Genomic DNA, 69,767 nt, shown 5'->3' on the forward strand with positions numbered 1-69,767 from the left:
GTAGTTGAATACTATTCTATCCTATAGGCTGGGCACGGTGGCTCGTGCCTGTAATCCCAGCACTTTGGGAGGCCGAGGCAGGTGGATCACCTGGGGTCGGGAGTTCGAGACCAGCCTGACCAACATGATGAAATCCCATCTCTACTAAAAATACAAAAAATTAGCTGGATGTGGTGGTGCATGCCTGTAATCCCAGCTACTCAGGAGGCTGAGGCAGGAGAATTGCTTGAACCCGGGAGGGGGAGGTTGTGAGGTTGCAGTGAGCTGAGATCGCGCGACTGTACTCTAACCTGGGCAACAAGAGGGAAATTCTGTCTCAAAAAAAAAAAAGAATCCATCCTATAGATATACCACATTGGGTTTTTTCTGGCGGTGGGGGGGGGGCGGTGTTTTGTTGTTGTTGTTGTTGTTGTTTTGAGATGGAGTTTCGCTCTGTCACCCAGGCTGGAGTGCAATGGTACAATCTCAGCTCACTGCAACCTCCACCTCCCAGTTTCAAGCGATTCTCCTGCCTCAGCCTCCCGAATAGCTGGGATTACAGGCATGCGCCACCATGCCTGGCTGATTTTTGTATTTTCAGTATAGATGGGGTTTCACCATGTTGGCCAGGCTGCTCTTGAACTCCTGACCTCAAATGATTCACCTGCCATGGCCTCCCAAAGTGCTGGGATTACAGGTGTGAGCCACCATGCCTGGCCTAGATATACCACATTTTGTTAATCCATTCATCAGTTGATGTACATTTGGGCTGTTTCCACTTTTTGGCAATTGTTAGTGATGTTGTAACAAACATTTATGTGCAGGTTTTGGTGTGATCATACGTTGTCACTTCTCTTGAGTATACACCTAGGAGTAGGATTCCAGGTTTAACTTTTTTAGGAACTGCCAAAGTGGTGTTACCATCACTGTGTTTGCAAAAACAAGATGAATATTAATTATTAGAAAAAATAAATTTAAAATAACATACAAACCGCAAGGCTAATTTTTATTATTAAATCAACAGGCATAAAATTACCTTGTCTAATTGCTAAGTCCGTTTCTAAATGCTTCCTTTCAGTTTCTAGACTTGCTTAGTCAATGATGGGTAACACACAGTTCTTAAACTGGCACCAGCCCTCGGACCATGCTTTGAGTAGCCTGGACCGTCTGCATCCTCTCCACTGCCTCCAGCATAAAGGGCAGCCCTTTGTTGTGTGGTGCAAGCCCCACCCAACACTGGCCTCTCTGGCCTCATTTCACACCAGCCACACTGTGTGCCCATTCTGTCCCCAGGACTCCCTTCCTGGCCCCCTTGGACTGATTGTTTTGAGATGGAGTTTCAGGCAGATCACAAGGTCAGGAGCTCGAGACCATCCTGGTTAACATGGTGAAACCCCGTTTCTACTAAAAATACAAAAACATTAGCTGGGCGTGGTGGTGGGCGCCTATAGTCCCAGCTGCTCAGGAGGCTGAGACAGGAGAATGGCATGAACCTGGGAGGCAGAGCTTGTAGTGAGCCGAGATTGCACCACTGCACTCTAGCCTGGGCAACAGAGCGAGACTCCACCTCAAAAAAAAAAAAAAAGTCCAAGCCAGGACATTTTTTAGAGTGAAAGAGGGAGCTGTTAATGATAGTGCCAGGACACCAGGCATAAACCACAGCTCTGCTGAGCAAACAAGTACGTGCAGTCACTCTGTCTAGAAACTTCAGTCCCAGGGAGGGGCCTTTGGGAAAAACACAGGGACGGGAAGAAACAAGGAAATAACCAGCACTGGGGAGGGCCAGAGCAACAGGTCCCCTCCCTCAGGACCCAAGTGGTCCTCTGCAGCCCTGCGGTCTGGTCATGCTCCTTGGACACCACCTCCCTTCCCATCACGGCCTGAACTAGCTTTTCAAGTGTCTTTGGAATCCCCTTGGGGAAGAGGGGGGATCCATTCAGTCGGTTGGGGAGCTTAGAATTTTATTTTTGGTTTATAGTGTGGATATACCACAATTTATCCATTCATCTGTTGATGGGTATTTGGGTTGTTTTGGTTTTGGACTATTATGAATAAATCTGCTATGGACATTCTTAAACATGTCTTTTAGTGTCTGCATTGTAGCATTCCTCTTGTGTAGCTACCAGAAATGGATTGCTGGACTTCTTTTAAGAGACAGTCTGTCTCTATAACCCAGGCTGGAGTGCAATGTCATGATCACTGCTCACTGCAGCCTCGATCTCCTGTGCTCAAGTGATCCACCTCAGCTTCCTGAGTAGCTGGGACTGCAGGTGTGTGCTACCATGCTGGGCTAATTTTTTTCAGTTTCATAGAGATGGGGGCCTCTCTGTGTTGCTCTGGCTGGTATCAAACTCCTGGACTCAAGTGATCCTTCTGTGTTGGTCTCTCAAAAAGTGCTGGGTTTACAGGCATGAGCCACCATACCTGGCCTTTGCTGGATCTTATAGTAGGTGTATATTTAGTTTTGTGAGAAATTGCCAGAGCTTTTTCCAAAGCAGGTGTACCATTTTACACTCCTGCTGACAATTTTGAGAGTTTCATTCATTGTCCAGTCTTTTCCAAGTTAGCCATTCTGAATGTGAAGTGGCATCACATTGTAGCTCTCATTTGCAGCGGCCTGTTGAATGAAGATGTTGAGTCTCTTTTTATATGCTCCTTGGCCATTTGGATATCCTGCTGTGAACACTTTGGCCAACTGTTGTGCCACAATTTTTGTGGCACAAAATTAATTTTTTTAATTTTTAAATTAATTAGAGTGATTTTTGTTGTTCAGTTACCATTCCTTTGTCAAATATGTTTACTGAGACTAACCTCTGCTAGCATATTTTTATTGTTATTTTAACCAGTGTGTCTCGTATTGGGGAGTTTGTAAACAAAACAAGGCTAGAGAGTGAGTCTTTACATGCAAGGAGACAGAAAGTGATTCTGGGGTCAAATAAGTCCTTGACCTCAGCTGAGTCACGGTGGCTGCAGTCCTGAGCAAGCAAGATATAACCTCGTGGGTGTCTCAGGTGACTTCTCCATCTCCAGAACACTTAAGTGGTTTGGGGAGGCCAGAACGTGTTCTTGAATTTCCTTTTTTTTGTTTTTTTTTTTTTTTTGAGACGGAGTCTTGCTCTGTCACCCAGGCTGGAGTGCAGTGGCGATCTCGGCTCACTGCAAGCTCTGCCTCCTGGGTTGATGCCATTCTCCTGCCTCAGCCTCCCAAGTAGCTGGGACTACAGGCACCCACAACCGCGCCCGGCTAATTTTTTTTGTATTTTTAGTAGAGACAGGGTTTCACCATGTTAGCCAGGATGGTCTCGATCTCCCGACCTCGTGATCCACCCGCCTCAGCCGCCCAAAGTCCTGGGATTACAGGCTTGAGCCAGCGCACCCGGCCTCCTGAAATTTCTTGAACAGGCCATACTTGTTCCCTCCTCTGGGCCTATGCATGTGCTGTTGTCCAAACATCACCTCCTCTGGGAAGCCCTTATCTCTGCAGTCACATTTATTTAGTGTCTGTCCCCCAGCTATCCTAGATCCAGGACAGATTCCTCTCTCATCAGTCCCTGGCAGAGCCCAGCACACACCAGGACCAATTAAAAGCCAGGGTCTTCCTTGTCTCTGGCTCCCTTCCTTCTCCCCTGCTTTTGAATATCCTTAGCTTACTGGCATCTTTTCACCTTGCAAAAATCCCTTCTGGAACAAGGATAAACAAAAGAACCAAGTGAGAATTTACTGTCTGCTGAGCCAGTGGATGTGCTCTGCCTCCCTACCCTGGGGAAGCAGTATGTGCTGAAACCGGGCCATGTGGAGACCAGGTTATAGATGCAGGATATCATTTGTTCAGTCAGTCATCAGTTCATTTAGCAAATATTGGATGCTTACTGCATGCCAGGTACTGTTATAAGGAGACCCAACAGTGAACAAAACAAGAAAACTCCCTGCCCTTTAGGAGCTGATGTTCTAGTTGGGGGAGAGGCAATAAGCAAAGAAGAAAATAATGATCTGGCCATTCACATGGCCCAGAGGGAGATTCAGCAGGGGGCAGGGGTGTGCTCCTGGAGGAGGTCATGGTTTCAGATTGGGTGGCCAGGACAGACATCAGCTGATGTGGAGTCTTTTATGAAAGGCTTGAAGGAGGGGTCAGGGGTGGTGGCTCACGCCTGTAATCCCAGCACTTTGGGAAGCCGAGGTGGGCGGATCACCTGAGGTCAGGAGTTTGAGACCAGCCTGACCAACATGGAGAAACCCTGTCTCTACTAAAAATACAAACATTAGCTGGGTGTGGTGGCACATGCCTGTAATCTCAGCTACTCAGGAGGCTGAGGCAGGAGAATCGTATGAACCTGGGAGGCGGAGGCTGCAGTGAGCCAAGATTGTGCCACTGCACTCCAACCTGCGTGACAGAGTGAGACTCGATGTCAAAAAAAAAAAAAAAAAAAAAGACTTGAAGGAAGTGAGGGAATGAATCAGGTGGTATACGGGGAAGGGCAGAAAGAGTGGCTGCACAGAGGCCTTGGGGTGTGTTTCCAGAATACAGGGAAGCCAGCGTGGCTGGGACAGAGAGACCCTGGAGGACAGGGGATGAGACCAGAGGTCCTGCAGGCGGATTGAGGGGCCTTTGGCTTGGACTCTGACCTGGGAGGGTTTGGGGCATGATCTTGTCAGAACCATTTCTGATGTTTGAACCAGAGAAACTCCATCTTGTATAGGGGCTGGGTAAAGTAAGGCTGAGACGTGCTGGGCTGCATTCTTAGTAAATTAGGCATTTTAAGTCACAGGATGAGAAAGGAGGTCAGCACAACATACAGGTCATAAAGACCTTGCTGATAAAACAGGTTGCAGTAGGCTGGGTGTGGTGGCTCACACCTGTAATCCCAGCACCTTAGGAGGCCGAGGCAGGTGAATCACAAGGTCAGGCGATTGAGACCATCTTGGCTAACACGGTGAAACCCCGTCTCTACTAAAAATACAAAAAAAAAATTAGCCAATCGTGGTGGTGGGCGCCTGTAGTCTCGGCTACTTGGGAGGCTGAGGCAGGAGAATGGCGTCAACCCGGGAGGTGGAGCTTGCAGTGAGCCAAGATCCCGCCACTGCACGCCAGCCTGGGCGACAGAGTGAGACTCCGTCTCAAAAACAAAACAAAACAAAAGAAAAAGAACAGGTTGCAGTAAAGAAGCCAGCCAAAACCCACCAAAACCAAGATGACGATGTGAGTTACCTCTGGTCGTCCTCGCTGCTCATTATGCACTCATTAGAATATATTAGCATGCTAAAAGACACTCCCACCAGGGCCATGAGAGTTTACAGATGCAATGGCAATGTCTGGAAGTTACCGTATGTGGTCTAAAAAGGGGTTTAGCTCTAGGAATTGCTCACCCCTTTCCTGGAAAACTCATGCATAATCCACCCCTTGTTTAATACAAAATCGAAAAATAACTATAACTATCCTTAGTCCAGCAGTCCAAGCTGCTGCTCTTCCTATGGAATAGCCCTTCTTTTATTCCTTTACTTTCTTTTTTTTTTTCTCAAGACAGAGTCTTGCTCGGTCGCCCAGCCTGGAGTGCAGTGGCGTGATCTCGGCTCACTGCAACCTTTGCCTCCTGGGTTCAAGCGATTCTCCTGCTTCAGCCTCCTGAGTAGCTGGGATTACAGGCACGCGCCACCACGCCCAGCTAATTTTTATATTTTTTTATGTCTCTTTTCAGTATATTGCATGAAAGAGTTACACTAGTCCAAGTTAAAAACCGGACCCCAAATGGTTACTTTGTACAAGCTATGAGGTTTTCAAACTTGTGACAAGGGACAGAAGGGAAATTTTACTCATTGCAAGGAAATCCTCACTTAAGCTTCAGTGAGCCACAAGGACTTAAAACCCATGAACCTGCAGCTGATCATCCTTAGCCAGTCCAATCTCTATGAGGAACTGGCATATATTCTTGTGTTGGTCACCCTGTAGCTGAAGTACTTCTCCATATTCTGGATGTTCAATTACAACACTGTTGCAGGCAAACTTCTTTTTTATTTTTTATTTTTGAGACAGAATCTAGCTCTGTCGTCCAGGCTGGAGTGCAGTGGCGCGATCTCGGCTTACTGCAACCTCCGCTTCTCGGGTTCAAGTGATTCCCCTGCCTCGGCCTCCCGAGTGGCTGGGCTTACAGGTGCCCGCCACTATGCCCAGCTAATTTTTTGTATTTTTAGTAGAGATGGGGTTTCACCATATTGGCCAGGCTGGTCTCGAACTTCTGACCTCGTCATCTGCCTGCCTCAGCCTCCCAAAGTGCTGGGATTACAGGCGTGAGCCACCGTGCCTGGCCTTTCTGTTGAATTCTTATATGGATATAATCCTCAGTGCCAGCAAGAAACAGGTCATCAGCCTTACTTGCATCAACAAAGAGGTCTGAAAAGAAAGGTTAAACTGCGCCGGGCACGGTGGCTCACGCCTATAATCCCAGCACTTTGGGAGGCCGAGGCAGCTGGATTGCCAGACCTCAGGAGTTTGCAAAGCTCAGATGCCACTGCCACTGCCATCCCCCCTAGATGTTTTGTGCATGCAGAAAATAACACTGAAATCATCAGGGGTTGGGCCAGGCTGAATGTGTCCTTTGCTGGCTCTCCCGGAGCGGGTCAGTCTGGGACAGCAGGCTTCCCCAGGCTCAGGGAATGCCTGGGCCTTCTGCCCTGCATGGGAAGCTGATCACATCTAATTTTTGTATTATTAGTAGAGATGGGGGTTTCACCATGTTGGCCAGGCTGGTCTTGAACTCTTGACCTTGTGATCCACCCGCCTTGGCCTCCCAAAGTGCTGGGATTACAGGCATGAGCCACCGCGCCCGGCCTATTCCTTTACTTTCTTAATAAACTTGCTTTCACTTTACTCTGTGGACTTGCCCTGAATTCTTTCTTGGGTGAGATCCAAGAACCCTCTCTTTGGGACCCATTTCCAGTAACAATCTTAGTGTTTTTTGTTTTTTTTTCCCCTAATTTTAGAAAACTTCAAAGATATATGTAAATATATACAATAGGAAAATGAAGCCCATGTACCTGTATCGTGGCTGAGGAGTTTGGTTTTCTTTTCATTAAAAAAAAATTAAATGTACTGTTTATGGCTGGGCATGGTGACTCATGCCTATAATCCGAGCACTTTGGGAGGCCGAGGTGGGCCAATCACTTGAGGCCAGGAATTCAAGACCAGCCTGGCCAACATGGCAAAACCCTGTCTCTACTAAAATTACAAAAATTAGCTGGGTGTGGTGGCATGCGCCTATGGTCCCAGCTAATTGGGAGGCTGAAGTAGGAGAATCGCCTGAACCCAGGAAGTGGAGGCTGCAGTGAACTGAGATGGCACCACTGCACTCCAGCCTGGGTGACAGAGTGAGACTCTGTATCAAAAAGAAAGAAAGAGAGAAAAATTTAATGTACTGTTTATATGCAGTAAAAATTCTTTCTTTCAGTATGTTCTGCAAGTTTTGACAAACATACCTAATTATTTAACCATGACCACTACCAAGTTATAAAACAGTTTATCGTCCCAGCACTTTGAGAGCCCGAAGTAGGAAGATGCTTGAGCCCAGGAGTTTGAGACCAGCCTGGGCAACCTAGTGAGACCCCGTCTCTATGAAAATAAAAAAAATTAGCGAGGTGTAATGGCATGTGCCTGTAGCCCCAGCAACTTGGGAGGCTGAAGTGGGAAGATTGCTTGAGCTCAGGAGGTCGAGGCTACAGTGAGTAGTGATTGTACCACTTAACTCCAGCCTAGGTGACAGAGTGAGACCTTGTCTCAAAAAAAGAAAAAAGAATGACGAGTTGATGGGTGCAGCAAACCAACATGGCACATGTATACCTATGTAACAAACCTGCATGTTGTGCATATGTACCCTAGAAGTTAAAGTATAATAAAACATGATAGTAATAATAATAATAATCATTAGAAAAAAAAAGAATGGCCACCTGGGTGTTGCATGGATCAGCAGTCTGTCCCTTCACAGCTGTGTGGGATTCCAGGGAATGATGTACTGGCCTTGGTTTTGAAGACCACTCTGCCCTCCTTGTGGGGGATGAACCCTGGAGGGGAAGGGGGAGAGCAGGGGACCCCTGTCCTCTCCCTACACACAGTGACAGCAATGGCAGAGCCTGTGGCCCTGAGCTCTTCTCTCTCACAGCAGTGCTGTGCAGAAGGTGCTGTGCTCAGTTCAGCCTTGCTTTACAGAGAGGGGAGGTAAGTTCTTTGGGTTACACGCTGGCAAGTGGCAAAGTCAGATTCAAATCCAGCCCCTCTGTGTTCTGTCTCCAGGAGTGTGCAGTCTCTACAAGGCTTCCCAGGGGCTCCATGGACATTTGTAGATTTTCTGATCCCCACTGTGGGGCCAGGGAACTGATTCCAGGGAGGCAGCCAAGCTTGACCTCAGAATCCTAACAGCCAACTGCAGCCTGAGGACCCCCACATGTGCAGGCAGCTCCTGGACTTGGCCCAGATCCTACTGCCCAATTGCAGGAGAGGGAGGAGCACCAATAAAAGTTTAGTGACAGATCAGTCTAGGATGAGACGCTGAGTCTGTCTTCAGGGCCTCTAGCTCTACTCCCCAACTGTGAACCAGAGGTAAGAAGTGTGAATTACTTCATCCAGTATCAAAGTGTCCTGCTGTTGGAGGCTGACACCTGAGCAGGCCTGGTTCCATCCTGGCCCTGCTGTGTGGCCTGAGGCCAGTCACAGGCCTTCTCTGGGCCTCATCTTCCCACCACAGGGCTCCTGCAGTCCTGATTCTCTGTGCTCCTGAGCTGCCCGCTCCGGGAATCTTGGCTCTGCTGCTGGGGCAGAATAGTGTGAGCAAGGCATGTGGGACAGGTGCTGGTCACCAGCCCAAGCTTCTTCCCCGTGAGTCTACTCCTTTCCCTTGCCCAGATCCCAGTGCCCTGACACCTGCAGACAGAGCATTTGCTTTTTCTTTTCATACCTTTACTGTTTTTCTTTTCTTTTTTTTTTTTTTTTGAGCCAGAGTCTTGCTCTTGTCGCCCAGATTGGAGTACAGTGGCACTCTCTCGGCTCACTGCAAGCTCTGCCTCTTGGGTTCAAGCGATTCTCATGCCTCAGCCTCCTGAGTAGCTGTGATCACAGGCACGTGCCACCACACCTGGCTAATGTTTGTATTTTTAGTAGAGATAGGGTTTCATCATGTTGGCCAGGATGGTCTCGAACTCCTGACCTCAAGTGATCTGCCTGCCTCGGCCTCCCAAAGTGCTGGGATTACAGGCATGAGCCACCATGCCTGGCCTGCCTTTACTATTTTCTTTTCTGATTAGAAGCATGAGGAGTGCTCGTTTAAAATTTTCAGAACACACAGAAAAATATCAAGAAGGTAAAAGTCACAAATCCACCACTGTTCAATTTGGCCACATGCCCTCAGACATCTTCCTGATCCTGTAACCATCCATTCATGTACTCATTCACTCATTCATTCACTAATTCTTCACTCATTCACTTGCTCACTCACACGGTGCTTATTGAGCAATTGAGGTATGTTCTGGACTCTGGGAACACAGCAGTGAACACAGACAGACAGACAAAGCCCTGCACACATGGAGCTCTTTATATGCAAATAGAACATTTTCCAACAAGGCTGGGTGCGGTGGCTCATGCCTGAAATCCCAGCACTTTGGGAGGCAGAGGTAGGTGGATTGCTTGAGTCCAGGAGTTCAAGACTAGCCTGGGCAACATGGTGAAATCTCATCTCTACCAAAAATACAAAAACTAGCCAAGCATGGTGGCGTGCACCAGCTTCTTGGGAGGCTGAGGTGGGAAGATCGCTTTAGCCTGGGAGGCAGGGGTTGCAGTGAGCCCAGATCGCACCACTGTAATCCAGCCTGGGGGAACAGAGAGAGCCCCCTCTAAAAAAAAAAAAGTTTTCCAACAAAATTGTAATCAAATCAGATTCTCTGTTTTATAGCTTGTTTTTTATTTTCAATTTAACGATATGCTGTGATCATTTTCCTTTGTTTTTTGTTTTGTTTTTTCTTTTTTTTTTTTGAGATGGAGTCTTGCTCTGTCGCCCAGGCTGGAGTGCAGTGGCGCAATCTCGGCTCCGGGAGGCAAGCTCTGCCTCCCGGGTTCACGCCATTCTCCTGCCTCAGCCTCTCCGAGTAGCTGGGACTACAGGCGTTCGCCACCACGCCCGGCTAATTTTTTGTATTTTTAGTAGAGATGGGGTTTCACCGTGGTCTCGATCTCCTGACCTCGTGATTCACCCGCCTTGGCCTCCCAAAGTGCTGGGATTACAAGCGTGAGACACCGCGCCTGGCCTTTTCCTTTGTTAATATATAGGAAACCACAGAATTATTCTATAAGAATATTTTTAGGCTGAGTGGACTGGCTCACACCTGTAATCCCAGCACTTCCTGCTGTGGCAGGAGGATCGCTTGAGGCCAGGAGTTTGAGACCAGCCTGGGAAACATCTCTAAAAAAAAAAAAAAAAAAAAAAAAAGAATATTTTAAAAGATAATTTTGATTAGGTAATATATTCATGTTTCAAAAACTAAAATGAAGTGTATGTGGGTACCAAGAAAAAATCTACCCACTGCTTTTGTCTGCCATCTGCCTTCTGCCCAGAGCTCCTTCACTTCACACAGGGAAGCATTTTTACTTGTTTCTCATGAATTCTTCCAGTGTTTTCCACACATAAATACAAGTAAATACAAATATATATTCTTTCCCCCCACTTTTAACCCACAAGTTGGCATATCACTTAGCTGTCTCTCCTGGAGACCCGTCTGTCTCTCCCTATAGCACAGCGGTCCACGGAGTGGAGGGACATGGCACTCACAGCTGGAAGACCCTAACCATTCTCCTGGATACAGCAGTCCTTTATCGATGGCTATCTGGGTCATTTCAAAATACAGCATCTTTGTCTCAGTTGTTGATTCTTTCATCTCAGGGATATGATCATGATCTATCCAGTTCCCTCTTGTTGGGATTTTGGTCATTTCCAGTGTTTCACTGCATTGGGATGGATGAGTGTGTTAGTAGTTGTTTCCGCCCACCTACCTGATTGTCTTCTCAGGAAAATGACACCTGAGGGCTCCTCCTAGGTCAGGTGCCATGCTAAGTGCTTCCTGGGAATTCTCTTATCCAGTCCTCACACCCACCCTGGGAAGCAGGAGTCGCACTCATGAAGGGACTGGGCTCTGAGGAGCCTCAGAACCTTCCAAAAGTCTCCTTGGTGGTAGCTCTTGGAATTTGGATCTGAACCCCAGTTGGGGTAAGTCTGGAGTCTGATCTCCTGAGCAGAGAATAAGTGGCTACAAAGTCAATGCATTGTGAAGCCACTGGCACTGATGGGCAGTTGCCTCCTCAGGATGAGGTGGTCCCCCACCCTGAAGAGACCTGAGGCCCTTAAAGATTATCTGGAATTGGCCGAGCGCGGTGGCTCACGCCTGTAATCCCAGCACTTTGGAGGCTGAGGTGGGCGGATCACCTGAGGTCAGGAGTTCGAGACCAGCCTGGCCAACATGGTGAAACCATGTCTCTACTAAAAAATACAAAATTAGCTGGGCGTGGTGGTGGGCACCTGTAATTCCAGCTGCTAGGGAGGCTGAGGCAGGAGAATCGCTTGAACCCAGGAGGCAGAGGATGCAGTGAGCCGAGATGTGCCATTGCACTCCAGCCTGGGCCAAAAGAACGGAACTCCATCTCAAAAAAAAAAAAAAAAAGATTATGTGGAATTAATTGAGGGTAAAAAATTCCATGGTGCAGGACCCAGGCAGGTTACGGGATTGCAAGAAATGGCTGGGTGTCAGACAGGGGGGAGCAGTGTGGAGTGTGGCAAAGTGGAACCACCTGGTCTGTCCCGGGGCAGCTTCTGCTCCTTCCAGCAAGTTGTTCCACAAGGGAGCCCTGGGCTAAGTCTTCTGGTTTTCAGTAGGTGCTGGAAATCAAATAAGAACATGAGACTTCTTGATGTTTAAATGGCAATTAATTTTGGCTGAGTGTGATGGCTCATGCCTATAATCCCAGCACTTTGGGAGGGCAAGGTGGGCGGATCACTTGAGCTCAGGAGTTCGAGACCAGCCTGGGCAACATAGTGAGGCCTTGCCTCTACAAAAAATACAAAAATTAGCTGGGATGGGAAGCCAAGGTGAGAAGATCATTTGAGCTTGGGTGGTTGAAGATGCAGTGAGCAGATTGAGTCTTTGTACTCCAGCCTGGGCAACAGAGTGAGACACTGTCTCAAAAATAAATAGGCTGGGCGAGGTGGCTCACACCTGTAACCCCAGCACTTTGGGAGCCCTAGGCGGAGAGGATCACTTGAGGTCAGGAGTTTGAGACCAACCTGGCCAAACCATGGCAAAACCCCGTCTCTTCTAAAAGTACAAAAAATAGCTGGGCGTGATGGCACATGCCTGTAGTCCCAGCTCTTCAGGGGGCTGAGGCACAAGAATCGCTTAAACCCAGGAGGCGTAAGTTGCAGTAAGCAGAGATGGCGCCACTCCACTCCAGCCTGGGTGACAGGGCAAGACTCTGTCTTGAAAAATAAATAAATAAATAATAAGTAAACAAACAAATAAATAAATGCCAACTGATTTTAAAACACACGTAGGTGTGTCTGCTGCTAACTTAGATGGTCGGGAGAGTGAGAGAGAGACAGAGGCAGAGAGACGGGGAGGGAGAAGGGTACTCTGGCAAACAGAAAACCCTTGCTAGGTCCAGGCAAAGGCCATGTACAGATTCACCCATGATTCTGGCTGTTTGTTTGGAGGTGTTAATTTTTTCAAAATAAGAAAATTGCTCAGGCCGGGCGCAGTGGCTGATGTCTGAATCCCAGCACTTTAGGAGGCTGAGGCAGGTGGATCACAAGGTCAGGAGTTCAAGACCAGCTTGACCAATATGGTGAAACCTCGCCTCTACTAAAAATGCAAAAATTAGCCAGGCATGGTGGCAGGAGCCTGTAGTCCCTGCTACTCAGGAGGCTGAAGCAGGAGAATTGCTTGAACCCGGGAGGGGAAGGTTGCAGTGAGCCAAGATCGCGCCACTGCACTCCAGTCTGGGCGACAGAGCAAGACTCTGTCTCAAAAAAAAAAAAAAAAAGAAAGAAAAGAAAAGAAAATTGCTCACTCTGAAAGAGATAAAACTAAATGTAACATCTGAATCTTGGCTAGCTCTTAGTTTGAAACAAAAAGTCCAGCCATAAAAGACATTTTGGGGACAACTGGGTAACTTGAATGTGGACTGTGTGTTAGATATCTGTGGAATTACAGTGTTTTCCGCAGTGAGGTACGCATATCATGGTCTTGTAGAACGGCTTTCTTCTCAGGGAGTGCATGCTGATGGACTAGGGGCAAAAGATCACAAAGTCAACAACTTACTTCCTTTTTTTCTTTTAAATGATTTTTAGATAAAGATTGAGGAGTCGGGGGAGGCCTTGCTATGTTGCCCAGGCTGGTTTCGAACTTCTGGCCTTAAGTGATCCTCCTGCCTTGGCCTCCTAAAGCATTGGGATTACATGCGTGAACCACTGCTTCTGGCCAGTAACTTACTTTCAAATGATTCAGGGCTGGGTGTGGTGGCTCACACCTGTAATCCCAGCACTTTGGGAGGCTGAGGTGGGCGGATCACGAGGTCAGGAGATTGAGACCATCCTGGCTAACACAGTGAAATCCCCTCTTTACTAAAAATACAAAAAATTAGCCGGCGTGGTGGCAGACGCCTGTAGTCCCAGCTAGTTGGGAGGCTGAGGCAGGAGAATGGCATGAACTTGGGAGGCGGCGCTTGCAGTGAGCCGAGATCGCGCCATTGCACTCCAGCCTGGGCGACAGAGCGAGACTCCATCTCAAAAAAAAAAAAAGATTCCAAAAACAGCACATAGCTGTATGTAGAGGGGAGCGTGCACGCGGGCAGAGCTGTCGGCACTGGGCAGGTCGCACCAGATGGCAGCTGTGGATTCTGCTTTTGACTTCCTGTGTGCTTAAATTTTACATAATAAAAATTCAGAGGCAAGGGGGGAAAAAGTGACCACAGGAGTGAAACAAAACATATGGGTGCTAGAAATGGCCCCTGGTTTGTGACATGTCATTCAGCCCAATCCTCCCCCAATGCAGGATGGGAAAACTGAGGCCCAGAGAGGCGGAGGGAGGGTCTCTTCTCCGAGCGGACTTCCCCCCCTAATTCTGTTTTCCTCACACCTCGTGCAAGCAGCTGTTTGGGCAGGAGAGGCTGAGTTGGCACTTCCTGTCCCTTTGTCTTTTCTCTTCCTGCCAGAGCTCTGTGAGGGTGGTTCTGTTACAGCCCATTTCACAGAGGTGGAAGCTGAGGGCCTGAGAGCAGAAGTTACCTGCCTGAGCCACACACTGAGTTGGGGTGGGAAACTGGTCCCTAGGCCTCCACCTTCCTCCAATCCCTAGATCAAGGGCAATGGCTTTGGATCAGCAGGCCCGGCCTGGCCCCCAGTTTTGCTGTGTAACCTTGGGGGATTCATCTGACCTCTCTGTGCTGCTCCAGGGATGAGGAGTTAATGAGGTGACCCATGAGAAGGCTCCTGCCCTGCTGCCCTGCACACGGTCAGTTCTGTCACATATTCCTCTGTCCCTGCAGTCCCTGGAACCTCAGAATCTCCAGCGATTGTCATGGCCCCTGCCCCACTTGCTGCTATTTCCCTCCAGCTTCTGTATAGGTTTCTGCATGTCTCCTTCTGTCAGGGTTTGCCACTAGCCAGGCTTTGGCCCTGAGGGATGGCATAAACTAGTGGAATTTCAGGCAGCAAGAGGCAGAGCGACTGGGGAGATATATGGGACATTCTCACCCCTTGTCTGGAATGTCCTTTTTCCTACACTCCAATTGGTGAACTCCTATTTATCCTCTGAAGCTCAGGTTAAATATCCTCACTCTGAGAAGCTTTTCCCCATCCTCAGCCCAGGTTGGGTCAGGCACTACCCAGTGGCTCCCGCAGTCCCTCTGAGTGCCACCATTATGTGGGTGTGGGTTTTCTTGCTCCATTCCCTGAGAGGGCCTGGGTTTTGCTCATCCCCCTACCCATTTTAAAGAATGGGAAACTGAGACCAGCCTCTAATCATACAGCAAATGCAGGGCAGAGTCCTGAGGGCGAGAGTGCAGGCAAATCCCGGTCTCGCCACAGACTCTGTTTCCTTGACCTTGGGCCCATCATGTCACCCCCTGAGCCTTAGTTTTCTCGTGTGTAACATGGTAGTAATGGCCCCAAATGCTCACCATTTTTTCCCTTCATTGAAAAGACTTCTCTGCTCCTCCCTCAGCTTTAATGAAGGATAATTTACATACAATAAAATATAGCCATTTAAGTGCATGGTTTGATGATGTTTGACAAATGTAAACAGTTGTGTAACCACCACTACAATCATCATACATATTTCCTTTACTCCCAAGTTTCCCTCAGGGCCCTTTGCAGTTGACCCCCTCTGCACCCCAGTCCCTTGCCACTACTGATGGCTGTGTGCCACTATGGTTTTGCTTTTTCCAGAATGTCCTGTGAACGGAATCGTACTGTAGGCAGCATTTTGAATCTGGCTTTTTTTTCGGCGGAATGCATCTGAGCTCCATCTGCACTGTGGCATGTATTGGGAGTGCATTCCTTTCCTGTCACTGAGTAGTATTGCACTGATGGATATATACCATGTTTTGTTTATCCCTTTCCAAGTTCATAGACAGCTGAATTCTTCCTAGGTTTTATCTATTATAGAAAAAGCTGTTACTAACATTTGTGTTCAGGTTCGTGTGTGTGTGTAAACACAGTTATTTCTCTTGGAAGTAAAATAGCTGAGTCCTAAGTAGGTGTATTTAACTTTATAAGAAACTGCCAAACTGTTTTCCAAAGTGATCCTACCATTTCACATTCCCATAGCAATGTATGAGAGTTCCAGTTTCTGCACATCCTCACCAATACTTGGAATTATCTTTTTTTGTTTTGAGACGGAGTCTCACTCTATCACCCAGGCTGGAGTGCAGTGGCATGATCTCGGCTCACTGCAACCTCTGCCTCCTGGGTTCAAGCGATTCTCCTGCCTCAGCCTGCTGAGTAGCTGGAATTATAGGTGCGCACCCCCACGCTCGGCTAATTTTTGCATTTTTAGTAGAGACAGGGTTTCACCATGTTGGTCAGGCTGGTCTCGAACTCCTGATCTTGTGATCCACCCAAAGTGCTGGGATTATAGGCGTGAGCCACCGCGCCCAGCCTGGAATTATCTTTTTAAAATTTATTTTTTACTCTTTGTTTATCTATTTTTGAGAGAGGGTCTTGCTCTGTCACTCAGGCTGGAGGGTAGTGGCACAATTATGGCTCACTGCAGCCTCAAAATCCCAGGCTCAAGTGATCCTCCTGCCTCAGCCTCCTGAACAGCTGGGACCACACTTTGGTGCCATCACACCCAGCTAATTTTTTTTTTTTTTTTTTGAGATGAAATCTTGCTCTGTCGCCCAGGCTGGAGTACAATGGCACGATCTTGGCTCACTGCAACCTCTGCCTCCCGGGTTCAAGCGATTCTTCTGCCTCAGCCTCCGAGTAGCTGGGATTACAGGTGCCTGCCGCCATGCCCTGCTAATTTTTGTATTGTTAGTAGAGACGGGGTTTCACCATGTTGGCCAGGCTAGTCTCGATCTCCTGACCTCAAGTGATCCGCCCACCTCAGCTTCCCAAAGTGCTGGGATTATAGGCATGAGCCACCGTGCCCAGCCTTTACACCCAGCGAATTTTTTATTTTTTGTAGGGATTGGGTCTTGCTATGTTGCCCAGGCTGTGTCAGTCATTTTAATTTTCACCTTTCTAATAGGTGTGTAGTGGTTTCATTGTGATTTTAACTGCATCCCTCTGATGACTCCCAGGGTTGAGTCTCTTTCCAAATAAGCACATGGAAAGAGACTCCCCATCCATATGTCTTCCTTGGGGAGGTGTCTGTTCAGATCTTTAGCACGTTTTTCAGTCATTTAAATTTTCACCTTTGTAATAAGTGTGTAAGTATTTCATTATGGTTTTAACTGCACTCCGCTGGTGACTCCCAGGTTGAGTCTCTTTCCATGTGTTTATTTGCCATCCACATGTCTTTCCTAGGGAGGTGTCTGTTCAGATCTTCAGCGCGTTTACGTTTATCTTTTTCCTTTTTCTTTTTTTTGAGATGGAGTTTCGCTCCGTCGCCCAGGCTGGAGTGCAGTGGCGAAATCTCCACTCACTGCAACCTCCACCTCCCGGGTTCAAGTGATTCTTCTGCCTCAGCCTCCTGAGTAGCTGAGACTACAGGTGCGCACCACCATGACTGGCTAATTTTTGTATTTTTAGTAGAGAGGGGGTTTCACCATGTTGGCCAGGCTGGTCTTGAACTCCTGACCTCATGATCCACCTGCCTCGGCCTCCCAAAGTGCTGGGAGTGAGCCACCGTGCCCAGCCATAGCACATTTTTCATTGTGTTCTTCTCTTACTATTGAGTTGTAGGAGTTGTTTGCATGCTCTGGGTGCAAGCCTCTGAGAAGTATTCTGCCGAGATCTTCTCTCAGGGTTGTTTTGAGCATTAAATGACATCATCAACACCCAATAGTGGGTGCTCTTATCATTATTATGATTACTACTATTATTTGTCACTTCATTTTGTCGTTGTGGATACGATGATGTGTCTCTCCCAGCCCAGAACTGCCAGGAGCACCTGCCCACGGAGCTTCTTTTGTGCCCCATACCCACCAGTTGGGTCCCCTCTAGCAGGCCCCCCCGAAGGAGCCCCAGCTTCCACCAGAGCACCGGGATGTGCTCTGTGTGTTGTTTGATGTTTATAATAGTCATTTATCAAAACCAGCCAGCTGGTTTAGGCTGCTCGGCCGCACTGCTCATGGGAGGGGAGGCCTGGGAGGTGGCCTCCCCCTTCCCAGACCTGTGGGAGAGACAACATCATAGCCCTCCCCATCACCTGGCCTGCACCCACAGCCCAGCATGCTGGGTGCCTGCAGGCATCTCCCATTCATTAGAGCCACACCATAGCACCCGGGTCTAGGTTCTGATTCCCATTTGCCAGATGAGACAACAGAGGCTCAAAGAGGCCACGTGGTTGCTGAGAGTCCCACGGCCCAGAGGGTTGGCATTGAGATGTGATTGCAGGGTCTCTGGCTCTCATGTCATCACTTGCTCACATTCTCACTCAGCAAACCCTCATCCACCTCTCCTGCTGCCCGCCCAAGCGGGAGAGCAGCCAGAGGCAGGCAGCGACTGTTGAGCACCCAGCAGGTACGAAGCACCAGACTGCATAAATGATGTCACTCCAAGGAGGTGGCTGTTATTGTGTTATTGTCCCATTTTACAGACCAGGAAACAGGCTTAAAGAGACCTAGTGACTCACTCAATAAATTAGTGGCAGAGCAGGATTTGAACTTAGGCACACTGTTTCCTCAGCCTGAGTGCCTGACTGCTGGGCCAAACTGAATCCATGGTCTGTGTCCCTTCAGTGGGATGGGCCCCAATCTGGCCCATAGTTCTGGGAGCACACATGCTGTGTGTGCGCCCTCACCAATCATCACAAAAGTCCTCCAGGAGGCCCTGCCATTCCCACTCACCTTTGAAATCCTCTTTCCTTCCCCATTCAAGCTCATGTGGCTCCATCTCTGAACCTTGTTCCGTGCAGGGCTGCTTCCTGCACCAGCTTCCCCACCCAAGCAGTTAGTAAGAACCAGAACTCCATCCGGAGGCTCACAGCAGCCCCTGAGGGAGACTGGCCAAGGGAGACTGGCCAAGGTGGCCCAGCCCTTCCAACTGCGGGAGGCCCCGAGGCCTGCAGGTGCCTTTCTCTTGCTCTGAATGACACTAGGAATCCAAAGATGTATCTGGCCTGGTCCTGCAGGCTCGAGGTCAGTACAGGGTTTGCAGGAACCCAGAAGAGCCAGTGGTAATTCCACCTGGAGCATCGGGGAAGGCTGCCCAGGGGAGGTGGTGCTGGCATGTGGCCTAGAAAGATGACGTGGTCATCAGCCTATCAACTACACATTTCTCCACCAAGCTCTATCTCCTCTTCCCACATCCACTGCCCTGCCTGGTTTTATCTGTGTGATTGGCAGGCTCCCCAACCCTAATCTGGAGGAGACTCCAAGCCTCTCCATCACCCTGGCCTCCTCCCTCAGCCTCCTTCTACTGCCTACCTGCCACCACAGCCTCAGAATCTTTCTCAGGTCCCGTCCCCTCCTCACTGGAGGAAGAAGCCTCCACCAGGGGCCCTGCTGTAGGAAACACGCTGACAGACTGGGAAGTGTGGCAGGTGGCCCTGTGAATGGTCACGGTTCACATTAAATTCCAGGAGTCTGGAGGTTTTAGAGAATGGCTGCAAATTCTCTGTCATTCCTCCATTGAGAGGCAGGGTCTGTGTCTCCTCCCTTATATCTAAATGGGCTACTTCAACCCACAGAGTGAGGCAGAAGCGATGCTGGGAGGCTGCCTAAGCTACATCAGGCCACGCAGCTTCGTCTGGTTCTCTTGGGACACTCGTGCTCCATGCCTGTTGCCATGCTATGAGGAAGTCATAGGCAGAGGCTGGATGGAGGTGCTCCAGTCCAGTCAGGCAGGGCCAGAGTCCTCTTGGCCCGGGTGAGGAGGAGGTAAATATGCAGGTGAAGGAATCTGCACATGAATCCAGCCGAGGCTGGGACCTTACAGCACACGGACAGGCCATCCCTACTGTGCCAGCTGTTTCATAACCCTGAGTTTAGGGTGGTTTGTGACACAGCAGGAGATAAGCAAAGAGGGGATTTTGTGACTTCCCCCAACCCTGGTCTGGTCATCATTCCTTTCTCAACACATATCTGCTGGAACCCATGAGGGGATAGGGGCTGTGCAGGCAGTTCAAGATCATATCCTAGATCCACTGTTTTCTGTGTCCCTGTAAAACAGTGGGGGCAGGATTAGAATCAGGGTACATTTGATAGGACCCCCTGCACTACCCCCAAGCCACTGCACCCACCCTAGCCCCTGACAACATTTGAGTCTGGGGTCTCAGGTCACTAGATGGTGACATGTTCCTCCTGGCTCTGGCTTCCCATGAGGACCTCAATTTGGGTAATCCTGGAAGGCTGCATGGAAGAGGCAGGATTTGAGCTGTAACGAACAGGCAGAGTTGAAATAATTGTGATATTTTATTTATATTAAAATATTAACAATTATATTGATTGCATTAACATTAAAATACTATAAATTAAATATATCCTGAAAATAATACACACTTTTTGCAGAAATGTTTGACAGAAAGAGTGTAAAGAAAAAACAAAAACAAAACCATCTTTGTAATTTCAGTGTCCAGAAATAATCATGGCTGACATGTTGGTGTATTTCCTACATTTCTACCATCCAACTCAGAACAGGCTGCAGCCTTCAGCAAACTTTCCCAGCTCAAACAGGGCAGAGACCAGCTGGCAGATGGGAGAGATCCCATCACCAGCAGAAGTGTCCATATTTGGGCCATGTGGCCTCCAAGGAGGGTGCCAGCTCAGTGCCCTCCATTCCCAGACAGGACTACTCAGGATCCCCAGCCCAAGGCTGCTCCTTCTCTGCCCTGCACCGAGTACTGCAGGGGCTCTCACAGCCGTTCCTCCTGCCTCAAGCCATTCACATCACTTGGGCAAGGTGGACTCTGCAACCTCCGCCTCTCGGATTCAAGCGTTTCTCCTGCCTCAGCCTCCCGAGTAGCTGTGAGTACAGACACACGCCACCACGCCTGGCTAATTTTTTGTATTTTTAGTAGAGATTAAAAAAACCATGGGTTTTGCCATGTTGGCCAGGCTGGTCTCGAACTTCTGACCTCAGGTGATCAGCCTGCCTCAGCCTCCCAAAGTCCTGGGATTAAAGGTGTGAGCCATCGTGCCCAGCCGACTTGCTCTGTTGTATAGGGGCAGACTTGAAGACGGTGCATCCTTCCTGCTGCAGACTATTCTTGGCTCTCAAGTCCCCATGCACAAAAAATAACCTGCAGACTCAGGACAGTGTAAATCTATCCTCAGGAGAGCAAAGAAAGCCACTTCTCTAAGCACGCCGGGGGCATCCTGGCTGCCCGCCCAACAGATGTCTGGATCAGTCTGAATCCTGGGCACCCGGGAGAGGAAATGAATTCCCTTCATCAGCGGCCTCGAGCACCCAGCAGTCCTCCTCCACCCGGGGACAAATTCTTCTCTCCACCCAAGAATGTTTGAAATCCTGCGGATGGCAGTTTTCCAAGACCGACCGCTTGAATGTCCTCTCTACCCTCATAAAAGCAAGACCTGTTCCTTTCTGGGAAAGCATGGGGTGCATGACCGTCTTCAACCTTTAGCTGCTGCACCCGGGGGCACAGCTGACGGGAGAGGAGAAGCGGCCTCCTCTCTGCATGGGGATGTGGGGAGCCGCTCAGGGAGAGAAAACGAGGCCTTTACAGCACCGGTTTGACAGCCTCGGCCACGCAGCTACCCGCACAGATCTGAGGCTTGGCTTCGTGTCCGGCTCCACGCCTGCCCGATGTCCCCACGGTCCGCAGCCCTCGGGAGGCCCGGCCCTGGGGGCTGAGCTCTGACCTGGGACCGAAGGCCACACTCCCGGCCAGGAGGGCTCTGCCCGGGGCACATGCGCCCCATCCGCCGGCCCTGCGCTGACCCCGCCGCTCCACACCACCCCACTCGCGGCTGAAAAGCTGAAGGCAGCCGCACACTCGCGCGGCTGAAAAGCTGAAGGCAGCCGCACACTCGCCCCTGCAGCACGCCCTGCAGCACGCCCTGCAGCACGCCCTGCAGCACGCCCTGCAGCACGCCCTGCAGCACGCCCTGCAGCACGCCCTGCAGCACGCCCTGCAGCACGCCCTGCAGCACGCCCTGCAGCACGCGCGGCCATGTGAGCGAGCGCAGCCAATCAGAGGCTCGCCCTGGACGCCGTCCCGAGCTGGGGGGCGTGGCTGGGGCGTGGCCGGGGCGTGGTCGGGCGGTACCCGCGGCCTGTCTACGCTGCAGCCTTTGCTTGCGCGGCTGTGTAGGTGGTTGTGGCGGGCCGGAGAGTCCCCGAGTGACTTAACATTCTCTACTGCATTTTTGAACTTCGACGACCTGGGTTGGCGTGCTCACTGTGTGTCCCTGCGCTCCTCTGCTTCTCTGCTCCTTCGGTCTTGTGTGCTGGGGACACGTGGGCCTTTCCAGTTCCCTGCAGCCACCTTCGGTCTGTAGGAAGGCAGTGGCGCAGGGAGCGGTGGGAGCCCGCGGCTGCAGGGCTCAAGGTGGCGACGGCGAAGCGGTCTGCCCCCCCCGCCACCCCCCCCCTCAAGATGCGCATCGCCGGTGCAGCCCGGGTCCTGGCCCCGCAACAGACCCAGTCCCGCCGCGACATGGCAGCAGCTCCTCTTCGGCCCTTTGAGCTCTTCCCTCCTTATTTCTCAGTCGCATGCTACAGTGCGATTCTTTTATTTATTTACGATTTTAGACAGTATCCGCTGGCTCTCTACCATGGACACTCAGTGCGGATTTGGTTCTCTTAGGTATGAACCCTGTGCTTCGCCTCCTGTGAGCTCCAAGTCTCACTTCATCAATTTTGGGATGCATCAGTATTTGGTGTTTACAGTATTATGGTTATGTAAATATTGTTCCCAGCTGAGCTATGCAGTACATTGTGACATTTTCCATTTTGTGTTGTTTGTTTTCCTGGGAATTCATAATAGCCTGTTTTCTTCTTGCATCAACCTGGACACTCAGTGGATCCTTTCAAATCTGGACATGACCTTCGGTTCTGGGAAGCTGGAAGGCGTAAGTGCTGTTTTTACAAGCTCTGAACTCATCTTGTTTCCGTCCCCACCTGCCCCTCCACTTCCAGAGGGACCTTGTGACTCCCAGGCTGTGTTTCTGGGGGGCCTCTGGCCTTGAATGGTTCCCTCGACATGCAGAATTTGGTTGCAGCTTCCTCCACTCTGCCTAGGTGATTACTATTAATTTTCCAGCTTCGAAAATTCTGTAGGCTGGACGCGGTGGCTCGCGTCTGTAATCCCAGCACTTTGGGAGGCTGAATCAGGAAGATCGCTTGAGTCCAGGAATTCAAGACCAGCCTGGGCAACGTGGCAAGACCTTGTCTCTACAAAAGAATTTAAAATTAGTGGGGTGTGGTGGCGCACGCCTGTGGGCCCAGCTACTCTGGAGCTTGAAGCGGGAGGATCAGTTGAGTCCAGGAGGTTGAGGCTGCAGTGAGCAGAGATTACACCACTGCAATCCAGCCTGCGTGCCAGAGAGAGACCCTGTCTCCAAAAGAAAAGTTCTGTAGACTTTTTGCCCTTGTCATTGACTTTCTTTATAAGTTTGTGACTTTAACATTTTTCCTTATATTGTCATCTTAGTGGGGTTTGGAGAGGGAAAAGAGAAAAATATCCCTGTTCGTTCGATGTTAGCTAGAAGTCCCTCTCATTCTCTCTGAGCATCTACTATGTGCCACAGCCTATTTTAAGCCAGCCCTCATCCCCAGTTTCACATGGCTCTTTCTTGTCACCCAGGCCTGAGCAGAGAAGACACCTCCTCCAGGAAGGTCTCCCTGACTACCCAGTGCTTCTCTGCTACATCACTCAGCTCTACTTTGGTTCATAGCCCTTATGGCTATTTGAAATTATTTTATAGATTTATGTTCATCCATGCTGAATTTGCCTTATTTCTCAAGTTCCTCCAGAAGGCTTGCCCCATAAAGACAGGAGGTTTTCACTGCCCCATGAAGGCAGGGACCTGTCTGTCTTGGTTTTCACTGTATCCTCAGTGCCTCCCATAGTGTCAGGCAAAACCAGATGCTGAGGAAGCATGTGGAATAAATGGATGGGTTTGAGCGTGACACAACTTCAGTATTGCTTAAGAAAATGCCGATAGTGGTAGCCGGGTGCGGTGGCTCACGCCTGTAATCCCAGCACTTTGGGAGGCCGAGGTGGGTGGCTCATGAGGTCAGGAGTTCGAGACCAGACTGACCAACATGGTGAGACCCTGTCTCTACTAAAAATACAAAAATTAGCAGGGTGTGGTGGTGTGCGCCTGTAATCCCAGCTACTCGGGAGGCTGAGGCAGGAGGATTGCTTAAATCCGGGAGGCGGAGGTTGCAGTGAGCTGAGATTGCACCACTGCACTCCAGCCTAGGCAACAGAGTGAGACTCCATCTCAAAAAAAAAAAAAAAAAAAAAAAAAAAAAAAGAAAAAGCTGATAATGGTCCAAGCTTACCGGAAACGAAAGACCCGGCCATGAAAGGGTGAGACACTCATCGTGGGAGGGACATAAGCCCAGGCTTGATGGCCGAAAAGGGACAGAAGCATTGATGGGAATGGACAGGGTGACCTCCAAGGCCTGGCTGAGACAACTCATTGGTTCACAGTTACTTGGCTACTTCCTGGCCTAGATTAGAAAACAGCTCTTTGAAGGCAGATACGCTGGATGCACCAGTGTTGTGGAGTCAGCCCCATTGGGACGCTTCTGCCTCTCTGCTTCCTGGTTGTGTGATCTTGCGGGCAAGTTGCTTCATCTCTGTGTCTGCAGTACTTCTCACCCATCATGGAGCAATAAGAACAGCCCTGTGGTCTTGACATCTAGATAATGAAGCACAGGGTTGAACTAAAAAGGCCGACACACAGTAGGCTGTTACAGTGATGGTCTGGGTTAAAAATCTGATGTCATCCTTCCTGGTGGTGGAACCTGGGCAAGCGCTTGAAGGCTTGGGCTTCTGTTTCTTCATCTTTAAGATGAAAGTCTAACCACACCCACTTCCCTGGGGTGTGTGTCAAGTCACGAGGCCTGGCATGCAACAGGTGCCAGTAAATGCTGTCCCCTTGACTGCCCCCCTGCCTGCTGGGCAGAGAGTGCTACGTTTGAGAACCCTGGGCAGGGAGACACCATGCTGAGGCTCCTTGGACCCCTGGACTGGTGTTGGGGACAGCCACAGGGTTGTCTGTGCAACCCTGCAGGGAACCAGGCAGGCCAGACTCAACTGCTCTGTTAGAAGCAGAGCTGGCGGCAGAAAGCAGTGAAGGGAGCTCAAGGGAGTTTGTTTTGCTCGGAAGCAGGGTGTTGCAAAACACTTTAGTGGAAGTGTGGGCAGGAAAAGGCAGGGAAAACTGTCTCCATCTGACAGAACAGATTTCAAACAATAGCTCTGCCATTACTAGCGGTCTTGGATGCTTCTGGGCACCTCTCCGAGCCTCGATTTTCTCATCTGTTTAGTGGAGATGATGATAATACTAGACACCTCGTTGGGACATTGAAAACTTTCCTCCACTCTGCAAGTATTCACTGAGCACCTACTGTGTGCCGGGGACACTGCAGTGACCAAAGCAAAGGCATTGCCCCCATGCAGCTTGCATCACAGTGAGTCCATAAGATGCTGTGCTTGGAGGGACTAGCACATAGTAGGAGCTGTAAAAATAGGACTTGCTGTTTTGCTAGTGGAGCCAGTCACTTGTGTGAATTCATCTTTTGATATTTGAGAATGATGATGATTTAAAGAAAGCAGGTGATCCTCCGTTGAGGTTTCCTTCTCTATATTTTGACTTCAGAACCAGCCCCTGAGTAAAAGATGCTTAGGAACCACATATTGCTGCCTCCAAGCTTCTCAAGTTTTCACTTTTCCACCACTACCAGCATGGCCTGATGCTGTTCTGGGGAGAACCAGTCGCAGGCCCTGCTTTGAAGCAGCAGGAGTCCGATGGGAGAGGCAGACACGGGTGCAGCCACTGACAGGGCGGGTGAGCCATGGTGACAGGGGCTGGGGCAGGGGCACTGGGCAGAGCAGTGTCAGGCAGGGCCTCCTGTCCCACCTTCAGAATTGGGCCTCGAAGGAGCGGAGGGAATGTGTCAGGTGGCAAGGCAGGGAACGGCATTCCTGGCCAGGGGAACAGCCTTTGCAAAGAAAGGTTCAAGGAGGAAAGCTTGAATTGAGAGTGGCTGGACTGGGGGATGTCTGGAGAAGTCACCAGGGGTTGGAGTGTTGGAAGTTCCCTGCCTAGGGAGCCAGGGCAGGACTTAGAACTTGGCCAGCCATGTTTGGGAATGCTCTGGCTGCAGTGTGGAAGGCCTGCGGGCAGGAAGCACAGAGAAGAGGAGGCTGGATGGCCGTCAAAGCAGTGAGGGCAGTGGATCCTGCGCTCCTAGGCACTCTAGAGCACTGCCTGGCCCCTGGTCACCAGAGGGCGCTGTGGGGCAGCAAGCAGTGGAGGCCCCAGCTGGTGGTAAGGCCATGCATATACCATGTGCACCGCTGTGCCTGTGGGTTGTGTCTGTGGACGTGCCCATGTGGTCCCTCCACATGAACGTACACACTTGTGCATCCCCTTGTGTCGTGTGTGTGCATGTGTATTTGGGGTGTGTGGACTTGTGCAGGTGTGAAGGGGCACGTGAGAGTGAGTACGTCCAAGGGGGTGTATATAGGTGAGAACAGGGACTTCTCAGCTCCCACCACCCAGCCACATCCGTCTGCTTGTTACTCGCCTACAAGCCATCCATCTCAGGGCCCTTGCACAACTGTTCCCTCTGCCTGGAATGCTTTTCCCCCGGATCTCTTTGTTGGTCCTTCCCTTAAGTCCTTTGATCTCTACTTATGTGGCACCTTCCAGGGAGGCTTTTCCTGACCTCCCTCCTTAAAATTATAGCCCCCATGTCCAGACACACACCCTGTCCCCTCCCCTACTTTCCCCCATAGCATTTGTCATAATTTTTTTTTTTTTTGAGACAGGGTCTTGCTGCCCGCCAGGCTGGAGTGCAGTGGCATAACCTTGGCTCACTGCAGCCTTGACCTCCTGGGTTCAAGTGATCCTCCCACCTCAGCCTCCTGAGTAGCATGCCACCATACCCAGCCAACTATTTTTTTTTTTTTTTTTTTTTTTTTTTGTAGAGACGAGGTTTTGCCATGTTGCCCAGGCTGGTCTCAAACTGCTGGGCTCAAACGATCCACCTGCCTCGGCCTCCCAAAGTGCTGGAACTATAGGTGTGAGCCACCATGCCTGGCCTCCCATAATTTGACTTAGGCATTTTGCTTGTCTGGCTCACACACCAGGTCATACCTCCCCAGGGAGTTGTGTCCATCTTGTTCAATGTTGTGTTCTCAGTGCCAGTCACACAGTAAGTGCTCAATGAATATCTGTTGAATGAATGAAGGAGCTGCCCACATCCTGGGTTTGGGTCAGCCTCTCTTTTTTTCCCATCATCAATATTTATTGAGCATTTACAGTGTACTAGGCACAATAGAACATACAGAAAACATTGTCCCTGCTCTTGAGGAGCTTACATTTTAAAAGAAAAAATACACCTCTTTTAAAATGGCATTTTTGCTTGGTGTTTTCTGCAAAGTATTGAGGAAATATTTTGTAAAGTGAGCTTTGGGTATAACTTAGCCCCATCATTATTTAGAGAATAGAGGAAGAAGAAAGAGGAAGGATTTTAAAGGCAGACAATGACAGACCATTCAGGATAGGTAGGGTTCTAAAGGGAGATAAACACAATCTCATCAACTAAGGAGAGATTTGCTGCAGTAAATAGGATGAGGGAAATAGTCTGTGGGATGCAAGCAAAGGAAGCAGGGTGCCTTAGACATTGATTGGAGCCAGAAAGATCATGTAGCCTTTTTCCAAGTACATGGCCACCAAGTAGGAATGGTTGGTGACAAGACAGAAGGCTAAAAAAGGAAGGTAATCTTGTGCACCTGACAGAAAGAACAAAGGATCAAAATCGAAGGCAGGCTATGAGTATCAAGAAATTCTTAAAAACCAAAAACTGATTTGGAAGCACAAAACTTACAGTTAATGCTATTGAGTCAGCCTCTCTCTACAGCCTTCTGTCACCCCAGGTCCTGCCCACCTCAGATCATGCTTGCATCCTGACTTTGGACACAATCCTTCCCATCCGGAGACTCAGTTTCCTGCATCTGCAGAGAGCGGGTTTGGGACGTTTCTTCTAGGAGTCAAGGTAAGAGGCAGCCTCTTGTGACCCATGTCAAACATTTATTCTGCTTTCTGCATGGTCATGGAGTTCCCCAACCTGACTGTGCCACTTACAGACAGAAAGAAATCAAGAAATGTCACTATAGCAAGCCAGCAAGAGACCTTTGTCTCTGATGGTCCTTGATGGTACTTCTTGAGCTGCAGTGGTGCAGCTGTGCATCCCAGTCTGGCCCTCACCTGGTCCTCATGTGTGGCCCTTTTTACATCTCCAACCCATTGCCTCTGCTGTTCCTTTCAGGGATGCTCTTCTTGCTTCTCTGCCTGGTAAGCTCCCACTGGTCCTTAAAGGTCCAGTCTCAAAATCACCTCCTCTGAGAGGCCTTCCCCGTCCCCACCCAGATGGAGATGGCTGCATCACCCAGGCACCCTCCTGGGACTTTTGCTCATGCACCTATTTATAGCATTCACATGGAGTTTTGTGATTCCTGGGCTGTTTATCGGGCTCCTGACTAATCCATAAACTCCTTGTATGCGAGGGCCTGTCTGAGTCATCTGGCCGCCAAGGAGGTTGGCACGGGACTGGAGTCGCTTCACCCTGGTCTGTGGATGCTTTCCTCCTTCCTTTTTTCATTCCTCAAATATTTATCAGACACCTACAATGTGCCTGGTTCTGCGCTGTGCATTGGGAACACAGCAGGGAATGAGGCTCAGATGGTCTGGAGGGAGAGCTGTGTTAAAAACTGAGTCAGTAACGAAGGCATCAGCAGCATGAGTGTTGTGCCTCAGTTTGGGGACCATGATGAGAAGGCCTCTGAGGGGTGTTCATTTAGGAGGTGGTCTGAGGGATGAGAGGGAACCAGCCCCAGGAGGCTTGAGTGGAGGAATGTTCTGGGCAGGAGCAGCAAGGGTGAAGCTCCTGCGGCAGGACCATCCCTGGCACATTTGAGGGGCAATACTAAGACTCTTGAACATCCCAAGGAGCAGAGCGCACAAGGCGGACTGTGGGGGAGCAGAAGTCAAGGCTGTTGGCTGGTGCCTGAACCCAGAAAACTTGCCGGACTAGCCTTGCAGTTCTGGTAGAAAGGAAGCCGCTCCTGGATGCCCATTTTACAGATGGATAAGCGCAGGTCACCAGGGATGATATGGCAAGGATGGAGACAGCCCACAGTGTTTTCGAACTCACATTTCCTGGGCACATAGTGAGTGCCCGGCCCTAGGCCAGGTGTTTCCACTCCTGAACTCATGAAATGCTTTCAGAAACCTTATTGTCCCCATGGGATAGGTAAACTGAGGCACAGAGCTGCTCAGTGACTTCTTTAAGGTCATCCAGCTAGTAAGTGGGGGAATTGGTATTGGAACCCATACCTATCTGAGCCCCAGACTCATGATTTTCCATCCCACTGCCTGGGAAGGGTGAACAGGAAACGCAGCAAGAGAATGGTGATGGCTGCAAGGCTTCCCTCTTATCTCATGTGGCTCCCCACTCTGTGCATGGGGCCCTGCATCATCCCCACTTTACACCTGGGCAAGCAGAGGTCAGGCCCAGCCTCAAGCGTTTCTAGCAGGTGGTGGAATCTGCTTCCCTCACGTGAGGTCCCTGACAGGGTACACACTCATGTCTGCCTGGAGGCCAGGGGCTGACCCCTTGACCTTTGCCTGGTACATTCTGCCTTCACTAGCCCTGGCTTTACATCCAGAGTCATCTGATCCCAGCGCCAGATTGGTCAGCGGTTCCTGAAATCCCCCGAGGTTCCGTGTGGGAGCAGAGGGAGGACTGGCCCATCCAGCCATTATGCAGATGGGCAGACTGAGATCCTAGGAGGAGAGGAGAGAACCAAGGTCCAGGAGAGAGCCAGGATGGGGCCTCGGGGCTCGCGGGATAAAATGCACCGCATGCAGCCTCACTCCCTCTGAGACACAGTTTCCCCCTGTGTAGAACAGGGGCAGCAGTAACCAGCCACGAAAACTCCTCGTGCTGCCTCGTCACCGGGCATCGCTGAGCTCACCACCGACCCCGCGCCCTGGCCGGGCGCCTGGAGCGCGGGCGCGGGCGGACGTTTGCTGGCGCCAGGCCCTCAGTGCGCGTTAGCGAGCAGCGCCGGGAGATGGCTGTCACTGCCGCCCGCTCACAGATGCGTAGACTGAGGCTCAGGTGTCACCACCTGACCAAGGCTAGTTCCGCTACAAAGTTGCCGACTCGGATCTGAACCCGGGTCCAATTTACAGAAAAGGAAACTGAGGCCCAGAGACACCAGGGAGCTTGCTAGGGTGAGGCAGCTGCAGGTTCAGAGAGCCAGGAGGCAGCCCAGCAGCGCACTTTTAACCCCCGCCCACCTCGCCAGGCCCAGCCGTGCCACCTTTAGGGATCTCGGGTTTTTCCAGACGACGCACCCAGGAGAACGCGCCCGCGCATCGCACCCGCCGGGGCTGCGGGTCTGGGGGTGCCGGGCTGGGCCTGGCGCCTGCAGGGAGCCGCGGGCTCAGTGGGTCCCGGGGGTGGGCGGGGCTTGCGTGTTGACGGGCAGCGCGAGGGGCGCGGCTTTAGTCCAGGGGGCGGAGCCTGACCGGACCTGGGTTTTTTGGGCGGCGGGCAGGCTTGACAGAGAGCGGGAGGGGCCCGGATCCTGGGCCCACGGAGGGTGGGGCGTGTACTTGACAGGCAGGGACAGACCGGCGTCTGATAGGCAGGGGACGGGCCTTGGAAACGAAAGGACCAATCGGGCACGCAGGGGCGGGGCCTGAGTCAGCGCAGTTCGGCCGGGGTCTCCCCGGCGCTGCCCAGTCTGGCTCCGGCGCCGCCCGTCGCGGACTCGTCCTCGCTGCAGTCGCCGCCTCCGCCGCTGCCGCCGCCTCTGCTCCTCCGCCTGGCCCGGGCCGTCTGCCCGCAGCCATGAGCGTGCTCGGCCCCGGTGGAGCCCGCAGTCCTCTAGATTAGTCTCCACCGCCCTCCAGGACCCGCTTGCAGCATGGAGTCGCCCGCCTCGAGCCAGCCCGCCAGCATGCCCCAGTCCAAAGGTAGGCGCTCCCGGCCGGAACCTCGGCCTGACCCCGCGCCCAATCTGACGCCGGACTGCAAACCCCGACCTTTCTTTGGTCCCACCCCATCCTGTTCTCGACCTGGCAGCGGCGTCCGGTCCCGGAACCCCTTCCTGTTCGGGGTCCCGGGACCGGCCCCAGCCTGGGCTCTCACCTGGACCCCCAGGTTAGGCCTTGGGATTGCACTCAGGCCCGAGATCACCCAGGCTGGACCCAGACTAGGACTTTGTTCTGCTCACCCCATCCAAGTCAGGAACCTCATTCTGACCTCATTTGGGCCTTATGGCTGCAGCCTGGACATGAACTCTCCCAGTCTTCTCCCTCAGCGGGACCCAGGTGAGATTCACGCTGGCCTTCACCTGGGTCCTTGGGCAGCACCCAGTCCCTTTTCCAGCTTCGGGTCCCAGGGCTGTATCCAGGCTGGGATTTGACTTGAGTCTCCATCTGGGCCCCAGAGTGCTCCTGTTGTTGCGGACCTCACTGTACCCCCTATGGGGGTGCTCTGGCTACACCCCAGCTCGGAACTCCCCGTCCTCCTCTCCTCCAGCTCTTCTTATCCTTATAGGCCCTATGTTGCCCCTTCCCTGGCTGGCCTGCACCCTGTCCTGCAGCCCTGTGCTCCCAGGAACCTCCCTTGTCCTCCCACCCCTCCCTAAGGTACAGCCCCCTCTCTACCGGCTTCTCTCTGTCTTGAGTTGCAGGCTTCTCTCTGCACTTGGGGTTCTCACCCCATCTTATTCCTGTCCTGGCTGCCTGGGATCTGGGCCAGCCGCCAGGCCGGGGTGCTGGCTGTGCAAGGGATTTGCTCTTCTCCAAGTAGCTGGCCTTCCTGGAAATTTTTGTGAGGTGGCAGCAGCAGGATTTGTCATGCGGAGGGGGAAGGATGAGACTCAGAGGGCAAAAGGGGAATTTTTTTTTTCAGGAAGAGGAAAGGATGTTTTTGGTGCGTCGGAGTTTCAGTAGGCTGGGTTGTGCGAGAGATTTCCAAACCGGACATAGCCGTAATGAATGGGCTGCCTCCTGGCTTTCTGAACCTGCAGCTGCTTCACCCCAGCAAGCTCCCTGGTGTCTCTGGGCCTCAGTTTCCTTTTCTGTAAATTGGAAGTAGGCACACCTGCTTCTGTGGACGCGGGAGTGTGGTGTGGGGTGGTGAATACTAAAGAGCTCTGAGGCGTTCACTCAGCGTAGCACCTGGCGCAGAGCCGGTGCTCACCAGGGGACACTGGCTGCACACATCTCGCTATTGTTTCCATTCTTCTTGCTGGAAAGGCCTCCACTGCTGGAAGTGCAGCCGCAGAGTGAGCAGGAGGAAGCACCTAGCAACGGGCACCTAGTGGGCCCCTCATCGGGGGTCAGCCGCTCTTCTGTTCTGGAGGGTGCAGGCCAGTGGGAGCCCCATGGGGGCTTGGCCCCTGCTGCTGGCAGCTATGGTGGCTGGAGCCGGGTGGGCAGGGTAATTATGCCTTACATAAGTGGGAGGCTGGATCCCTGACCATTGCCCAACCACTGTGAGTAACTCAGGAGGCACTCGACGGGGGAGGTGTCTGGGGAGGGACTTGCACTGCACAGACTTCGTGGAGCTTGGGAACCAGGAAATCAGACACTTCTCCACTTTGGAGAGCTCGGGGAAGGGTAGGAAGCACTGTTTGTTTTGGAGTCTTTTTAGCTCTCCAGGCAGAGAATGCCTCATCAAAATAAAAGTTCCAGTTGCAGAGTTGTGAAAGGAGAGGGGTCATAGATGTGGTGAGAACGCTGCGAGAGGGCCAAAATGAACTTCTAGATGTGGACCCAGGTCCTAGATGAGGTTGAGGGGGCTGGATGGAGGGTCAGGGACCTCCCTCAGGCCCAGGGCCCTGTAGTCTCTTTGGGGTCTGGGGAAGGATGTGGTGGCAGAGCCACAATGCCCTTCACCAAAAACCCTATGAGCTCCTTCTTTTTTTCCATGTGCCATGCATTTTCTCATTTATTCCTCATAGCCCCATTTACAGATAAGGAAACTGAGGCGTTAAGTGCCTTGCCTGAGGCCACACAGCTGTGACAGGTGGAGCTAAGTTTCCCTCTAGGACTGTGTTTCCACGGTGGCCTTCCCCGTGCTCCCCTATGTGCCCCTCCCATGCTGGATGCCTGAGCTGAGCTGGTGGGGTGCCCCCACCCCTGGCCTTGCTCAGAGCATGTGTGGTGGGCCTGTCCTCGTGGCCATGTCGGACCTAGAGGACAGACTGAGGCAGAGGTGATGCCTCTCCTGTGCACAGTGCTTTACACTGGGCCTGTTGCATACTCACTGCAAAATCCCACTCATTTGACAGATGCAGAACTCAGCTTGGATGGAGGAGTGGCCGGACTGCCCCCATAGGTGGAGATCTTCACCCCGTGCCCGCCCCATCGTGGGCACTGGGCCTCCCAGCACTGAGCCCTTCTCCACCTTCTCAAAGGAATTTGAACAAAGCAGGGAGTGGCTGGCGCTTGACCTTACTGGAGCTTTACCTTTGAGCTTCCTGCCTTGCAGCAGGTGCCCTGCCCTGTTCTCCATGCCATGGGCCTGGGGAGTTTTCTATGAGTGTGTGAGGCCCTCAGGCCCACAGCTCTGCTGGTTTTCCCCTGGCCTCCTTGCCCACATGGCCATCTCTGGCTGGGGTCAGATGCCAAGTGGCCGGTGCTGGGGCCAGTGGGTGGGGGCATATGTGCAAGCCACATTTGTCCTTGGAGGGTACCACACGTGTCCTGTTGTCGTTCAGAACGTGGGTTCTGCCCCTTCTGCCCTAAGAGTGCCACCTGTGGGGGCACTTCATGGCTAATCTTCACACAGCTTGGACTGTGGCAGTAGGACTCCTGACTGCCCGATGGTGACACTGAGGTTTCATGGAGCACTGTTGCATCCTAGCCTTGCCTGCTGTGGCCACCCCCCTCAACCCCCGCCTGTCGGAAAGACTGGAGGTGGCACCTCGGGGACTTCCCCCACCCCTCTTGTGACGCACAGGAAACTCTCTGTCAGCCAACCCATGGCCCAGGGCCCAAAGGGAGCAAAGTTCTCAGTTGGCCTGTGTGAGGAGAAGGCCGGGGCAGCGGAGGCTTCCGGCGGTGAGTCAGCGGGCACTGGGTGCTGACTCACCCGCTGGGCATGCCAGCCGGCTGCCTACAGCTTAAAGGGGCGATGCCTGCCAGCCTGGTGGGTGGGGAGGGGGTTACGTGTCCTGCAGGTGGCACCTAGCCCTGAGCTGGGGCACTGGAGGTGGCCCCTTCCTGGGCCTCGGACTGGGCTGGGAACCCCTGGGCAGGCCCTCAGTGCCCCACCCAGGAGCTTCCTCTATTAGGCAAGGGGCTCTTCTTCCTCTTGTTCACAGAGCAGGGGCAGGTGGCAGTGACTGTTTACCACCCTTGGCCCAGGGGACACCTCAGGTTCAGCTGTGCAGCTGGGACTCAGGAAGGGCGAGGAGCAGAGGTGGTGCGGGGTCGGCTGGGGTGGGACCCGGCCTGAGCTCCTGGAAGACAGTGATGTGGAGAGGCTAAGACCTCAGTTTCCAGAGCCTGACTGCCTGGGTTCAAATCCCAGCTCTGTCCCTTTTGCGATGTGACGTGGGACAAGTTGCATCTGGTCCACTCTCTGCACTCTGTAAATGATTTCTGTCCCCTGGGCATGGCCCAGCTGTCAGAGGAGAAGCTTCCATTTCCTCATCTGCGGACTGAGAATGGGGACCCTGCTTGTCTGGATGTAGACAGTTCCATTCCATACTTGCTAAGTGTCAGACACGAGTCATAGTGAGACTGCCCTCTGCCCGCAGAGAACCCAGTCAAGGCATGCCTCTGCCAGGCAGGAAGCTGGGGGGCCTGGGCTCTGCTGGGATGGCCCTGGGTTCGAATCTTGGCTCCACTACTTCCTTAACCTGGGCAAGTCTTGTGCCTTCTCTAGCTCTCAGTCGCCTCTTCTGTAAAGTGGGAGTAAACATGCTCCCTTGCAGGATAGTGGTCGAGATTGAAGATAGCATTTGTTAAGTGAATGACACCTGTTATTATTTTATTATTGTTACTTTTGTGGGTGTAGTTCATTGGTAGGTGGATAAACAGTAACAGGGCTTCATGATGATGGGCTCGTAGGCGCTGTGACATGAGGCCTCTTGGCTGTAGGGTCCTTTCACGCAGGCCAGAATTTACCAGGCTTTAGGGCCTCTTAACCCACTGGTCACCAAGGTGGGGCTGGGGACTGCCCCTGGCCACCTGGACCTCCGTTGGGAGGGTGAGTGGGGAACAGAGAGCTGGGGCCTGCTCCTGCAGGCCTGCCCTGCCCCTGGCTTTGGCATGCAGCATTAACAGGACGGATGTGGGGAAGGTGGGGTGGGACTGGGAATTAGGACTCAGGCCCCTGGGCCAGCCCGGGAAGCAAGAGGGCCTGGGGTTGTGGTTCTAGGGGCTCGGTCCTGAGTCAGGGGTGTTGGGGGGTGGTGGGCCAAGCTGAGGGGAGCAACTGGGTGCCAGTGTCTCAGGAGGGGTCCCAGAGGAGGGCTGCTGGGCAGCAGCATGGAGGACACTGCATTGTGGCAGGGCCCCACGACTGATGCCCACATGCTGTCCACGCCTGCCCTTGGCTGTGCCTCCTGGTGCTGCCCACTTCCGTCAGGCCTGTCTGCCCAGTGGCTTCTACAGATGTCTCCCCGAAGCAGTGGCCCTGGAAACCTCAAACAGCCTCATGTCAGGGGCATGAAGGCCATACAGGGCCAGGGGAGGCAGAAGCAGCTTGTTGGGCCCCTTGTGGCTTCCAGACACCAAGCCTGACTGCAGCAGCTCCAGAGAGGGCCCCAGACTTTCTTCCCCTGACCCCAGTCCTGGGCACATGTCCTTGTCACCTCCCTGCCCTGCATTCCAGGGCCACCCTCCCTGGTTTCTCTGGGGAGGCCATGTCCAGCTGCCCCTCTCCCAGCTGGTCCCCTGCCCAGGGTGGCCGGCACCACCTCCTGCCATGCGGTCCATGGCCAGGATTGCACCTGGCTCTGCTGACACCTCCTGGTGGCTGTCTCCAGTGCCCTGACTGTCCTTGCCTGCATCACTGTGCTGATGCCCCCAAGGGCTTCCAAGGCCCATCCCAAGGTTTGCATGTGCCAGTGTGTGCGGTGATGCGGTGACAGGCCAGGGGGCTGCCTCACTGGGGCAGGGCTGCGAGGGGCTGTGGATACCAGCAGTGTGTTCAGACCTAATCAGGAGGTGTGTGGGGGCTGGGGCGCACTGCTGCCTGGGAGGGTTGCTTTGGCGGTGTCAGTTGGCAGCTGAGGCCCACATTGGAGGCCTGCCCAGGACGGCTCTGGGTATGGGGATGGAGACAGCTCCCATCCCCTTGTCATTCTGCTCTTGCCTGGCTTAGCCTTCTGGTCAACCCATAGCCTCCTGCCGTTGGCATGGCACACTGCATCCTGGATGGCTGGGGCAGACCCCAGGATGGTGCAGGCAGACACTCATTGGGAAAGTCTGCAGGGACTTCCAGGTGGCAGGGCTGGTTCTAGGCCAGCTCCCTACCTACCTCTCAGGGCTGCTGTTGAGGGTGAGTGAGACCTGGCAAGTCCAGGGAGCCCCTAGGTACCAGTAAGCGCTGAATTTGAACCTGATGTCTGTGCTAGCCTTTCCATCACCAAGAACCCCGTTTTTGGTATCTCATCATCAACCCCATGCTTTGTAAGATTTTAATAGTAATGATAAATCCCAGCCTTTGGGAGGCCAAGACAGGAGGATCATTTGAGGGTAGGAGTTCACAACCAGCCTGGGCAACATAGGGAGAGCTCATCTCTACAAAAAACATAAAAAGTTAGCTGGGCATGGTGGCACACATCTGTAGTCCCAGCTACTCAGGAGGCTGAGGCAGGAGAATGGTGTGAACCTGGGAGACGGAGCTTGCAGTGAGCCGAGATCGCGCTACTGCACTCCAGCCTGGGCAATAGAGCGAGAATCGTCTCAAAAATAAATACAATACAATACAATACAATACAATACAATACAATACAATACAAAATACAATACAATACAATACAATACAATACAATACAATACAATACAATACAATAAAAGAAGTAGTGATAACAGTGAAGCACAGATGGCATTTGTTCAGGTTTGTTTTCCGTTCTGCAGGAGCAGAAGCACTGGCCTGTCAACAGTGCAGGTGGCCGGGAATGGCCTTGCTGACCTCGAGCCGGGCCCACGTGGGGACCTTTGGAGCACAGCCCACGATCCTAGTGCAAGGAATGTCCCATTCTTCTGATGCTCTGGGAGGGCTGAGCATCACTTGTGGGTCCCCCTGCCCTGTCATGGCCTCTTAAAGCCTGAGCATGGGGCCTGCCCCACAGTGTGGGAGCCTGGGGCCAGAGTCCCACCGATCTGACCCGTTTTGTGCCGGGGATTTTGTGAGCATGGACTTGTTTAGTCTTCATGGCTACCCAGCAACCTAGGTGTGTTGTCATCACCCCCATCTTAGGAGTGAGTAAACCGAGGCCTGGTGGGACAGTGACCTGCTCAAGGTCATGAAGGACTGTCCTGGGAGCATGGCTTTGTCTTTACAACTCCAGGCCCTTGCTCATCCTTTCGCAGAGGTCATGGCCCCTTCACCTGTTCATAGAATGTCAAGGGAGGAAACCGAGGCTTGCACAGAGAGGGAGTGCGGCTCGCCTCCAGGCTGGCACGGGCCGACGCTATGGTGGTTGCTCCACTGAGGTGCGGGGAAGGCAGGAGCTGGGACCCAGGCTGGGGGCCTGACTCTGCTGCTGCCCTGGTGCGTCACCTCAGGCGTGTCCTGGGGCCCCTGGTGTCAGCATCTGCACTGGACAGTCTCTGGGGCACCCTCCAGCCCAAGCAGCCTGCTGCTGGGGCTGTACTGTGCTCAGTGAGCCTGGCTGCCCCTTCAGACAGAGCAGGGCGCTGGGGCTGGCTTCAAGCAGGCCTCTTTGTTTCTTCTTTTCTTTAAATTGCCTGCACTTGAGTAGCCTTTATCACACAGGGCAGGAATCTCAAAGGGACAAAAAGGCAGTCTCTTGCTTCTCCTCAGAATACTCTGCAGACTCCAGCATTTTCTTTCCTCCTTCTTCTCTTTTTTTTTTTCCTTTTTCTTGAGACAGGGTCTCGCTCTGTTGCCCAGTGCACAGTCATGGCTCACCACAGCTCAGACAATCCTCCCACCCCAGCCTCCCAGGTAACTGGGACTACAGGCATGTGCACCACACCCACTACATTTTTGTTTTGTTTTATTTTTTGTAGAGACAGGATTTTGTCGTGTTGCCCAGGCTAGCATTGAACTCCTGAGCTCAAGTAATCCACCCACCTTGGCCTCTCAAAGTGCTGGGATTACAGGCATGTGCTAATATTTGTATTTTTAGTAGAGACAGGGTTTCACCATGTTGGCCAGGCTGGTCTCAAACTCTTGACCTCAAGTGATCCTTCTGCCTTGGCCTCCCAAAGTGCTGGGATTACAGGCGTGAGCCACCTCACCTGGTCTGACCAGCATTTTCTTTCTCACACTGCTGTACTCCTGCTGCTCTTGGCTCTTCGTGTCCCTGGGAGGCCACTCCTGGCATCCTGCTGAGGACCTGCAGGATCCTCACCAATTCCATGTGCCAGCCTTTTGATTCTATAAACCCTGGGCCTCAGTTTCCCCATCTGCAGCATGGAGATCACATTAGTACCTGCCTCAAGGGGTTGTTGAGAGGATCAAATGAGATGTAATGAAAGTAATTTGCATAGGCTAGGCACGCGGAGGACACCCCAGGATACCCCAGCACATAGTAGGTACTCACTAAATGTTAGTGGGTTTTGTAGTGTGGGGGTAAGCTGCTCAACGTGGAATTTCTGGGTGCAGAAGAATGGGCATTTTGATGGCCATGGGGCATGGAGGACCCAGACCGGTGAGGTCTGGCCATGGGAGGCCAGGCCGCACCCTGATGCCTGCAGCCACCTGCCGTGGGCCCCCTGTCTTTCACATGCCTTGTGCCCCGGCCACTCTGCCCAGGGTCCTCCTGTGTTGTCTCCTTCCCTCCCCAGCGAGGCCCACACCTCTGGCCCTTCCCTACGTCCTTCCCTCCAAAGCACAAGCGGTTCCATGTTGCAGGCGGGCCATGGTTGTCTCTGCTGGGCTGTTGGCATTGGGCGGGAAGACCCTCTGGCAGCTGTGGGTGCCCCTGTGCAGCTGAGCACCTGGCCTTCCCCCCTGGATGTTAGGGGTGCTCCCGAGCCGTGCCGCTCCGGAGCATCACTGGGGAGGGGGCGCTGCCAGGTAGATAGGCTGGGGGTCCCTAGTGCTCTGCAGGTGAGGAAGTCCCTGTAGGGTAGAGAGGTGGGGTGGGTGTGAGGCCCTGGAGGCCAGGCCCTGGCCAGGTGGCCTCGCACAGCCGGGCAGAGGCAGGGCAGGGCTGTGGAGGGCAGAGCCTTGGTCACTCCTCCTCACCCTAGCCTGCTGCGCACCTACAAGGTGAGGATAGAGAAGGTAGGGCCTGCAGTGGCCGTGTATGAGGCCAGATGGGACAGCCTGGGCCTGGCATGGAGCAGGCACTCGGGTAGATGGGAGAACCTTCCCCTTGTCCTGCATCCTATCCAGAGCCCAGGACAGGGGCCCCAGAACCTCAGGGCAAGGGGCCCTGCCTGAAGGTGCATGGCCACCCCCTGCTGCCCACAGGTGCTTGGCAGTGGCGCCTGCAGCACCTCAGGACCTCTGATGGCACCTGTCCTGGGGAGAGGGGCCAGTGTCTGGCAGGTCGCAGCCAAACACATCCACACTGTCGAGGTATATCTGCCCACGCAAAAGCCTGTGCCCACTTCTCGGGGCCTCAGTTTCCCCCGTGCCATGGAGCGCGTTGGCCTTGTTGCTGTCCCTCTGAGGGACCCTGCGGAATAGAGGTGGCCTGGGGCAGGGCGGCGCCTCTTGCTGCTCACATCTCCCAGCCCTTGTGGCTCCTTCCCTGCTGGGCCCAGAACTTCTGCAGTAGAACAGGGACCTCCTGGAACATCCAGAAGTCAGGTGAGGGCAGTGAACTAGGAGCAGGGATTACTTTTGTTGTCAGAAACCTGGTGATGCTCCTGCATGTGGCGTGGTGTGGGGCTGCCTTTATGAGTGGGGGCGGAGCAGGGGCTGCAAGGAGGGGTTGTCACCTTGCCCCTGTGGGTGACCCTTAGAGGGTCACACAGCTTGGTCTCCCCAGGCCCAGGGTAGAGGGAGCAGCCGAAGTGGGGGCCCTGCTCTCAGGCTGTTGCTGTTTGGACGTTGGAGCCAGACAGACCTGCCTTTATGGCCACTCCTCACCAGAGGCCCACTGTGTGGCCTCTCTAAGTCGCCTCTTCTCCTGCATCCTTGGTACAGCAGATAGGTGAACCTCGCCTACTCCCTCATGGAGTCACTGAGAGGGTGGACAGGGGTGATCTGGGGCTGAGGGCAGTGTTATCTTGGGAGCTGTGCACTTCCAGACGGCCCCATCTAATCTCCATGCGTCCGGCACTGCTACGGCATGGCGCTGATAACCCCGGGAGGTTGGCCTGTAGTCTCCGCTTTACATATGTCCAGAGAGGTGAAGCCACTTGCCTGAGGGCACACAGCTAGGAAGGGGCAGAGTTGCACTTGAGCCCAGGCCTTGGCTCCAGAGTGAGTGCTCACAGGTGACCTGCTGACTGGCTCTCTGAGATGGTAACTGCAGAACGGCCACCTATGGGACTCCACAGCAGAGAAACCAGCAGGCCACAGGGAGAGCCTGCATGGTCAGGCAGCCTCTCTGAACTGGTGAAAGGCAAGACCACGTAGCAGCTAGGACAGTCACAGGGAAGAGCATTTCAGGCAGAGGGAAGGGCATGTGTGAAGGCCCTGCGGTGGGAAAGCAGGTGTCTCATTCAGAGAAGGGCTCACTCAAGGGTCGGGGGCTCTAGTGGGGGGTGAGTGGGAGGAGATAGGGCAGAGCTACCACGGCCAGTGAGAGTTGTGTCCTAGTCTGGGGTCGCCTCTCTTTACCTGTGGTGTAACCTCAGGTCAGTGGCTGAATTCTGGTCAGTTTCAGTTTCCTTGCCTCTGCCTGGGGGCTGCTATGAGGCTGGAGTATGCGGAGGACACCCCAGCACACCCCGTGCTGAGAGCTGGGACAGGCGGGCTTGTCGTGGGTTGCCAGTGGCCGCCGAGAGCCTCTGTTTGTTGTGGTGACGGTCGCCACAACGGCTGCACCTGGGCAGCCCTGGGCTGCCTGGCCATCTGGGCCCAGCTCTGACGTCTGCAGCAGCCTGAGGCAGCCTGAGGCCTGTTTCTGGGCTGTCTCCATGACGGCCTCACCCACTCCCTCTGGCAGCTGGGTGGCTTCTCCATGGAGCCTGTAGCCCTCCTGATGCAGGCTCGGTGTCCCCAACAGGCCGATGGATGCAGAGGCCAGTCCATATACCCCCCAGGCCTGCGAGGAGCATGGTCCCCACCCATCCAGCCCATATGTGCAAGAGCCCTTGACAGGTGGGGAAACTGAGGCTTGGTGAAGGGGGCACATGATACAACATTCCCAAATCCCAGGGCGTGAGGTGGGTGGCAGGCTGGGGCCAGAGGGACCAAGAGCAGAGAGAGTGCAGGGAGGGTGTGGCGTGGACCCCACAGGGAAAGGGTGGGACTCAAGGGGCTGGGGGCGAGGTCAAGACCCAGGGTCTCTGTGCAGAGCTTTAATTTTTAACAGAAAATATTTTATATTCTGGTTACAAAAAGCCTGACATCAGGAATAAAAGCTACCTATAATTCTCATTACTTAGGGCAGTTTTTTTTTTTCACCTCTGCAGAGAGGCTGGTCATATCCATGGTGACCATTTGTGGGCCACAACAGGTCCCCATCTGCGCAGTGATCCCTGTGCTGACCACCTTGCAGACGTGATCTTGCTCCTGCAGCACTGTGCGGGGCAGGTGGGTGGCATTTCTGCCTCGAGCTGTTTGGTACATGAGGAACCCAAGGTGCAGAGGAGGGCACCATGCCAGGGTCGCAGAGCTGGGGTTTACCACAGCTGCGCCACTTCAAGCCCAGAGCCCCAGAAGTTCAGAGACTTTGGCCCAGAGGCAGGATAGAAGTGGCCTCAGGAGCTGCTGACCCTGTGTGCCATGGTTTTTCCTGTTAGAATGTGCTGAGCCTCTGCATCTCCAGACTCTGTTGCCATTTCTTGTTGAGCACGAGACTTAGGCCTGTCCTTCCACCTCAGGGAGGGCTCCCTGTGGCAGGGGTGCTGTGAGCCATGGCCTGGCCTGTTGGGGTGTCCAAGTCAACAAACTCAGGAGTGACTCCTGGTCAGACCCCTGACTTGCTGCGCAGCCTGGGGCAAGTGGCTTCACCTCTCTGAGCCTGTTCCCCAAGTAAAGTGAGGTTGGGAGCCCCTCCCTGTAGGGCTGTGGGAGTATCTGGAGTCACAGATGAGAAGGGCCCTGCCTGTGGCCGGTGCTGTGGCTGTGACAGACTCGCAGTGAGACCCATGCGGTCCCTGACAGCCAGGGTGTTGCTGCATCTTAAAATGAGATAAAAACACTGCACACAGGAGTAGTGACTAGGCGATCGATTCATGGGATGAGCAGTTAGCAGGCAGGCACCCAGTGCATGTGGTGGCAGCTGCTGCTGCTGCTTCTGCTTCTGTCTGTGGACGCTGTTGTTTCCTGAAGCCTCTGGGGCCTGGCAGCGGGGTCCCTGGGGTGGCTTTGGTGGAAAGGCTGCAGGTATCTGCTTACCTGGCCCCTGCACTCTGCCCACCTGCCCCAGGATGGACCCTGGGACCCCCATCCCCACCAAGGCTATTCTGTTTCCTGTTGTTCCGGCCTTGTCTTCCCAGTGGCAGTAACCACCCTTCGCCCTCCATCTGGGCTGGGTTGGCTGCTGGGCCCCAGTGCGTGGCTCTCAGATGGGGCCACAAGTCTGTGTTGCACCGTGGCCAAGGCTGGATCTGAACCTGGCTTGGAGGCGGCTTCAGAGACTGGGGTCTTCTTGGCGGCGGCAGCAGGGCCATGGGCAGTTTCCAAACCCCAGTACCAGCAGCCAGGGTGAGCCAGCAGCAGCGAGTGGAGGGTGGTGGGTGAGGGCCAAGGTGTGGCAGGATCATGCTTGGGAAATGATGAGGCAGAAGCTCCCACAAGGGCAGGCATGTGGCCAGCATGTCTGTACTGGGTGGTCTCTGGGAGTCGTTTCACTCCCAGCCCTGCTGCCTGATGGTGCCAGAGCACCAGGTGACCCTGGCTTCTCTGATCCTTGCTTCTCCTGCCTGTGGAATGGCAGCTATGCCTTCTTCAAAGGGCGGCCCTGACTACAGGGAGTTCCCTCTGCATGCCAGCCCCACCGTGCCTGGAGCCCCAGAAATGCTGACCCTCCGTTAGTACCAGCTGAGTGCTGTGCACCTGGCCAGGCTCCTGTAGCCAGCCTGAGAGGTGTGGACACTGGGGCCTCTCGCCTGTCCCCAGGGATGGAGTGAGGAAGGTACTGCCCTGGGACTCTGGCCTGCCCGGTGCAGGGGAGGGGAGAGAGCCAGCGCTTTTCAGGGGAGGGAGAGAAACGGGCATCAGGTGTCGGCCTCCAGGGTGAGCAGGGCCCAGCAGAGCTAGCCTGGAGGGCAGCCCGGGCTGGAGTCCCCACCTGCTCCACTGCCTGTTGCCCTCTCTGGGGGCCTGGCCTTCCTCATCTTGGATGTAGTATGAGCCCCATCCTGCTACCTGCAGCCATGAAGCCCCTGCACAGTGGCTGCTGCAGGTGCTGGCTGGACCCCCGCTGGGCACCTTCTCACCCCACATCCCATTGGCTAGTCAGGCAGGGCAGTGAGGACACCTCACAGATGGGGAAACTGAGGCCCAGGGAAGTACTCAAGATGTGCCCAGTGGGCAGGGCTGAGATAAGGCCTTGGAGTCCAGCCTCCAGGCCTGGGTCTGTCCTGCTCTGCTCTCCTGCAGGGCTGGCGGGCCTCCTTCCCCCTTTGAAGGCCTAATGGCCTGGCTTGGAGAGAGGGGGCTCCCGGCATGGGCGATGGCAGAGGCTGGCACCCTTGTGGGCCAGGGCCTGATGACTCGGGAGTGCAGGGGACATTGATGACCGAGGGATAGGCCAGACGCCTTACCTTCTCTCCATTCTAGGAAAATCCAAGAGGAAGAAGGATCTACGGATATCCTGCATGTCCAAGCCATCCGCACCCAACCCCACGTGAGTCTGCCTCAGTTTCTCCCTGGCTCACCCTGGAGAGGCTTCCCAAACAGGACTCAGTGGAAGGAGTGAGAGGCAGGTGGGGCCAGCCCTGCTTTGCCTGGTCCTGTCCTGGGCAGCCCCTGCTGTACGTACAGCTAGGCAACAGCTGCTGCGGGTTCATGCAGCACCATTTGCTGTGCTCTGCTCGCTTCTCACCCTGTCTTGGAGGCTCGATGACACCATGCCCAGCTCAGTGTAGATGCTCAGCAGCCAGTGAGAGGAGGTGGCCTGAGGAGGCACCTCCGGGGCAGGAGGCACCTCCGGGGCAGGAGGCATCTCGTCCCCACGCCAGGCCCCACACTGGCCCATCTACTGCTGCACTTGGGGAAGGGTGTGGTTCTCTCTGCAGCTCACGGAGTCTTCTTTCTCCACAGACCCCCCCGGAACCTGGACTCCCGGACCTTCATCACCATTGGAGACAGAGTAGGTGCCAGCTGCCACCCCTGCAGGGCCTCTCACTTCGCCTGACGAGCGGGTAGAGCTGACCCTGCAGGGCCACTCCGGGGGGAGGTGACTGAGGGGTCAGAGAGGGTCAGGCTCTGGAGAAGAGCCTTGTCCTGTGCTGCTGGCTGTGTGGCCCTGGGCCACCCACTCTTTGACCCTCCTGGTGGGAATGAGGACCATCGGCTGCCTGACTGGAGCTTGGCGAGCCCAGAGCTGGTAGGAAGGTTTCTGAGCTGACAGCAAGGCCCTGTACCACATCCTAGCCCTAGGGGAGAGTATTGAACATGCAGGCTCCTAGGCTGCCCTGGACCCGCTGGATCATTCCCTCAGGCCAGCACCTGGGAAACCTGCATTTTATGCTTCCAGAAGCCTCGGAAGGGCACTAGCCATTCAGAATCCTGGCTCAGGGACCGTGCTATACCCAGTTCCTCCCAACAGAAACCCTACTTCCAGGCCAGGTGCAGTGGCTCACACCTGTAATCCCAACAGTTTGGGAGGCCGAGGCAGGAGGATCACTTGAGCCTAGGAGCTCGGGACCAGGCCTGGGCAACATGGCGAAACCCTGTCTGTACACAAATACAAAAAATTAGCGTGGTGGTACGTGCCTGTGGTCCCAGCTACTTGAGAGTATGAGGTGGGAGGATTGCTTGGGCCCAGGAGGTGGACGTTGCAGTGAGCCATGATCATGCCACTGCCCTCCAGCCTGGGTGACAGAGTGAGATCCCGTTTAAAAAAAAAAAAAAAAAAAAGAGCTGGGCGCGGTGGCTCATGCCTGTTAAGCCCAGCACTTTGGGAGGCTGAGGTGGGTAGATCACCTGAGGTCAGGAGTTCAAGACCAGCCTAGCTAACTTGGTGAAACCCTGTCTCCACTAAAATACAAAAATTAGCCCGGTGTGGTGGCAGGCGCCTATAATCCCAGCTATTCAGGAGGCTGATGCAGGAGAATCGCTTGAATCCGGGAGGTGGAGGTTGCAGTGAGCCAAGATTACCCCATTGCATTCCAGCCTAGGTGATGAGAGTACACTCTGTCTAAAAAAAATAAACCCCATTCCCTAGGCCTGTCCTTGATGACACTGCCTCCAGGCTGTCGCACTCGCTGACACTCACCATCTGCTGTCCTGTTCATCTACTTGCTTATTCCTTTTTGTGTCCCTCCCAAGAGAGGGAAACATCTGTGAAGGCAATACTTTTGTTTTGTTGTTACTGTGTCTCCAGTGCCTAAAACACATTGTGGATGCTTGGTAAACAGTTTCTGAATGAGTGACTCATTCCAGCCAGCTGAGTGGGGTCAGGAAAAGAGGGATGGGGCACCTCTTTCTCAGAGCTGTGCCTGCTGGCAGGGCATTTCGTCTCAGTCACACTCCACAGCAGCCTTGGGGTGTTGGCACTGTGCCTGTTTTATAGAGGGCAATGTGAGGCTCAGAGAGTTTAAATGACTTGCTGAGGGTCACCCAGCAGGGAGCGGTGGATATGAGGTTTGAGCCCAGATCTAATCAGCTGGTCCTCTTCATGCTGCCCAGGTATCTCCACTGGGCGTGGGGTGAGGACTGGCTTCCAGCTTGGTGGCCACTGACTCTCTTTTCCATCCTTCAAGAACTTTGAGGTGGAGGCTGATGACTTGGTGACCATCTCGGAACTGGGCCGCGGAGCCTATGGGGTGGTAGAGAAGGTGCGGCACGCCCAGAGCGGCACCATCATGGCCGTGAAGGTGAGCAGGGCCTGGAGGCAGCTGGGAGGGCTCCCTGGAGGAGGTGGGCTGAGCTCTGCCATGGGGCCCTGCCTATCCCTCTCTGTGATCAGTATCGAGGCTAGGCTTTTTGGGGCACACTGGGCAGTGGCCCCCTGAGTGTGGTCATGAGCGTGGGTGTTGGCCTCTGCCACGGCAACCTCTGAACGGCAGTCCTTCCCTGCAGCGGATCCGGGCCACCGTGAACTCACAGGAGCAGAAGCGGCTGCTCATGGACCTGGACATCAACATGCGCACGGTCGACTGCTTCTACACTGTCACCTTCTACGGGGCACTATTCAGAGAGGTGCGTCCTCGTGTGGTGCAGCTGGGGAGCTCCACCTCCCACCCATCAGTCGCCTGCAACCCACTGTCACTCAGTCCCTCCAGTATGCCAGGTGCTGGGGACACTGGGAGCCACCTGGGGCCAGCACAGCTCCCAGGGGCACCGGCCCTGCCAGACCACCAGGCTCCCCCGCCTCCTGGCTGTTACTGTCCTGTTCAGTGCCTCAGTTTCCTTGTCAGTCAAATGAGGCCGGTGGTTGTGGGTGCCTCCTAAAGTTGACATGGAAGTTAAATGACATGGCCTGGGGCCTGGCATTCGGCTGCACTCAGTTCTGTCTGTGTGACCATTCGCATCCCCATGGCATACAGGGTGTGGGCATGGCATATGGGGCATGGGGTGCCCGAGCAGGCAGCGGCCATGGAGATATGAGATCTGGATTCTGGGTTCTAGGTTTGTGGGCAGGATGGGGTGTGTGCTGAGAGAGTGACTGAGGCTGGAAGGGCGGAGCTGCCTTCCGCCAAGCCGGGTGGGTGTGGGTGAGAAGGGAGGCCGGGAGCCTGGGCGATTCTGGGCTCATACTGGTCACTTGCCCCTCAAGGAGCTGTGGCAAGGTCAGGGCGTCTGAGTCCAGCAGTCGGGCAAGGTCAGGGCTGTCTCACCTGTCCTCACTCTTCACTCATGAAGAGCTCAGCATCCTCTGTGCCAGCTCCTAGCCGATGGGGACACTGCAGCCTGCGGGTGCCCCCTGCGCATCTCCTAATCTTGCTGTCAGGAGGGTCCTCAGGAGTTCACTGGGGAAGAGGGAGCAGGTCCTTGCAGGCAGGGAGCCATCTGCCAGGGTCAGCTGGCACGAGGGTGTCTGTTGGTCAGCAGGGCCGGCTGTTGCCATGGAGCTGGTGCAGGTGCATCCTGAAGCTCTGGTGGAGGGACCCGGCAAGGCTGTGTGCTAATCCTCCTCCCTGGAGACACCTGGAATTAGGGATCAGATGGAGGAGGCTGGCGCCCGAACCTGGCAGCGCCGGCAGAGCTGGAGGGTGGGGGGGAAGCGGGCAAGTCGGGTGGGTGGGAGCCCGGTGAACTGTGGCTGAGTGGGTGGGCACACGTCGAGGAGGGGGCTGGGGCTGGTGCTGGGGCAGGCAGTGCAGGTGGTGCAGACTCGGGCAGCCTGGCAGCCTGGCTGAGCACTGTGTGTCACCCACAGGGAGACGTGTGGATCTGCATGGAGCTCATGGACACATCCCTGGACAAGTTCTACCGGAAAGTGCTGGATAAAAACATGACAATTCCAGAGGACATCCTTGGGGAGATTGCTGTGTCTGTGAGTGGCCTGGGTGGGCTGGGGGTCTCAGGTGCATAGGCAGAGGCACAGCCCTGCCAGCAGGCACAGAGCCTGCCTGATGATGGTGTCTTGGGCAGAGCTGGGCATCAATGTGCCCCCTGAACCTGGGCAGCTGCCCTGCATAGGCCCTTCACCCCAGACCAGAGCCTTTGTGCTTAGGAGACCTCAGCTCCTGGGGCTCCTGGAGCCCCACAGATTTGGCAGATCCAGGTGTCTGAGCCATCGATTCCAACTCTTGAGTTCCAGACCATTTTTCAAAAAAGGAATTTAGTATTTACAACAGCGTCATACTAAAAATGCCCCGGGGCAGCTCACAGAGGTACAAGCTAAGTTGGGGGAAAGGTTAGCATCCAAAATGTGTGCTTTTTCAGTCTAAAAAGTCCTTGAGGGAGGGCAGCAACACTGGGCTTGAGCATCCCAGTAGCCAAAGGAAAAAGGAAAATAGAACCAGTGACACTGGTTCAATCCGCACTGCATCTGGAAACATTTACAATAAACCCCTGCCTCGGGATCCCCACCCAGCCTTCCCAAGGGAAATGGCTCCAAGCTGCTAGAATACTGGCTCTGCCATGGGAGGGGAGATGGGATAGGGAGGCTGCCAAGAGCTGGGTTTTACCCAAGAAGAGCCTGGCAGGCAGTGATGATGGCTCCCTGGGAGGTGAGCCCGAGAGGGTGAGAGGAGGCAGGAGGCCGAGTGTGTCTGCCCCAGGATTGTTAGGATGCTGGGGCAAATGCCAGGACAGGGCAGGAGGCTGGGGTGAGAGGGTGCCTAGCCTGTGCAGCGGGAGCGGGAGACAGGTGGACATGGATGGGGTCTTACTGCTCTGTCGTTGTTGACGTGACCAGGGATAACAGAGTCCTGTCTCTTCCCTCCTCCCCACCCCACCGCCAGATCGTGCGGGCCCTGGAGCATCTGCACAGCAAGCTGTCGGTGATCCACAGAGGTCAGTGCCTGGCAGCCACCCAGGCACGGTGTGGCCAGTGGGAGGGATCCCAGGCCAAGACGGGTGGACGTCCCCCTATGAGCAACTGAGGCTCCGAGAGGTGATAGGTTGTGATGTGCCCGATGGGGTCCCAGCCACTTTCCACCTGCAGCCCTGCAGCTGCCTCCCCTCAGGTTTGCTGGTGCTTGAAGCAAGGACTGGCTTGACCTCTGTCCTGAGAAAGGTGGACTGGGTTCTGTTCTGATGTATAGTTTACAAATCGTGAAACTCCAGCATAGAGTGCGTGTAATCACGTTCACACCCATGCAACCACCTCCCTCCAAGATGCGGGACGATTCTCTCACCCCCGCCCAGAATATTCTCTTGGGCTCCTTCCCTGCCATCCCCCATGTGCCTAAGGCACCCACAAGTCTGGTTTCCCCACGGTGGGTTGGTTTCGCCCTTTCTGGAACATCAGCTTCGCTTGATGTTTCTGGACTCACCTGGGTCTAGTGTGGTCTCGGTTTGCTCCTTTTTGGTGCTAAGCACAAGTCTATTTTTCCAGATTTACTGCTTTTCAAAAAATGAATTAGGCTTAGTTCCCATTGACCACTGGGTGCCCATCCCAGCTCCCGCCCCCAGGTCACTGTGGTTGGTGGTTGGCACGGAACCTTCTGGTCCTTTTTATGTGCATTTCCGTCTTTACACACATCCCCATGGAGGGCAGGGGGATGTGAGTGTCCTGTGCGCATTTGCGTGGAGAATCCCTGCTGGGCTGGTCTCCCGTGCTGGTCTGTGGGGACTCCATGTCCAAACATGCAGATCCTGCCTCCCAGGCTTTAATTGATCCTGCTGCCCTCTGGGAGCACCCACACAAGCCAGGCTCTCACTGGACCTCATGTCTGGAGGGCAGATGCAAGCATGGCATCCCCAGCAAAGCACCTAGAGTCCTGCCTTCCTTGCAGTGACCGGGCCAGGCTGGGCACGTCCTGGCTGTTCCCTGAGGACCAAGTATGACTCTCAGCTGGCCCGGAACCTCTTGTAGCCTCAGTTCCCTGGTCCGACCCTTGGGACCCTGGTGGAACCTGCCCACTGGGGCATGGTAGGGGGCACAGGAGGGGTCTTGGGTGAGGGAGGGTGGCACAGCCATGCAGAGCATGGCACCTGCCTCCAGTCGTGCTCCACAGATGTGGCTGAGGCATGTCCCTCCCTGGCAGATGTGAAGCCCTCCAATGTCCTTATCAACAAGGAGGGCCATGTGAAGATGTGTGACTTTGGCATCAGTGGCTACTTGGTGGACTCTGTGGCCAAGACGATGGATGCCGGCTGCAAGCCTTACATGGCCGTGAGTGGTCCCCAAGCCCCCCAGGCTCAGGAGAGGATGGGGCGGGGAGAGATCTGCCCAGGCTGGCCACCCCGGCCATGCCCTCTGTCCGTAGGGGCAGAGCCTCCCCACACTGCATTTCCTACCATAGTGGGGCCACCTGTGTCTTGCTGCCCAGGGGCAGCCCTTCTGTACCCCGTAGTTAACTGACCCCCACAGCACCCCAGTTGGGTGGTAAGCTCATGGACAACCTCCGCGGGGGACACCGGAGGGCTGTGCAGGTCGCGCCCCACCCTCATTGTCAGGAGGGCCTTAGGGGCCTGCTCCCAGGTAGGGTCAGCCCGAGGCAAGGGTTGGGCCTTCTAAGCATGACCCAGGCCCTCCTAGCCCCAGTTTCCTCCCCCGTCACAGGGGCAGGTGGGCTAAGCTGAGCACTCAGTTTGGGGATTGGGAGGCAAGGCCTAGCCATGGGAGCTTACCTGGGGCGGGTGTTGACGCCTCACTGTTCCCTCCTGCAGCCTGAGAGGATCAACCCGGAGCTGAACCAGAAGGGCTACAATGTCAAGTCCGACGTCTGGAGCCTGGGCATCACCATGGTACTGTGTGGGGCCAGGGCCTGCCCCTGGTGGTCAGGTGGGGTGGGTAGAGCCATGCCTGGGGCCTTGAGCTTTTGGGGGACTCATCAAATGGTTTTGGTTCTGGAAAGAAGTATTGGCTTCAAAATCTGAGAAGAAAATGTGCCATCAGAAATTACCATCTATTTAAGGGAACATCCTAGGGTCAGGGTCACTGATTGTGAAGTCCTGGGTGCTTTGTGATATGGTGGCCACAGGGCTTTCTCTGGAGTTCTTGGTGCTTGTTGAGAAATCACAGCCAATCCCAAATTACGTGAGTTCCTGGTATGTAAATCATGCAAAAGCAAGATGGTAAAGATCTTTTCAAAAATATTTCATAGCAGAAGGTTTGTTGCCAGTGGCGTCCTGGTACATTGCTGTGGGGTGGTAGGAGGGATGGGTGGGCTCTCAATCTTGCGCCTGCGGAGGCCAAAGGCATCCCTGGCTTGGGTAGGGTGAGGGCAGATGTGGCAGCAGTCCAGCGGAGCAGTTGCTTCTGGAGTTGCCTGGCAGAACCCCATGCCTTCCGTGTTGGCGCTCAGGTCAAGGTGTGGGTGAGCCCGCTCTGGCTCCCCTGTGGACAGTGGATTGGAGGGATGGGAAGACCACCAGGATGTGTCCCCCAGCCAGGGCTAGGAAGCTGTGCAGGAGACATGTGGAAGGACAATGCCATCAGCAGGTAGGGTTCAGGCTGGTGGCCTTGGCCAGCTGAGTGGCTTGGGACCAATGGAGTGTCCTGGGTGTCAGCTCCTTCCCTGCCCAGAGAAGCCTGGCCCAGGACATTCCTGCTTGTCCCTAGTCCCTTTGACTGTTTGGTGTTGGGGATGAGGCCGTCAGATGAAATCAGTAAGATATGGTGAGAAGCGTTGGCGGGGTGTTTTCCAACACCACAACCCATTCTCGAATTCTCCAGACACCCACCCAGTGCCCTGCAGTTCTGTTTGGTTCTGATGCTACCTGGAGTTTGCACAGACCCCACAGGTTAAGGGCTCTGCCCCACCAGACTGCCCCCAACGTCACACACCAGTTGGAAGTAGCAGGTCTTCCATACTACTGGACTGACCAGCTACAAATTGGGGGTCCCCACGACCCTCTGCTAAAGTTTGATAATTTCCTAGAATGGCTCACAAAACTCAGGACAACACTTTATTTGTGTTTACTGGTTTATCAGAAAGGATATAACTCAGGACCAGCCAGATGTCACGGGGGGAGGGGTGTGAGTGTGGGGTGCAGAGCTGCCGTGCCCTCTCGGGGCCTGGTGCCCTCCTGGTACCTCCCTGTGCTTGCCAATCTACAGGCTTCTCAAGCTCATGGAATTTTGTTGTTTTTGACACAGAGTCTCACTCTGTCGCCCAGGCTGGAGTGCAGTAGCACAATCTCAGCTCACCGTAACCTCTGCCTCCTGGGTTCAAGCGATTCTTGTGCCTTAGCCTCCTGAGTAGCTGGGATTACAGGCACCACCATGCCCAGCTGATTTTTGTATTTTTAGTGGAGATGGGGTTTTGCCATGTTGGTCAGGCTGGTCTTGAACTCCTGACCTCAAGTGATCTGCCTGCCTCAGCCTCCCAAAGTGCTGGAATTACAGGCATGAGCCACCACACCCAGCCTCACATGGAGAGGTTTTCTGTGAGAGAGGGTCTCACTCTGTTGCTCAGGCTGGAGTGCAGTGGTATGATCGCAGCTCACTGCAGCCTTGAACTCCCAGGCTCAAGCCATCCCCCCACCTCAGTCTCCTGAGTAGCTGGAACTACAGGTGTGTGCCCCCACGCCCAGCTACTTTTTTAATGTTTTGTAGAGAAAGGGTCTCACTATGTTGCCCAGGCTGGTCTTGAAATCCTGGGCTCAAGCGATCTGCCTACCTTGGCCTCCCAAAGTGCTGGGATTATAGGCACAAGCTACCGCACCCACTGAAAGTTTTTATAGAGCACAGTCTCCAGGCCCCCCTCCTCTCAGCATCAGTTGGCAGGTGATGCTGAGAGTTCCCACCCTCTATAATCAGCTGGGTTTTCTGGGGAGCAGCCCCATCCTGAGGCTGTTTAGGGACCTTACCCTGAGTCACCTCATTAGCATAAACTCAGGCTCCTTGTGAATAACAAAGCCACTCCTGTCACTCAGGAAATTCCAAGGGTTTTAGGAGCTCCATGCCAGGAACAAAGACCAAATAAATTTCTTTTTATGCCACAGGGATGGAGAAGAGTGGAGCAGGTGGGGGTGGCTCTGGGGACAGGTGGAAGGCCACTGTTGCAGATGTGGAGGCCTCTGCAAGGAGGGCACCCTGCTGACCTGAGGGCAGGGTAGACCAGGGGGTGCAAGTACAAAGGCCCTGAGGTGGGGATGTGCCTGCTGTGTGCCTGGGTGGCCGGGTCAGAGGAGAGGGAGGGAGGGTTGGGAGCGAGGGAAGAGAAGTGTCTGGTGGGTAGAGAGTTGACGCGGGTGTTGTGGGTTTTACTGGTGTTGCTGCTACCGTTGTTATCATCATCAGTGTGGTTGTAACTTTATTTTTAATTTTTATTTTTTTGAGATGGAGTCTCACTCTGTCGCCCAAGCTGGAGTGCAGTGGGATGATCTCGGCTCACTGCAACCTCTGCCTCCTAGGTTCAAGTGATTCTCCAGTCTCAGCCTCCTGAGTAACTGAGATTACAGGCTCGTGCCACCATGCCTGGCTATCTTTTTTTTTTTTTTTTTTTTTTGAGACAGAGTTGTACTCTGTCGCCCAAGCTGAAGTGCAATGGCACAATCTCAGCTCACTGCAACCTCTGCCTCTCACGTTTAGGCAATTCTCCTGCCTCAGCCTCCCCAGTAGCTAGGATTATAGGCGTGAGCCACCACACCTGGCAAATTTTTGTATTTTTAGAAGAGATGGGGTTTCACCATGTTGGCCAGGCTGGTCTCAAATTCCTGACCTCAGGTGATCTGCCTGCCTCTGCCTCCCAAAGTGCTAGGATTACAGGCATGAGCCACCGTGCCTGGCCTTTTTTGTGTTTTTTGTTTTTTGTTTTTTTTTTTGAGGGAGTCTCACTCTGTTGACCAGGCTAGAGTGCAATGGCACAATCTCAGCTCACTGCAACCTCCGCCTCCCAGGTTCAAGCAATTCTCTTGCTTCAGCCTCTCGAATAGCTGGGATTACAGGCATCTGCCGCCATGCCCAGCTAATTTTTGTATTTTTAGTAGAGACGGGGTTTGCCATGTTGGCCAGGCTGGTCTCGAACTCCTGACCTCAGGTGAGCCACCATGCCCAGCCTTGAGCCACTGCGCCTGGCTTGTGGCTGTAACTTTATAAACAGTGTATCTGTAGACTGGGAAAGACTCAAAGTCAAAATAATTTTGTCAGAGAGGTGGGACTGGGCCATACCTTCAGTTTTCTTTAATTGGTGACATGTAATTTTTCAATTAAACTTTTTTTTTTTGAGGTGGAGAGGAATATTCAGCCTGAAGGCAGGTGCTGTATCTGCAATAACAGTTTTCCAAGTCCTAAGTTTGATGCAAAGGACAAGTTCTTGCTGTATTTAGACTGCACAGAACTGGTTGGATATTAGAGACCCCGCTCATGACTACCTCACACATACACACACCCTTATGTCCCTTCCCCACCTCCCTGTCTCCCTTCTATCTGTCCATCCATCATCATTGTTGGGCCCACCATGGCTAGTGGCCTTCTGATGTGGCTGGTGGAACTTGGACAAGTGTGTGCTAAGTGCATATTTCAGTTATCAAATATTGCATAGCAAACTACCCCAGAACCTAGTGACCCAAACCAACAGCAGTTTCTTATTTCTCATGTTTCCACCATTGTGGCTGGGCTCAGCTGGATGGCTCTTCTGCTGTACCTGGGACTGGCTGGGGTCATGGCTGGGCTGGGCTGGTCTGGAAGGCTCAAGACGGCCTCACAAACATGGGCCTCCTCTGCCTGGCCTCTCCATGTGACTTACTCACATTGGCCTGCTCTCTGGGCTTTAGAGCATGGCAGTGTCAGCAGAGTTGGAGTTCTTTCATGATGGCTGGCATCTAAAAGGAAGTTCTCTGAAGTGCTAGGCCTGGAACTGGCACAGCATCATTTCTGCCTCATTGTGTTGGTCGGCGAGTCACAGGCCAGCCCAGGTTCAAGGGCAGGGAATGCTCCCAGCTTGATGGAGGATTGGCAGGTGCACACAGTGGGAGGTGGAGGTGGCCACTTTAGGCACAGGTTAGGTTTTTCTCTCACAAGTTACAAAAGTAGTGGAAACCTAACATAAAAATACAGAGGCAAAGTAAGGGGAAAATGACTGTAGTTATTCTACCTAGAGACACCTCTTGCCCCGTTTCAGTGCCAACATGTGCATTATATTATATATATAATATTTTTATTATATATAATAAATACATTTTATTATAATTTAGAGAAATATGAACAATATGTAATGCTTCTCTTTTCTGTTGTTGAAACAGATACTCGCTCTGTCACCCAGGCTGGAGTGCAGTGGTGCGATCTCAGCTTACTGCAACCTCTGCCTCCCAGATTCAAGTGATTCTCCTGCCTCAGGCTCCCGAGTAGCTGGGATTACAGGCATGCACCACCATGTCCAGCTAATTTTTGTATTTTTCGTAGAGATGGGGTTTCACCATGTTGGCCAGGCAGGTCTCAAACTTGTGATCCACCCACCTTGGCCTTCCAAAGTGCTGGGATTACAGGTGTGAGCCACTGCGCCTGGCCTTGTAATGCTTCTTTTTAAAAAACTTTTTAAAAATTTCGTAGCATTACACATTGTTCATATTTTTCTCTCTCTCTCTCTGTTTTTTTTTTTTTTAGACGTAGTTTTGCTCTTGTTGCCCAGGCTGGAGTGCAGTGGTGCAATGTCGGCTCACCACAACCTCTGCCTCCCAGGTTCAAGTGATTCTCCTGCCTCACTCAGCCTCCCAAGTAGCTGGGATTACAGGTGTGCGCCACCACATCCAGCTAATTTTGTATTTTTAGTAGAGATGGGGTTTTTCCATTTTGGTCAGGCTGGTCTCGAACCCCCGACCTCAAGTGATCTGCCCGCCTTGGCCTCCCAAAGTGCTTGGATTATAGGTGTGAGCTACCGCACCTGGCCAATTTCTCTAAATTATAATAGACTCCTGTATGTATCCCTTCCAAAGACTCCATAACCATCTGCCACCATTCACTCACCCTGTCCTCTGGTGTGGGATGTTTCCCTTGTTCTTGACGTTTTCCTTCCATTTCAAATTCTCAGCCATCCTGGGGGAGTGACTGGTGAAACAGAGTCGGGAGAGTCCCCCTGGGTGGGGCTCTGCTCTCGGCCTCCCCCCATTCCTGCAAGGGCCCCAGAGCTCTCTTGGCGTTGACTTTTTCCCACTCACTGCACAAGCCTCAGGGTGCCAGTGGGAATCACCCAGAACAGACAGGGGTCATGCCGGGGATGGCCCTTGGCCAGGAGCGAGTGCTGACTGGGTGCTGGCCCGTTAGTGTTGTTGCTGGGGAGTCACAGGGGTTCGACTACGGTCCTGGCTGGGTCTCCGCCCCCGTGGTGGGGCCGGCCCCTGGCGCTGGACATTCAGGCTTCTTCACATTTCCTGGCAGATAACATCATATGGCACATCTTTGTGCCGGAGGCTATTTTTGTTGTTTTTTATTTTTTGAGCTCTTTAGAAAAAATAAAGGAGTACGAGGTTGAAGGTTTGTACACTTCTGCTTTTCTAATTATAACTCTCATGGCCGCTGGTCCTTCTCCTGTAGCTCATATGGGGTACTTGCTCTACATATTGCAGTCAGTGAAAATTCTAAGAGAAAAGCCCCCCAAATTGGTACGGTTTTGTCCTGTGAACACGCGTGCACACATGCACATGCACACAGTGGGCCCTGCCTGTGTGGGTGTGTTTGTCTGAGCTGGAAAGGGCCTCTAGACTGGTGGGAGGCACATTCTCAGCACACTCCTTAGGGTCTTGTCCGGGCTCCAGTTGCCAGTGCCAGGTGTTTGTGCTGAGGTCTCTTCCGTTCATCATGGTGATGACGGCCAGCAGCGAGGGCCCTTGTGCTGGAGCCTCGGAATTCTCTGTTCTTCCAGGCTGGGGCCAGGGCTGTCATGACTTGTTTTTTCCATCCAGTCATCATGATTGGGGCCCCGAGTTGGTTGTAAGCTAGCTAGTCCGTCCCTTCCATGATGACTTCCTCCCAACCACAGGGCTGGGAGCTTGGAGCGAGGACAGAGACCCACCGGCCTGATGTCACCCACAGGAAATCTGGATCCAGCAGGGCACATGTGGCCACACAGGCCACCTGTCTAGGAGGGAAACTGCTGGGGCCCTGCAGAAGATGAGGCTGCAGGCTCACGGGTGCAGAGGCGAAGCAGCCTCATGGTCTCACACTCTGTCTGCGGCCTTGGAGACAGCTGTGTGTGTGTGTGTGTGTGTGTGTGTGTGTGTAGCATTTCCCATGTGCCTCCTCTATGAAAACAGCAGCCCAAATAAATGACAGCAGATGCTGAAGTCTGAGATGGTCAGATATTGGGAAGGGGATTGGCTGTGACCACCTGGGACCTGCCCACCTGGCTCATGAGGCTGCAGCCCAAGGTTGCCAGCTCCTCAGATTTTTCCAGAGCAGCTGGAACCTGCATTGTTTTGTAAAATCTTCAGAATTCAGGTTTTCTGAAAACCCAGTGATGGCCCCACCAGTCCCGGCGTGGGCTGTATCTGCTTCCTGAGCTGGGTCCTGCTGGCTGTGTCGGAGGAGCTAAGAGCTGGCATCCCTGGCTTTCTCGCCTTTGTTCTGCTGGGATGTGGTAGGGAGATCAGCTGTGCAGCTTTGAGGCCTGGCTCTGGTACCAGGATGGGTGGGAGCCCCCAACCCTCGCTCCTGGGTGCAGACTGTGGGTGTATCTGGGGCCAGAGCCTCTGACCCCCCTGTCCCCGCTGCAGATTGAGATGGCCATCCTGCGGTTCCCTTACGAGTCCTGGGGGACCCCATTCCAGCAGCTGAAGCAGGTGGTGGAGGAGCCGTCCCCCCAGCTCCCAGCCGACCGTTTCTCCCCCGAGTTTGTGGACTTCACTGCTCAGTGGTGAGTCTTGGGTGATGCTGAGCGCCTGCCACTGCCCCTCCGTGGCCAGATCCCTGCACCTTCCTGGGCCCTGTTCCTTTATTCCTTTAGCAAATAAACCCCCAGATGACTTGGCATCCAAATATGTAAGGGAGAAACAGCTGGAGCATGAGGAGCATTTGACAAAACGATGGTCTTGGTGGGAGATTTTAATACAGTTCTTCCAGAAGTGGACAAATGAGATAGACTGAAAAAGAGAACAAAGTATATGGAAAATTTGAACACAAAAAACAAGTTTGCTTTTATTGATATCTAGAACTTTGTACCAAATTAAAGAATGCCCCATAGGAGCCTTATAAAAATCATGTTTGAGAGGCCAGGCACGGTGGCTCACGCCTGTAATCCCAGCACTTTGGGAGACCGAGGCAGGCGGATCCCAAGGTCAGGAGTTCGAGACCAGCCTGGCCAACATGGGGAAACCCCGACTCTACTAAAAATAGGAAAATTAGCCAGGCGTGGTGGCGCATGCCTGTAATCCCAGCTACTCAGGAGGCTGAAGCAGGAGAGTCGCTTGAACCTGGGAGCCGGAGGTTGCAGTGAGCCTGCGCTGAGATCATGCCACTGCACTCCAGCATGGGCGACAGAGCAAGACTGTCTCAAAAAAAAAAAAAAAAAAAATCAAATCATGTTTAAGGTTACAGAAGGGATAAGGAAGAGGGCAACTTCTCTGACCATAATTAAATAGAGCAAGAACTGGGTAAGGAAGAAGCGGTCGGGTGCGGTGGCTCACACCCATGGTCCCAGCACTTTTATTGTTGACCATAATCAGCAACAGAGGAGTCCAGCAGAGTCCCTGGGCAGTCTGACTCCTTTAATTGTGGACTAACATCTCCCAGAACCCATGATAAGGAGTTTTCTCTCCTGATTAAGGATACCAAGTGTGTGATTGTTAGGCAGAGCATTGTAGTCCCATTTTGGTGTTGATATGGAAATTCTTAGGTCACTATGGAGACAAGAAAACCAGGATCCCAAGAGCCAGAGAAACTTGCTGCAAGTCTCTAGTTTGCTCCTATGAATGCCCCTCCACCCTGGAAGAAGCCCTGGACAGTCCTGTCCCTTCTTCCCTGGGTGCATGTGTCCCCTGCTGCCAGGCCTGGGGCAATCCTGGGGTGGCTTGGCTGGCCCTTGGGGGCCGGGCTTCCTTCCTCCCTGCCAGCCTGGCCACAGCTGCACTATTCTCTCCTAGCCTGAGGAAGAACCCTGCAGAGCGTATGAGCTACCTGGAGCTGATGGTGAGTATGGGCGGGAGGTGCCTGCCCTGCTCTTCAGGGCTGGCTGGGGCTGGGTGGGGCTCTGGGGAGAGGGCTGCATCCTGCACACAGATGGGTGGCTCCTCTGGCTGGCCCCGCGTTCTCTCCTTTAGGTGCTTGGTCATTTGTTTGCTCCTGCATACCTGGCTCCCTCCTCCCTCCTTCCTGCATGCCAGGCCCTGGGAAGGGTACACAGGTGGTGTGTGACAGAATGGGGCAGAGGGGCCAAGGGTGGCATCAGGGAAGGCTTCATGGAGGAGGTACCATTTGAACTGAGCCTGGAAGGATGAATAAGGGTTATCTCCTGAGGGAGAGGCTGTCCCAAGAAGAAGGTGCAGCATGGGCAGAGGCCTGACGTATGGGGGGAAAGGGAAGTTAGTGTGGCTGGAGAGTGACCACAAGAGAGCCACAGATGCCATCTGTGACAGTCATGGAGGGCCTCCTGGGGGTGGAGGTCCTAGAAGGATGAGTAGGATTTTGCCAGTCAGGAGAACACTTGGGCTGGAGCTGGTTGGGGAGGAGTGGCCACCTCCCCCTCCCGCTACCCCTCCATGGTGACTGTGCCTTCTGTCACCCCCAGGAGCACCCCTTCTTCACCTTGCACAAAACCAAGAAGACGGACATTGCTGCCTTCGTGAAGGAGATCCTGGGAGAAGACTCATAGGGGCTGAGCCTCGGACCCCACTCCGGCCCTCCAGAGCCCCACAGCCCCATCTGCGGGGGCAGTGCTCACCCACATCATAAGCTACTGCCATCCTGGCCCAGGGCATCTGGGAGGAACTGAGGGCGCTGCTCCCACCTGGCTCTGTGGCGAGCCATTTGTCCCAAGTGCCAAAGAAGCAGACCGTCGGGGCTCCCAGCCAGGCCCTTGTCGGCCCCACCAGTGCCTCTCCCTGCTGCTCCAAGGACCCATCTCCAGCTGCTGAGATCCTGGACTGAGGGGCCTGGATGCCCCCTGTGGATGCTGCTGCCCCTGCACAGCAGGGCCACTGGTGCCTGGGTGGATGGGCCACTGCTTTGCCCAGCCTGGATGCCATCCAAGTTGTATATTTTTTTAATCTCTCGACTGAATGGACTTTGCACACTTCGGCCCAGGGTGGCCACACCTCTATCCCGGCTTTGGTGTGGGGTACACAAGAGGGGATGAGTTGTGTGAATACCCCAAGACTCCCATGAGGGAGATGCCATGAGCCGCCCAAGGCCTTCCCCTGGCACTGGCAAACAGGGCCTCTGCGGGGCACACTGGGTCACCCAGTCTTGCCCGCCACCGTTATCGGTGTCATTCACCTTTTCTGGTTTTTTTTTTAATTTATCCTCTGTTGATTTTTTCTTTTGCTTTGTGGGTTTGGCTTATTTTTCTTGCATGGTTTGGAGCTGATCGCTTCTCCCCCACCCCCTAGGGTACCAGCAGGCAGAGCCTTGCCCTCTGCTCAGGCTGGGGTCCAGTGGGAGGGGCCCAAGGTCTCTGCTCAGAGAAGTGCAGGGGGAGCCTTCCAGCTCACTGTCCCTGAGGACTGGCTTGACAGGGGCTATGGGTTTGCTTTGGTGTTGTTTTTTAAAAAAGAAAATATATTTTTTTGAAAAAATGACTGCCCATCCCGGGTCCTTTCCCTGATGGGTTGGGGCAGTTACCTGGTTGCTGTTTTAATTAAAAAAAAAAAAAAAAAAAAAAGACTAAAGGTTGTGTGAGATTGTGTATGACACCTGTGAGCCCCCCTCTTACTTGGGGAAGGTTGTGGCCCCTCGAGGGACCCTTGTCTCTGGGCCAGGGGCAGGGTGTCGTGCTCAGGGGAGGGAGGACTGCTGACCCACCAGGCCCTTCTACATCTGAGGACACAGAGGCCCCCAGAGGGCTGTGACGAGGTAACATCCTGTGATCATCCAGGCACCAGGCCCTGTACTGACGCTGGACAGAGCAGCGAACACACAGGTCCAGTCTGCTGGTGGCGGCCACCCATCCCACTGTCCTGGAGTAGTGATGACAGCCAGGTGCACAGAGCAGCGAGCACCCCACACACTGTGCCTAGGCTGGACACGGTGACCTCATGGAGGTTACGTGACCTCCAGTTTACAGATGGGAAAACAGACCCAGAGAGCTGACATCACTTGCCCAAAGCCACACAGCTTATAAGACGGAAAAACAGACTTGGGGACAGGTGGTGGGCTCCGGAGAAGGCTCCGAGGGGATTGGGGGCAGCCTGATGAAGGCGCCCTTGCAGTCTGGCCCTGTGACGCTGGCAGCATGGCTGGGGCAGCAGGGAATTTGCTCACGTAAGCCGGGTGTGCTCAGCTTCAGGTACCGTTGGGTTCGAAGTTCAGCTGATGGCCTGAAGGACTTGCTTACACCTTGGCTGTTCATCGGTCTCAGGTTCACCCCCTCATGGGGACCAGTCAGGACCCAGGGACTCCAAGAGCTCGGCACACCGTGCCCAGGGTACTCCTGAAGTCCCAGGACTGGCTCTTACCAGCTGGGAAGGAGTCAAATTCATCCCCAGGCCAGGAGGGTGGGTGTGACAGCTCAGGTCAGGTCAGGCATGAGAGGACTCAGCCCACTACAGCTCAAGGTCTGAGAGCGGGGTCTCTGTGGTCCTCTGAGGAAGCTTAGGGTGTGTCCCCAGGAGAAGGGTCCCCATGGGGTCTGTTTGTCTCTGCACTCCTCCTGTCCTCCAGCCCCAGTCTGGGACAGGTCTCTGCCCACTAACCCTTCCCTGGCACAGGGGCTAACAGGTCCTGGGAGCTGTTGTCTCCCTCCCTCCATCCTTCAATCATGAAGACTTGTTTTCACCCCAGGGCCTTTGCACTGGCTGTCCCCTCTACATAGAACACCCCCTCCCCCGTCTTCCTGTGGCTGGCTCCCCTCAACCCCATCCCGGTCTCCCATGTCACCTCCTCAGCGAGGTCTTCCAGGACCACTCTGGCTCAAATAGCCTCCGCCCACTAGGCTTAGACAATCTAGTTTATTATCCTGGTTTATCCAGGCCGAGACCTGACTTGTCACTGTTGTGTCGTCAGCGCTGAGAATGCTGCCGACACCGAGGGAGCCCTCGGCTAATGCTGAATGAACACATGAAAGAATGAATGAGCAGGAGGGAGGGAAGGGGGGAGGAAGGGAATGAATCCCTTGCCGGGGCGCGGCCCCAGGCTCCGTCTCCTGTAGCCGCCAGGGGGCGGTAGAGCTCGGCTTCAACCGCTTGCCTTGGAGCCCCGCCCGGCCCCGAGCGCCCGTCCGCGTCCTCGTGAGTCCTCGGCGCAGCTGGAGGCCGCGGGCTTGCCACGCGTCAGCCCAGTTCTCGGTCTCCGCGGCTGTCCTGCCCGTGTGCACCCCCCCGGCCCGGCCCTCGGGGCTTCCGGGGACTCTGCAGCCTGCAGACAGCAGCAGACCCAACGCCTAGCGATTTACCATGCGCGCCCGTGAGGTTACCCAGAGCCCCGCGGCTCACCACGCCCCTCGCGGCTCGCAGGCCTGGCTGGACGCTGCAGGCCTGGCTGAATGCCTCAGCCCTTCACAGAGAGCAGGCTCCTCCGCGCACGGCTGCAGCCCCAGTCGTTTGCAGTTCCCTTGCCATTTATAGGACCCTTTGGCTTTTACAGAGCGTGTCCAGACATCAGAGTGGGGAAGCCAGTGTACAGATCACTAACATTTACAAAGCCCAGGCCCTTGACAGTTTATACTACCCATGACCTCCGTGGAGGTCTCAAGCGGCAGGGCGCCTCTCCCCTGTTCCCTGTCCGTGAGGCGGGGGAATGGGGATGGGGAGCGGCCGGGCACCCCCTCCCCCGAGGCCGGACGCCCGCATTTCCTGTCAGGCAGCAGGGTTCAGGCAGGCGCCTCTTCCAGGCCCGGGATTAATGACTCTCTGAACTGGGAGATGGCAGAGGCATGTGGACTTTGTTCAATTACAGCCGTGAGAGCCTCCTCATCAGGCAGCACTAAAAATGCAGCAGACAGGCCGGGCGTGTTGGCTCACGCCTGTGATCCCAGCACTTTGGGAGGCCGAGGTAGGTGGATCACCTGAGGTCGGGAGTTCGAGACCAGGCTGGCCAAGATGGTGAAACTGCGTCTCTACTTAAAAAAAAATACAAAAATTAGACGGGCGTGGTGGCGCACGTCTGTAATCCAAGCTATTTGGGAGGCTGAGGCAAGAGAATCGCTTGAACCTGGGAGGCAGAGGTTGCAGTGAGCTGAGATCAAGCTGCTACACTCCAGCCTGGGTGGCAGAGTGACACTCCGTCTCACAAAAAAAAAAGAAAAAGAAAAATGCAGCAGACAGGCCTGCTCAGGAGCAGGGAGGCTGCGGAGGGAGGATTTGGCGAATTCCCTTCTAGAAGCCAGGACAGGAAGCCTCTCCTCCAGATCCCTGCTGCAGCTCCCGTCTTCGGTGGGGGACTTCTCATGGTCCACAGTGCTCCACCCCAGGCGCCCGCCCCTGCCTCCCCTGTACCCTGCGCCTGGCTCCCTGCGCTTCACCCCGAGCCTGTCGGCTCAGGGCCTCTGCACGAGCTGTTTTGTTCTCCGCCCGGAACGCTCTTCCCCAGGTGTGCTCCCGCTCAGGGGTCTGCTCAGATGCCTCCCTGACCACCCTTGTCCTGCAGCACTTTCTTCACATTTATTTATTTTCATTCTTGCCCACTGGCCACCTCCCCCGCAAGACCAGGAGGAGCCGGCCTTGCTCACAGGAGACAGGGCAGGTGCAAGAAGGCTACCGCAAGGCCCAGAGCAGGCAGCAGGCAGCAGGCAGCAGGGCTGTGCGGGAGGTGGTCTGGGGACGGTGCTGCCATTCTGTTTATTCCGGGGGTCTGCCCTGGGAAGGCTCTCCAGGAGCGAGCCGATACTGAGCCGAGGGCTCCCTCGGTGTCGCGTTGTGCTGGCTGAGGACTCTGCACCTCGAGAAGGGAAGCCAGGAGCTCCAAGTCAAACAGCAGGCAGCACCCATGCCGGGGGTTAGCGTCCCGGCTGCGCTCCCGCTCCCATGCCCTCCCTCGGGGCCGAGCTCTGCTTCTGAGGGCAGAGCCCAAGGAGGCCCGTGCTGCCCACCTGGCTGCTCAGGCTCCAACAGCCCCGAAACTGTGGTCAAGTCCCTCTTCCCCCAGGGAATGGGCAGGGACCAGAAGGATTGAATGTGTCCCCCAAGCTGCTGTGTTTGGAGGTGGGGCCTCGCAGCAGGATTAGGTCCTGGGGGCCCGCCCTCCTGAATGGATGAATGCTGCCAGCCATCTCCCAGTGGGTCAGTTACTAAGGGGGTTGGTTGTAATAAAAGGGCGTTTTGTCCTCCCCTGCTCCCTCCGGCACTCTCTTGCCTTTCGGCCTTCCTTCTGCCATGGGAGGACACAGCAGGGAGGCCTTGTCAGATGCCGGCCTGGATCTTGATTTCCCAGCCTCCAGAACCCTGAGAAATTTCTGTTGTTTAGAAAGTACCCAGTCTGGGCTGGGCACATGGCTCACACTTGTAATCCCAGCACTTTGGGAGGCCAAGGTGGGAGGATCACTTGAGGCCAGGAACTCGAGACCAGCTGGGGCAACATAGCAACACCTCATCTGTACAAAAAAGCCAGGTGTGGTGGTGCATGTCTGTAGTCCCAGCTACTCCAGGAGCTGAAGTGGGAGGATTGCTTGAGCCCAGGAGTTCGAGGCTGCAATGAGTGGTGATTGCCACTGCACTCCAGCCTGGGTGACAGATTGAGACCCTGTCTTGATTTAGAAAAAGAAAAAATAAGAAGAAATCATCCAGTTTGTGGTATTTTGTTATAGCAACAATGAAACAGATGAATACAGGCCCCCAACACCAGCATTATCTCATCCTGGTTTCCCTGTGGGCAGGGGCTGTGGTGGGCAGGCAGGACTAGTCACCTCATCTTCCAACAGGGGCTTCCCATCTGACCACACCACCTCTGATGCACCAATCCCCTCGACTACACCCCCACCAAGGCCTGCCGGCCTCTACTTGCATACCTGCCCTGATGGGGAGCTCACTCCCATACAGACGTGATTCCTGGAGGGATCTGGGCTCCATCTTCTTGTCCCTGTTCTAGTTCCCCAGGCCTGTGACGTGAGGGGCCCATGTGTAAACCCTGGCTCACTCTCAATGCTCATTTCTTCGCCTCTTGTGAAAGCTGTTGCAAATCCTTTTGGAAACCAGGTGGGAGGGTCTATATATACATTGGCTGTACTATGTTTATCAGAGCTTGTGTATCTTCACGCCCAGGGCAGCCGGCTTCTCCTGGAGGTTACAGAGGCTCAGCGAGGCTCTGACCCCTCCTGGGGCCACCAGAGAGTGAGGCAGAGCCAGGGAAGCCCAGAAACCCAGGTGTCCTGCCCCTAGTCCCTACCCCCAGCTGAGGCTCTGCCCAGCCCCTATGAGCCACCTGCCAAGCTAGGTTTAGCTGCAGCCACCCCCTCTGTCCTCGCAGAAGCCGTGGGCTGCTCTATTCCTGTTCTGGGCCAGCCTTATTGGGGACTTGAGTTGGGGAGGCCTGGGGAGGCAGCAGCAGCTGCAAGCTCTGGTTGGGGATGGGGGAGTTGCTCTGTGAACTAGCCTAGGAAATTCTTTCCTTGTCTGCCTCCCAAACCCTCCATGGCTCCCTATTCCCACAACATCCAAGGAAAAGGAGGCAGAGCATGAACTTGACAGCAGGGCCTTATCTGGGTTGTTCTCCACAGAGCTTGGCCCATGGCACACGTTATCTGAGCACCTTCTATGTGCCACGTTGTGTTCTAGAACCAGAGCTGTAGCGGGGCTCAGACAGACCTGGACCTGCTCAGCCAGGGCGTCAGGCAGGGAGGAGGCACTCACCTTCGTGGAAAGCCGTGCTCCCCGCATTCTTCCAGCATCACCCCATGATCACTCCCTAAGGAGAAGCAGGGAACTCTATCTAAGTTAATTAGCAAAGTCATTTAAACTAGTTAAGCTTAATTACCATTAAATGATTACATTTAATTAATTAAATTTTTTACATTTGAATTTAAAAGCCCCTGGGGCAGACAGGGATTTCGTGCCACCCAAGAGACCAAGGGGTTGAAGGACAGATGGCACGGGCCCTGCAGGCCACGGCAGAGAGGCTGAACTTCATATTCAGGGCAAAAGTCACTGGAGGGCTGTGAGCCGGGGAGAGATGTCATCTGATTGCATTAAGAACAACAGCAGCAGCAAGATCACGCCTGTTTGCCCTCAAAGCCCTACTCTGTGCCTCTTCAGCCCCCACTGTCCCCAGCCCTTGGGTCAGACAACCTTGAATTTGACACTTTCACCCCAGGTTGTATGACCTTGAAGATGTCACTGCACCTCTCAGAGACTGTTTCCTCATCTGCAAATTGGGGCAGGATCTGGCAGGATTGCAGATGGTTTCAACAGAACCCTGCAGCATGGAACAGGCTGGCACACAGTAGGCACTCCATGAATAATGCTATCCCCCTGGTCCCTGCCTCCACTGCCTCCTCTTGGGCCAAACCCAAGTTTATTCTGCTTCCTATAGTCACCTTCAACTACAATCTGTCCCCGTGGGGTCCCTCAGGATGCACATCCATGGCAGAGCTGGGCTTGCCCTTAAACCTTGGGCTAGGATGCTGGAGGCATCTGTCCTGGGACTCTGAGATTTCACAGGCTGTGCTTGTAAGTGGGCACAGACCTGCCATCTTGGAGTCCTGGAGCCCTGATTGGATCTAGGGCAGAGCCTGGCCAGGTACCCAGACCCCCTCTTGGGGCCCACTTGGTCCCTTCTGTCTGTGGATGACTTTCCCTCATGGTTTGGTTGCTGTGAAGTGGAGCGGAGGGGTCAAGGCTGCTTGCGTGAGTGCAAAGCCAGCCAGCTGAGGCTGGTGTTCCTCGGGAGCATCCGTCCAGCCGAGAGAGGAGACCTGGAAGTGTATATTCTGCGCCATCTCCAAGGGATGGAGCTCCAGTTGCACCCAGCCGTAGCTCTGTTGATGACATGGCCTTGGTTGGCTCTTCCCTGTCTCACTTCTCCACTTCCCTTTGGGTATTTCCTAGGATTTACTTGAGTCTAAAGCTTCTCAGTGTCTGAGAGTGTACTGGGAGAACCCAAGGAGGCAGCGCCTCTGAAAATTATGGTGGGGAGTACAGGACCTGACGACAAAGGGCTCGGCAAATGACGCCTGATGTTACAAGGATCCTTGCTGCCCCACTGGACCACGTCCTCCACACCAGCCGCTGGTGGTTCCCCACAAAGTCTGAGGTCTACATCCCCCAGCTTCTCTCGCACCTTTAGACTTCTCTGTGGCACTGCTTTCTCCTCTCCTCACCATCTCAGCTCCTCCCTCCTGTTAGCTGTGTGGCCCTGGGCAAGTCACTGCACCTCTCTGATTCTCCACATTCTCAGCCCCCTGGCTGGGACCTGACACCCTCTCTGGGCAAATGCCAGCATGCTTTGCTAAGCAGTCCTATCCCAGGTCTTGTGGCATCTGCCAGAAATCTCTGGGAGGCAGAGGATGAAGGCCTGGGGGTTAGTGTGCCTGGCTGGAGGTCCTGGGGACGAAGGCTCCTGGGGTGGGGGTATTGCACTCCTGGTTGAAGGTCCTGGGGAAGTGTTTGTGGGGCTGTCAGTCATTCATCTTGTTAGGCCAAGGTGTGAGGAGGTAGGCCGAGGTGGGTGGGGGAAGTTGACAGGTGTGGAAATTACAGAGGGCCTGGAAAGCTGCTGCGAAGAGTCTGGGACTCCTGGGCATAGAGTAATGTTGATGCCTTGACCAGAGCCTGCAGACCTCCTTACTGGGACCAGCCAGCTCCCCGCCTGCTCTGTGCTGTGCTGCTAACCCTTGCATCTCAAACCTGCTTCAGGGAAGTATGCAGCAGGAAAGCCTAGCCCCTTGCCTTAAGGCAGGACAAACTCAGAGGCATAATTTGTGCTGCAGAGCTCCCTTGGGCTCAGGCCACGGCAGGGATGGAAATTGAAGAAACCCTTGCTTGTCTTCTCCTTCTTTTTCCCTGGGTCCCTCACTGGTTTCAGCTGGGAGAAACTCCCTAGGGAAACATTTGCACCTGAATCCTGCTCTCAGGCTCGGCTTCTGGGAGAACCTGACATGAGACAACCTGCTGGCCCTGGGCACCATAGGCGGGTTTTAATAGAATGAGTTTATTGGTTAGAATGCACGCTTGGTTACTTATTAAAAAACAAAACCTGCCGGGCGCAGTATTTCACGCCTGTAATCCCAGCACTTTGGGAGGCCGAGGCGGGCGGATCACTTGAGGTCAGGAGTTCGAGACCAGCCTGGCCAACATGATGAAACCCCGTCTCTACTAAAAAATACAAAAATTAGCCAAGCATGGTGGCCGGCGCCTGTAATCCCAGCTACTCGGGAGGCTGAGGCAGGGAGAAATTGCTTGAACCCGGGGGCGGAGGTTGCAGTGAGCCCAGATCGCGCCACTGCACTGCAGCCTGGGCGACCCAGCGAGACTCCGTCTCGAAAAACAAACAAACACACACCAAAACCCAAGTTAATGATGGTTTAAACAAGGTAGACGATTATTCGCTCCTGTAGCAGTCAGTGGTGCACAGTGGCGACGGCGGGCTGGGTTCCATCCCCCTTCTGCCCTGCGGGGTGTGGGTTCATCCCTTTCCTCGCGCCACTCGCACCCCATTGGCAGTATTGGGTCACATGGCCAGCCGTGGCCGCAAAGGAGGTTGGGAAATGTAGTCTTTATAAGGGAGCCAGCCGCTCCCGGGACAGTGGGGTCCACGGCTGCGGGAGGGGATTAGAGGTGGGGGCTGTCATTCCGTCTGCAGGGAGGGAGCACAAACTTTAAAGCGGGGACAAGATTCTTTTAGAAAGAATGGTCTTCATGTAAGAAAATATGCAGAGGATTCTGTGGGCGTGGAAAGGGAGCTCTTGCCGGGGATGCGGGAACATGTTTCTGGAGGTGCCCGGCCCAGGGCGTCCTGGGGCAAGGAGTGGCCAGGCAGGTCCTATGAGGACCCTCCTAGGGAAACCCGACCTTCTTCCATCTTCAGGGAAAGTGGACACAGACAGCAGCCTGGGAGGGGCGTCGGAGGTGGGGAGAAGGAGCGGGTGTAGACGGAGCCCTCCAGGCGGGCAGGGACAAGTAGAAAACGACAAAGCTAGGTCGCGAGTGTAACGGCACGGAACATGGCAGCAGTGGGGTGAGGGACCCTAGGCCTCCTGGGAACTTCCGGGGCAGTTTGAGAAAGCCAGGTTCCCCCAGGAGGGGTCAGAGGCGTTTCCATTTTAAATATTAGCAGGATGTCCCGGGAGGCTGATAACTGGCTCCCGTCCATTTCCCACACGTGTTTGCAAAACGAATGTGTCAGATGTGCAGATGCACATCCCTGGCGCCCCAGCATAGTCTGCGGCCTTCTGCCCCGTGGTTACCGTTTTCCGTGGCTTCCCCGAGACACTCCCCGCCCTGGATGCGGCCTCTGACTCCAGCCTCCACTCCAGTAAATAGCCCCGACGTGGACACCTTGCGCAGGCAGCTTTGTTGGCATTTCAGATTTGAGATGATTTCCTCGGGCATGATTCCCAGAAGAGAAGTCGGGTAGGGGAAGTGCATTTGCCTGTAAGGGCCGTGGCTGGTACAGCCAAATGTCTGCCTGGTCCAGTGGTGCCAATGTACCCGACCACCTGCAGAGCACAGGCAAAACCTTCCTCGGGGAAGGGTGGGATAGTTTGGTTTCATCTCTTACCCAGATTTTTAAAGTACTGTTGAAGATACTAAGCAATTTAAAAAGTAATTTTACCTGTAATCCCGTCTGCTAGCATGTTG

The 69,767-nt window shown here is 54.1% G+C and overlaps 1 protein-coding gene across 5 annotated transcripts; it reads left to right on the plus strand.

Moving 5' to 3' along the window:
* The first annotated feature begins 21,942 nt into the window (after positions 1-21,942).
* MAP2K3 (mitogen-activated protein kinase kinase 3) lies at positions 21,943-60,620 on the plus strand. 5 transcript variants are annotated; one of them, XM_032176625.2, is made up of 13 exons: positions 21,943-25,651; positions 27,732-27,866; positions 43,947-44,013; positions 44,430-44,478; positions 46,094-46,207; positions 46,413-46,532; positions 47,713-47,829; positions 48,743-48,794; positions 49,991-50,118; positions 50,616-50,693; positions 57,603-57,742; positions 58,968-59,013; positions 59,612-60,620. In XM_032176625.2, the coding sequence occupies exons 3-13, from the start codon at positions 43,985-43,987 to the stop codon at positions 59,693-59,695; spliced, it is 957 nt and encodes a 318-aa protein (XP_032032516.1). In that variant the 5' UTR covers positions 21,943-25,651; positions 27,732-27,866; positions 43,947-43,984; the 3' UTR covers positions 59,696-60,620. The 5 variants fall into 5 exon arrangements, with proteins under 5 accessions (XP_032032516.1, XP_032032515.1, XP_032032514.1 ...); XM_032176624.2 differs by having other exon boundaries at positions 21,943-22,699; XM_032176623.3 differs by lacking the exon at positions 21,943-25,651 and having other exon boundaries at positions 26,806-27,866.
* The last annotated feature ends 9,147 nt before the right edge of the window (positions 60,621-69,767 follow it).

This window comes from Hylobates moloch, unplaced genomic scaffold (genome assembly GCF_009828535.3).
Source record: "Hylobates moloch isolate HMO894 unplaced genomic scaffold, HMol_V3 SCAFFOLD_15, whole genome shotgun sequence".
In the NCBI taxonomy this organism is placed as follows: Eukaryota; Metazoa; Chordata; class Mammalia; order Primates; family Hylobatidae; genus Hylobates; species Hylobates moloch.

Excerpts from the sequence above, each read along its gene's own strand:
- MAP2K3 (XM_032176621.2), top strand. The coding sequence starts at position 30,808 with ATGGAGTCGCCCGCCTCGAGCCAGCCCGCCAGCATGCCCCAGTCCAAA. Across the intron at positions 30,857-43,946 it reads CAGCATGCCCCAGTCCAAAG|GAAAATCCAAGAGGAAGAAG; the intron begins GTAGGCGCTCCC and ends TCTCCATTCTAG. Across the intron at positions 46,533-47,712 it reads ACGGGGCACTATTCAGAGAG|GGAGACGTGTGGATCTGCAT; the intron begins GTGCGTCCTCGT and ends TGTCACCCACAG.